Raw genomic sequence first — 72,089 nt, 5'->3', positions numbered from 1 at the left:
CATGGACACCCTCTATGGCTAAGTTAAAAACAACAGTTTATCACCAAGGCTAAAAAACAGCATGTCACAAAACGTGACTGTTTTAGTGACAGTTTAGTTACATTTACTCCTTCAACAAATTTGTATTGACCATCTGCTATTTGCCAATCACTGTTGAACTCACAAAGATCCTTTGTCCTTAGAGAGTTACATTCTAGAAGGCAGTGGGGGCCAGGGGCGGGGAAGCAAGCCTGGCAATGAATAATAGACAATTAAATGAATACATTCTCCAGTATGTTAAAAAAAAATCCTAAATTCTGTTAAGAAAAGCAGAATGGAGCAGACTAAGGATTTCAGGAAGTGGTATGTTTAAGGACATGTGCGGGTGGGTGTAGGACTTAAGTAGGGTTGTGGGGCTAGGCTTTTTTGAGAATGTGAGATTTGAGCAAAGACTGGAGGGTGAGGGCTACTTAAAGAGATGGTCCCACTTGGGAAAGAGCCAGAACAAGGGCCTGAGGTAAAGTATGCCTGGAGTTCATCAGTATCAGCCAAGGGGCAAGTGAGACTCCAACTGGCGGAACAAATAGCAGAAAAGAAGTCAGAGAGGGATTAGGAGGGCGGATCCTGGGAGTCTTAAAAGACACTCTGTAGTATTATTTTCTCCCTATAAATACTAGAAAAGTATAGGCCCCAAAAAATGAATATTTTTGGAGTTCCCCTGTGGTTCAGAGGGTTAAGTTTCCAGCATTGTTACTGCAGCAGCTCAAGTCACTACTATGGCACAGGTCTGATCACTGGCCCAGAAATTTTCACACACTGCATTTGCAGCCAAAAAAAATTTTTTTAAATATTTTTTATGAGTGACAGAATAACAAATAATTCATATTTTCCATGTACTTTTTTCCAGTTTTATGGAAATATAATTGATATACATCACTGTATAAGTTTAGGGTGTACAGCATAATGGTTTGACTTCACATATTGTGAAATGATTACCACAAGTTTGGTGAGCATCCATCATCTCACATTGGTACAATAAAAAAGGAAAGCAAAAAAAAAAAAAAAAAAAAAAAAAAGAAAGGTTTTTTTTCCTAGGGATGAGAACTCTGAGGATCTATTCACTTAACTTTCCTGTACAGTTGACCCCTGAGCAACATAGGTTTGAACTGTATGATTCCACTGATGAGCAATATTTTTCAATAACTATTCAAAAATAGACATGTAGAATATCACCTGCAAGATACATTGAAGTGCATAGCCTGTCCTTACCTAGGCATAAGATGAGTGATATTTAATATAAAATTAATAATGTGTTAGTTTTCCCACTGTTTTATAACTCCACTTTCAAAGAATTACAGTATGCCTCTCTCTTATCACAGGTAAGGGTTTTTTAATGTAACAATGTTTCTAATACTCTATTATAAATATGACTACAACACTGTGTGCCATAAAAAATATATAATGATATTCATTACTATACAGGCTAGGCTACAGAGAAACAACAAATTATGGTAGGCTATCATAAAGTAATCATATCGCTACTATTTCAGTATCAATGCATGTATTGTTATACCTGTAAATAAATATGAATTTATTTTTCATTTTTGATGTAAAGTGTTAGTAATAAGGATAACATCTACAGTGTTTTGTGTCATATAAGTCAAATTTTTTTGTCTTTTTTTTTTTTTTGTCTTTTCTAGGGCCACACCCACAGCATTTGGAGGTTCCCAGGCTAGGGGTCTAATCAGAGCTATAGCTGCTGGCCTACACCAGAGCCACAGCAATGCCAGATCCGAGCTGTGACTGCAAACTACACCACAGCTCATGGCAACGCCGGATCCTTAACCCACTGAGCAAGGCCAGGGATCGAACCAGCATCCTCACAGTTCCTAGTCAGATTAGTTAACCACTGAGCCATGACGGGAACTCCCCATATAAGTCAATATTGATGTAGGTACTGATAGACAAATGATTGACCTTGTAAACAGATATGAACTTAATAGTATTGATAAATACAGTACCATACTATGAATGTATTTTCCTTTTCTTATTATATTATTTCTTAATAATATCCTTTCTCTAGGTTACTTTATTGTAATACAGTATTTAATATACATAAGGTACAAAATAGGTGTCTATGTTATTGGTTAGGCTTCTGTTTATGTTATTGGTTAGGCTTCTGGTGAATAAATGGCTATTAGTTTTTAGGGAGTCAAAAGTTACACTTGGGGAGTTCCCGTCGTGGCGCAGTGGTTAACGAATCCGACTAGGAACCATGAGGTTGCGGGTTCGGTCCCTGCCCTTGCTCAGTGGGTTAACAATCCGGCGTTGCCGTGAGTTGTGGTGTAGGTTGCAGACGCGGCTCGGATCCCGCGTTGCTGTGGCTCTGGTGTAGGCCGGTGGCTACAGCTCCGATTCAACCCCTAGCCTGGGAACCTCCATATGCCGCGGGAGCGGCCCAAGAAATAGCAACAACAACAACAATAACAACAAAAAAAAGACCAAAAAAAAAAAAAAGTTACACTTGGCTTTTCCACTGGGTGCCCCTGACCCCTGCATTGTCCAGAGGTCAGCTGTATATCATAGAACAGTGTTAGCGACAGTCATCATGTTGTACATGACACCCTAGTGCTTATATATCATCTAACCAGAAGCTGGTACCTTTTGATGACCCTCCTCCAGTGGTCCTTCTTTGTGCAACTGGTTTCACAATTAGGAAAAGAAGTTTATCGTAGGAAACAATTTTCATGAAATCCCAGAAGAAACCCAAGATAGCCTAAGCCCTCACATCTAAGAGGGAGGTTACCCTTAAAGAATTCAGCCTTCGCCTCAAGGAAGATAAAAGAGACTAATATGCAGCCAGTGGGTCAGAACTTGCCACATCAGGGTCGGTTGCTTTTGAAAGACCCAGGTCGGGCCATCTACACCAGTGAGTCCCACCTGACCAGTATCTGCGTTGCCCACATTAGTTCAACACTGACTGAGCACCTACTGTCTCTGCCATTGTGGGTCCAAAATCTAGGGGACTATGGACTAAGTCAACAATTGTAGTAAAGATGTGTGTGTAGAAAGAAGGATGAGGAAGGCTTCCAGGAAGAGGATGCCTGAGGTCAATCTTAAAGAATAAGTGGGAATGAGCCAGCAGGATGAGTGGGCAGGCAACTTGACAGTGAATACAGTTTCTGCAAAGGCATAAAAACAAGAGATAAACACAGTGCTTCTCAGACATTAGTGCGAACATAAATCATTGGAAGAGGTGGTTAAAAATGCAGGGCCTAATTCAGGAAGACAGCGTGGTGCCTGAGATCCTGCATTTCTCACAAGGTGATGTCAATGCTGCTGGTTGAAGGACCACATTTGCTGGGTGGAGAACCACACTTTTGGTAGCCAGAGGATACAGCAGTGTGTTTCCATACTTTGCTGCATATTGGAATCATCCGAAGACTTTTAAAAAGTACTGATGCCTGCAGGTGAACCTATCTACAGAACGGAAACAGACTCACAGACATGGCAGAAGACTTGTGGCTGCCAAGGGGGAGAGAAAGGGGGTGGAATCAACTGGGATTTGGGGGTTAATGGATCTAAACTGTTGTATTTAGAATGGATAGACAATGAAGTCCTGCTGTTTAACAAGGAAACTATGTCCAGTCACTTGTGATGGAGCATGATGAAAGATAATATGAGAAAGAGAGTATGTATGGATGTATGACTGGGTCATTTTGCTGTACAGCAGAAATTGACAGAACAATGTAAATCAACTATAATTTTAAAAATATTTTTAAAGTACTGATGCCTAAAGTGACAAGACAACATATGGAATGGAAAAAAATATATGTGCATTTCATATATATAGTATGTATTAAATATATGATAAGGGATTAATATCTAAATATATAAAGAATACATACAACACAATAGTTTTAAAAAAATAACCCAGTTTGGAGTTCCCAGCATGGCAAAGCAGAAATGAATCCGACTAGGGACCATGAGGTTTCAGGTTCGATCCCTGGCCTCGCTCGTGTGTTAAGGATCTGGCATTGCCATGAGCTCTGGTGTAGGTCTCAGACACAGCACAGATCCTGTGTTGCTATGGCTGTGGCATAGGCCGGCAGCTACAGCTCCGATTAGACCCCTAGCCTGGGAACCTCCACATGCCACTTGAGCAGCCTAAAAAGACAAAAAAAAAAAAAAAAAAGCAGTTAAAATGGGCAGAGAACCTAAATAAACATTTTCCCAAAGAAGATATATATGAAGGGACAACAGTTATATAAAAAGATACTCAACGTTACTAGTCATTAGGAAAATGCAAATTAAAGCCTCAATGAGATATCACCTCACTCATGTTGGAATGACCATCATCAAAAAGACAAATGCTGGAGTTCCCGTCATGGCTCAGTGGTTAACAAATCCAACTAGGAACCATGAGGCTGTGGGTTCGATCCCTGGCCTTGCTCGGTGGGTTAACAATCCGGAGTTGCCGTGAGCTGTGGTGTAGGTTGCAGATGAGGCTTGGATCCAGCGTTGCTGTGGCTCTGGTGTAGGCCGGCAGCTACAGCTCTGATTAGACCCCTAGCCTGGGAACTTCCATATGCCATGGGAGCAGCCCTAGAAAAGGCAAAAAAAAAAAAAAAAAAAAGACAAATGCTGGTGTGGATGTGGAGAAAAGGGAATCCTTTTGTACTGTTGTGTATTGTTGGTAGTACTGCGAATTGGTATAGCAATTATGGGGAACAATATGGAGGTTCCTCAAAAAATTAAAAATAGAACTATCATATGATCTGGCAATTCCACTTCTGTGAATATATCCAAAGGAAATGAAAACATTAACTCAAAAAGATATCTGCTCCCTATAGTTATAGCAGCATTTTTTATAATAACTAAAACGTGGAAGCAAACTAAGTGTCCAATAGATGAATGGATAAGGAACTTGTGGGATATATATACATGTAATATGATTAAAAAGTTGTGGGATATATATATATATGATATATATATACATATATGAAATGGGTTGCTACTCAGCCATTAAAAAAAAAAAGGAAATTCTACCATTGTGACAACATGGATGAAAATTGAGGGTATTATGCTAAGTGAAATAAGTCAGACAGAGAAAGACAAACACTGTATAATCTCACTTATATGTGGAGTCTTTAAAATGGAACACTACTCAACCATAAAAAAAGAATGAAATAATGCCATTTGCAGCAACATGGATGGAGCTAGAGACATACTGAGTGAGGTAAGTCAGAAAGAGAGAGACAAATACCATATGATATCACTTACATCTAGAATCTAATATAAGGCACAAATGAACCTTTCCACAGAAAAGAAAATCATGGACTGGGAGAACAGACTTGTGGTTGCCACGGGGGAGGGGAGGAAGTGGGGTGGTTGGGGAGCTTGGGGTTAATAGATACAAACTATTGCCTTTGGAATGGATTAGCAATGAGATCCTGCTGTGTAGCACTGGGAACTATGTCTAGTCACTTATGATGGAGCATGATAATATATGAAAATAGAATGTGCACATGTATGTGTAACTGGGTCACCATGCTGTACAGCAGGAAAAAAAATGTATTGGGGAAATAACTATTTTAAAAAAATGCACAGGAAAAAAAAAAAAAAGATGAGACGTGGTTACCTGAGGCAAAGGGTGGAGGGAGAAGAAATTTGAAGAAGGTGGTCAAAAGGTACAAATTTCCAGTCGTAAGATAAATAAGTACTAGGATGTAAAGTATAACGTGATAATGATAGTTAAGAGTTTCAAAAGGATAAAAATGTTTCTTCCTTTTTCTACTTTTCTTTACATTTTATCTATATGAGATGACGATAGCTGAATTTATTGCAATAGTAAAGACATGTATAAATCAAACCATCATGCTGTGTACCTTAAATGTATATTTATTGATATAAACGTGATGTATATCCATTATTTCTCAATAAAACCTAAAAAACAACTTTTTTACAGTACTGATACCTGGCTCCACCACCCAGAGATGCTGATATAATAGAATGCAACCCTAGCATCAGGATTTTTAAATCTCCCCCTGGTAGTTTCATAGGCAACAATATTTGTGAGTCACTGGCATTCAAACATCCAAAAGAGGGCCCCAGACCTGTGGGGAATTGGAGGAAAATATAATAAGGGAAGTCAGCAGATGCCAATCGTGTCAAATATCCATACTTGGAAGTCTGGGTCTATATATATATTATATATACACATACATAAACAGATGTAGAAAGAGGTAGAGACAGCTGGTGGGAAATGGATGGATAGATGATAGATAGATAGATAGATAGATAGATAGATAGATAGATAATAGGTATTCAGCTCCTGTTAAGATCTCATTTCTTGAGTATCTAAGAGACATCTCAAAACTATGGTGTAAAAATCTGAATTCATGATTTCCCCTCCACCACCACCAAAAAATCTCTTTTCCTCATTTAGACTTTCCCATCTCAGTTAAATCTCATCCCATCCTTCCCAGTGCTCTAGCAGTCATCCTTGAATCTCACAATGTTTTTTCTTTTCTTTTCTTTTTTTTGGTCTTTTTGCCTTTTCTAGGGCCACTCCCATGGCATATGGAGGTTCTCAGGCTAGGGGTCAAATCGGAGCTGTAGCTGCCAGCCTACGCCAGAGCCACAGCAACGCGGGATCCGAGCCGCGTCTGCAACCTACACCACAGCTCACGGCAATGCCGGATCGTTAACCCACTGAGCAAGGCCAGGGATGGAACGCGCAACCTCATGGTTCCTAGTCGGATTCGTTAACCACTGGGCCACGACGGGAACTCCTCTTTTCTTTTTTTTTTTTAATTAAAGTTTAGGAGTTCTCATCGTGTCTCAGTGGTTAACGAACTCAACTAGGAACCATGAGGTTGCGGGTTGGATCCCTAAAAATTCATAACTATATCCCTTTTAGGCCTCACTCAGTGGGTTAAGTTTCCAGCGTTGCTGTGAGCTGTGGTGTAGGTCACAGATGTGGCTCAGATCTGGTATTGCTGTGGCTCTGGCATAGTCGGGTAGCTACAGCTCCAATTAGACCCCTAGCCTGGGGACCTCCATGTGCCGTGGGTGAGCCCTAAAATGACAAAAAGACAAAAAAAAAAAAAAATAGAAAAGGAATGGATAAACAAGGTCCTACTGTATGGCACATGATAGACCATGATGGAAAAAAATCATGAAAAAGTGTTTCCATATATATGCATAATGGAATCATTTTACTATACAGCAGCAATGAACATAATATTGTAAATCAAATAAACTTTAATTAATTAATTTTTGTTTTTTCACCTTTTCTAGGGCCGCTCCTGCGGCATATGGAGGTTCCCAGACCAGGGGTCTAATCGGAGCTGTAGCCACCAGCCTACGCCAGAGCCACAGCAACGTGGGATCCGAGCCACCACTGCGACCTACACCGCAGCTCACCGCAACGCCTGATCCTTAACCCACTGAGCAAGGCCAGGGGTCCAACACGCAACCTCATGGTTCCTAGTTGGGAAATGTTTCTTCCTTTTTCTTCTTTTCTTTACATTGTATCTATATGAGATGACGATAGCTGAATTTATTGCAATAGTAAAGACATGTATAAATCAAACCATCATGCTGTGTACCTTAAATGTATATTTATTGATATAAACGTGATGTATATCAATTATTTCTCGATAAAACCTAAAAAACAACTTTTTTACAGTACTGATACCTGGCTCCACCACCCAGAGATGCTGATATAATAGAATGCAACACTATTCGGCAGTGGTGGATATGTTTTCTAGTGTGAATCTTCAAAGGCCCAGCTTTCTATGGGGGTGTCTCAAATGCAGTCTTTAAACTCACGGAATCCCAAGGCATTATCTCTTATTCTTGGGTAGGTCCTCAGACCTAAACTTCTATGTGACTGAGACAAGGATTCCATTGCCCTCTCCTGATCCCTCCCCAGGCAGCTGAGTCAGTTTCCAGTGTGGTTTGGCTCTTGTTTTCAGTTTGTACTTGATTTGTAGCCCATTAGAAATTTCTTTACATAGTTTCTGGCTCAGTTACACATCTTAAAATGGTATCTTTTTATATTTTCTCTAACATGTGTGAGTGTTTTATTTTATAACAGGCAGTTTTTTGGATAATCCAGTTTGCCATATTGCCAGAAATAGATTTAGCATGATGCCGTAAAGATTAGTAGGAGATGTTAAAACTTAAGATCTCAAACCTGAGGAAAAACCATTACAATTTTGGGGGGATTTATAAAATCATGCAACGCTACATATATAATTTTACAAAGTGTAATGAAATGTGGCAATAAATATTTAGAAGCTTCTTTTGAGATGTCTCATTTTAAGGTAAAGGTAAAAAAGCATAGTCACATCCACTGGGGAAACACTTTTTCTTTCTGTCATAGTTAAAGTAGCTGAAATAATACCAAAAAAAAGCATATGGTGAAACCTAAAATGTGCATCTTTTGTCAGCAAATATTTTGGGATGATATGTGAAAAGCATTATAGAGGAGTAAAGAAACAAATGTTGGAAGAAAATACATAGTGTTGAAGGTTTGCTATGTATTTGGATGAAGCACGGATGTTTCTAACACATTTCAGCTTATGGTATTTTCTGGATTCTGTTTCCAATAACAAAACACACAAAGAACTATTTGTGTGAACATGAGATACTAAACTAAAGGACCAAGTAATATTTTTCCCTCGGTTATAAATAACCTTTTTTAGAAAAATTATGATGTATGGAAAATCACAGGAAACCATTTGAATTGGAATTTTAGAAATTCCCAAGCGACGGTAAAGATAAAATACCCCGCATAAAATGCATTCCCTCTATCATTTACAGGAAAGCTCTTGGCAGCAAAAATGATAAAGCCGTAAGAGAGTAAAGTACTACAGGATGTCATGGGTGAGGTTAGAGTGATAAAAACAAGACATTTAAAAATATAAGGGACACTTCACACTCCTTTGTGGAGAGCAACTTCCTTCTGTTAGGTTCCTCAGGATGGAGAATCTGAGAAGGAAATTCACATAAAGAAATTGTACTGGAGGAGTTCCTGTCGTGGGTCAGCGAAAATGAATCTGACTAGCATCCACAAGGACACAGGTTCAATCCCTGGCCTCGCTCAGTGGGTTAAGGATCCGGCCTTGCGGTGAGCTGTGGTATAGGTTGCAGACATGGCTCAGATCCCACATTGCTGTTGCTGCGGTATAGGCCAGCAGCTGTATCTCTGATTCAGCCCCTAGCCTGGGAACCTCCACAATATTGCAGTTGCGGCCCTAAAATAAAAGACAAAAAAAGAAAGAAAGAAATTGTACTGGAGAGTGCCTTCCAAATCAACTATGGCAAAGTGAAAGAGGCAGGATTAGGCAGAGGGAGAAACTGAACAGAGGTGTAGTTATCACAAGGTTCTCAACCAATCCCCTGAGTAGCTCTGGAGTTGGGATGGCCCCTCAGTGTTGTCCAATCTTACAGACAGCAGGACCAGCCTTTAATCCAGCACTGACTAGTTATTGAATGAGAGCTGCCCCTGGGAGCTGATGTGACCTTGGGGGAGCATCTTTCTTCCACTTTCTACCAACTGTTAGTTACCAACATTGGGTGAAGGGCTGGGAGAAGTGCACCACGGGGTCAGCTAAAGCAACCACACAGAGGTTGCAGGAGAGACTGTGACAAAGTCCTGGAAAGAACAGGCCAATTAAAGGTGAATTATTTTTCTCTTACAAAGAAATCAAGTGATCCAAAAGTGCTGACTTTTGCTATGGTGACAATTAGTTGGACACAAAAATGTGACACACCACAAAAAATTCAGTGTAGTGATAAATGAGAAAACAGCTACTTTTTGAAAGACATTTATACTATGGAGAGAACTCTTTGAAAACAGAAGTTTGAAAGTATTCCACTATTACATGCTGTTGTTTCCAAAAATTATGCAGCCTATAAAAACCTTAATACATGCACACTTTCAAAACCTGGAAAATTGTTTAATTTGTGAAAAATTTTCAACAATTTCAGTGAATCTTAAACCCAGATGTTAAAAGAATTCAAAAATACACATGCACCTCAATGATCATAGCAGCATTATTTACAATTTCCAAGATATAGAAGCAACCTAAGTATCCATCAATAGAAGAATAGATAAATAAGTGGTATAAATACATACAATAGAATATTAGCCAAAAAAAAAGAATAAAATAATGCCATTTTCAGCAAGATGTATGGACTTGAAGGGTATTATGCTGAGTGAAATAAGTCAGTAAAAGACAAATACCATATGATATCACCTACCTATATGTGGAACCTAAAAAGTTAAACAGGATTCCCTTTGTGGCTCAGCAGTAAGGAACCTGACTAGTGTACATGAGGATGCATATTTGCTCCCTGGCCTCACTCAGTGGGTTAAGGATCCGGTGTTGCCATAAGCTATGGTGTAGTTTGCAGACGTGATTCAGATCCCACATTGCTGTGACTGTGGCTGTGACTTGGGCTGGTAGCTACAGCTCTGATCAGACCCCTAGCCTGGGAACTTCCATATGCAACACGTGTGGCCCTAAAGCGCCAAAAAAAGAAATTAATAAAAAATAAAACAGCCAGTGAATATAACAGAAAAGAAGCAGACTCACAGAGAACAAATTAGTGGTTACTAGTAAGGAGAGGGAAGGAGGGAAGGTGGGAGGGGCAGTATTGGTATAAGGGAGTAAGAGGTCCAAATTATTAGATATAAAATAAGCTACAAGGATATATTGTACAACCCAGGGAATATAGTCAATATTTTATAATAACTATAAATATATAACCTTTAAAAATTGTGAATCACTATACTGTACGCCTGTAACTTATACGACATTGTACAGCAATTATATTTCTATTTTTTAAAGGAGAAAAAAACCCTAGATGTTAAAACTTTTAAAGTTATAAGCCTTCGCTGGATAAAAATTTCCTAGTTATTTTTTAATAATAACATTTATGTAATTTTGACTTAACTTTAAATAATTAAATTACAATTTGGAAAGATATACTTTTTCTATTCACGTTAACACATTGCTGGAAGAACTTTTTTAACCATGACAGCTATTAAAATCAAGTATCTAAGTAAATTGAAACAGGATTTTGAATGCTTCTACATCACAAAATGCTAAACCAGGTTTTTTACGTTAGAGTTAGCCATCTGATTACACAATGATGTGAGGCTTAAATTGTGTACTTACCCAAAACCAGGATAATTTAGCAGCCCGCAGCTTTTAGGCTCCCACAATTCCCCAATTGAAATGCCCATTGTCTTCTTCCCAGGTTCCAGCTCCTGGACTCTGGCTGGTTACCCTCACTTACCACTTAGCACAGTGGCTTCCAAATCTTTATCTTCAGGTATCATCATCAGTTTTTTTTTAAGTATATAGCTCCTTTTATTTGTTTATAAATTACACACATGTGCTATACTACAAACAAATTATGTCTTACACAAAAATAGAAGTTAAAAAAGATAAGACAACTCTTGCCAAAAATGCATAAATTAGAAAGAAACATCAGGCAACTCTAAATAAAAAGAGATTTTATAATGTAAGTGGCACTTACTCTTCAAAAATGTCACAGGCATGAAAGACAAAAATTTAGGAACTAATCCAAGTTGGAGTGACGACTAAATGCCATGTGTAATCTTGGGTAGGAGATTGAATTTATAAAGGAAATTTCAGGTAAAGTAGGCAAATTTTGAGTAGCATCTGTGCCTTACTTAGATGGTCATGTTAGATGAATGTCAACTTCATAATTTTGATTATTGCATTGTAAATACACTTTAATTATCGAGAGTTGCAGGGCATCATATATTACTTATTTTCAAGTAATTCAGGAAAAAGTAAAACCCACAATCAAGGTATATTATGTATTTGTGTGTGTGTGTGTGTGTGTGTGTGTGTGTGTGTGTGTGTGTGGAGACAGTAAAAGAATGCAAATATTGACAATGTTAACAACTGGAAAATCTGGCTGCATGCAGGACATATAGAACTCTAGGGATCTTTTTACTACATTTGCAATTTTCATCGGTTGTTTTTCCTTTTTTTTTTTTTTGGTCTTTTTAGGGGCCTCAACCACAGCATACGGAAGTTCCCAGGCTAGCAGTCGAATCAGAGCTGCAGCTGCCAGCCACAGCCACAGCAACACGGGATCCAAGCCACGTCTGCAATCTACACCACAGCTCACAGCACTGCCGGATCCTTAACCCACTGAGCAAGGCCAGGGAGGGAACCCGAATCTTCATTGATACTAGTCGGGTTCATTACCACTGAGCCATGACAAGAACTCCTTGCAATTTTCTATAAATTTGAAATTGTTTCAAAACAAGAATGGTTAAAAATTTGACATAAAACAGAACAGGGAATTCCCTTGTGGCCTAGCAGGTTAAGGAACTGGCTTTGTCAACACTGTGGTTTGGGTCACCTCTATGGCATGGGTTCAAGCCTTGGCCCAGGAACTTCTCCCTGTAGCAGGGAAGGCCTAAATAAATAAATTAATAGATAGATAAAATGAACAGAACAAAACAAAAAATCATTTAAGAAATGACACAGAAATAGAAACTAGTTTTAAAGTATTCTAGTTATTATTAGTAGAAAACAATGCATTGATTTTATTAAAATACTAATAACTCTTTCAATAAGAGACTATTAGAAGTTATATGTATTGTTCCTATCCTCTTTTTTATGAGTCTGTTCTGGAGAAAAATCTTCAGTGATTTTTTCAGTCATAAAAAAAAAAATTAAGTATAGTTTTCAGATTGTAAACAACCTCTTTCTCTCTCTTGCTCCTTTTTTTTTTTTTTTTTTTTTTGGCAGTTTATGCATCATATGGAAGTTCCCAGGCCAGGGATTGAACCCATGCCAGAGCAGCAACCCAAGCCATGGCAGTGACAATGCCAGAGCCTTAGCTCACTGCACCATAAGAAAACTCCCTAACCCCTCTCTTTTTTTTTAATTTTTATTTTTTACAGAATAAAATACATATATTTAAACACAATTACATTCACATAGATTATTATATCATGGATCTTAAGAAACAAATTAAGTGACTCCCTCTAGAGAAGTGGAATTGAAAATATGCTAAGACAAATGGGAAATTTATTCTATACTTTATCCCATTTTGAATGGCTTTCATCTTTACTATTTAGTATTATCTATTACATTTCCATTTTTCTTTAAATATTAGCATTATATTAAAATTGTGTATATTGTGCAATTAAAATTTATAAAGAAGAAAGCCTTGTATACCATTAAATATTTTATATAGCATCATAAAAAGAATAATTTAACTGGCAAGAATAACAAAAATAATACACCTTCTGAAAATAAGTAAAATATAAAATGCATAAATTGGTTAAAAACCAGTGTAACTATATAAATATGTCCTCACAGTTTGTTACATCTTATTGATTCTTCAATATAGGCATTACGCCATTCTAGGTGATGTGATAAACAAGACATTATAGACCTTACATTGTACCATGGAGAGAAATGGTCATTAATAATACAATTGTAGAACTGTATTATTTAATTGTACAGTTGCATTATTTAATTATAGCTATCATAAATTCATTGATGGAGAGGAAATCAGAATCAGATCTAAGAAGATTTCAGCATTCCAAGAATGATGTCAAATGACCCCCTTCATAGTGGATTATGCACTTATTTACTATGAGATACATTTCTTCTCCAGAGATTCCTTGTTTGTGCATCAATTGTAGATTTTTGGTTTGCAGTTATTCTGAAGCTTTGATATAAGAGTCTATATGTATATGAGATTGTTTTAAGTTGTTGTTCTCTCAGTTGCAAGTTCATCTCCAGTGTCCTGCATTTGTACCCAACTCTTCTCATGATTTCTGATTTTGGTGGTATAATTGTGCATGGATGGTTTCGTATCTTTACTGTACATATACCTTTACTGGTGAGCCTTGTCATTTGCAGAATTTTTGTTTCCTGTTGCTATCTTTTCTTTTCTGCTTAGAGAAGTTCCTTTAGTATTTGTTGTAAGGCTGGTTTAGTGTTGCTGAATTCTCTCAACTTTTGCTTATCTGTGAAGCTTTTGATTTCACCTTCAAATCTGAATGAGAGCCTTGCTGGGTAAAGTAATCTTGGTTGGAGGTTTTTTCCTTTCATCACATTGGGTATATCGTGCCACTCCCTTCTGGCCTGCAGAGTTTCTGCTGAAAAATATGCTGATAAACTTATTGGGGTTCCCTTGTATGTTACTTGTTTCTTTTCCCTGGCTGCTTTCAAGATTTTCTCTTTGTCTTTAATTTTGGTCAGTTGGATTAATATGTGTCTCGGTGTATTCCTCCTTGGGTTTATTTTGTATGGTTCTTGTTGTGCTTCCTGGATTTGAGTGAGAGGTTCCTTTCCCATGTTAGGGAAGTTTTTGGCTATTATCTCTTGGAATATTTTTTCTGTCTCCTTCTCTCTCTCTTCTCCTTCTGGCACCCCTATAATACAGATGATGGTGCATTTAACATTGTCCCAGAGTTCTCTGAGACACTCTTCATTTGTTTTCAATCTTTTTTCTCTTTTCTGTTCTGCATCCGTAATTTCCACTAATCTGTCCTCCACCTCACTTATTCGTTCTTCTGCCTCCTGTATTCTGCTGTTAGCTGCTTCTAGTGAGTTTTTTATTTCAGTTATTGTATTTTGCATCTCTTTTTGTTTAAATTTTATATCTTGTATCTCTTTGGTCAGTGTTTCCTGTAAGTTATCCATCTTTGCCTCCAGTTTATCTCCAATGTCTTGCATCATCTTTAGCATCAACAATCTAAAGTCTTTTTCCTGGAAGCTAAGAATCTCCTCATGGCTTAGCTGATTTTCTGGGGTTTTTCCTTTCTCCCTCATCTGAGTTATAGTTCTCTGTCTTTTCATTTTTATACGTTTTTGGTGTGGTGACTTTGTACAGATAACAGAGTTGTAGCGGCTGAAGTCAGTATGGGAGCTTGGTGCAGGCTTCCTGAGGGGAGGGGCTGGTGCCTGCCCACTGGTAGGTGGAGCTGATTCTAATCCCTCTGATGGGTGGGGCTTCGTTTCTGGATGGTATTAGAGGCAGCAGTGTGCCTGAGGGGTCTTTAGGTAGCCTGTTTACTGAGGGGTAGGGCTGTGATCCCACCTGGATTGTTGTTTGCCTTGGGGCTTCTCAGCAGCTGACTGACAGGTGGGGCCAGATTTTCCCCAAGTGGCCCCTCTAGAGAAAGGATCAGCTGCTGAATATTCCCGAGAGCTTTGCTTTCAATGTCCTTCCCTTACAACAAGCCCTGTTTTTCCAGGATGTCCTCCAAGAACTGCAGTCAGATTTGACCCAGATTCCTATGGAGACCTCACTCTGCCCTGGGACCCAGTGCACTTAAAAGTCTGTGTGCGCCTTTTAAGAATGGGGTCTCCATTTCCCCCAGTCCTGTGGAGCTCCTGTGCACAAGCCCCACTGGCCTTCAATGCCAGATGCTCCAGGGGATCTTTCTCTCAGTGCCAGATCCCCACAGGTGAGGGTTTGATGTGGGGCTCAGGACTCTCACTCCTATAGGTGCGTCTTTCTCTGTGAACCAGTTAGTTTCCAGTCTGTGGAGCTTCCCACCCAGGAGGTATGGGGTTTTTTATATCATGAAATCACCCCTCCTACATCCTGATGTGACCTCATCTTTTTCTTCTAGAGTACCCCTCTCTTAAAATATTATATTTAGTCATTTAAAATTAACTTTTTGTTGGTTAGTATTTAGTATTGGAGAATTAATGAATCAAAAATTTCATGGTATATTTAATAACTATTCCCAACAATTGAAATGTTTAAATTATTTTAAGATAATGCTTATATTTTCTCATGAAATAAAATAGAAATGATTTCCTATAAGACATTTAAAATCCTGACCATGTTCTAATCATTTTCTACATTCCTGGTTCTCTCTTCCCTGTTATTAGAATAGGGTGACATCCTCAGAGTATTCAAGATTTGAAATATCATGTAGGAGGAAGTGGTAACAGTTTTTTTTATTACTCAATGAATTTTATTACATTTATAGTTGTGCAATGATCATCACATCCTACTTTTACAGCATTTCCATCCGAAACCCCCAGTGCATCCCCCTACCCCCAACATGTCTCATTTGGAAACTAAGTTTTCCAAAGTCTGTGAGTCAGTATCTGTTCTACAAAGAAGTTCACTCTGTCTTCTTTTTTAGATTCCTCATGTAAGTGATAGCATTTGATGTTGGTGTCTCACTGTCTGACTGACTTCACTTAGCATGATAATTTCTAGGTCCATCCATGTTGCTGCAAATGCTGTGATTTCTTTCCTTTTAATGGTTAAGTAATATTCCATAGTGTATATGTACCACATCTTCTGGATCCACTCCTCTGTCAATGGACATTTAGGTTGTTTCCATGTCTTGGCTATTGCAAATAGTGCTGCAATGAACATCGGAGTACATGTGTCTTTTTGAGTCATGGTTTTCTCTGGATAGATGCCCAGGAGTGGGATTGCTGGATCAAATGGTAGTTCTATTTTTAGTTTTCTGAGGAATCTCCATACTGTTTTCCACAGTGGTTCACCAAGCTACATTCCCACCAACAGTGTAATAGGGTTCCTTTTTCTCCACACCCTCTACAGCATGTATTGTTTATAGAAGAAGTGGTAATAGTTTTAACTGTATAAAAAATTGTTCCTCCTCAGACCTTCTCCTCCACCCCCTTCTCCCCCTGATCCCTAAAGAATGATAAAATGATACAGTCAAGTTATCACTTAGCAGCCAGTGTCACAGAATAATCCCCCCCTGCCTCCTTACTTTAGCACTTCTGACCTTTCCTGACTAGCTGACTTATACAATGTAGAGCCTTCCTTCTAGAAATTTGGGGTGGGAGATACTGTGCCTTGACTTAAGAAAACCATGTGAGAGATTAATACACAATAGCCTTAATTACACCAATAGGCCACAAAATGCATTTAAACAACAATTATGCTATATTCACATATCTATTTCACCAGCATGTAATAATACAAGTTATAGTGAGGGCTTGTATAATTCTGAAATAAAGTTCTTGAGTAACACTGAGGTATGTCTCCCCACAGGAACAGCCTTCAAACACTGAGAGCCATTTAAACAAGGTACCTACCAACAACCCAAATACCCCAAAAAGTCTCTCACAAAACTAATGTGTACACAACATTGCTGAGTGCTCTGTTCTACATGCAGAGTTTGCTGAAGAAGAAAGCCATGTGCAAGAAATCACACTTCAGAAGTTTGCCCACGTGTGGGTGATGAACTACAAGCATCATCTGTGAACACTCTCCCATGGATGTACAAGATCAAGATCCTCAGACTCACAGACATAGACAACCAACTTGCTGTTGCCAAAGGCAGGGCGGGGAGGGGCATAAATTAGGAGTTTGTGATTAACATATACACAGTAGTATATGCAAAATAGATAAACAACAAGGTCCTACTATTTAGTACAGGAGGCTATACTCATTATCTTATAATAGGCCATAATGGAAAAGAATATATATGTGTGTGTGTGTGTGTTATGTACACACATATATGCATATATATACATATATGTATAAAACTTTGCTATACACCTGAAACTAACATTGTAAGTTAGCTATACCTTACAATTAAAAAAAAAAAAAAGACTAAAGAAAAAATATAGGTTGGAGTTCCCATCATGGCACAGTGGAAACAAACCCAACTAAGAACCATGAGGTTTCGGGTTCGATCCCTGGCCTGGCTCAGTGGGTTAAGTAAGTATGTGGCATCTCTGTGAGCTGTGATGGAGGTTGCAGACGTGGCTCAGATCCTGAGTTGCTGTGGCTGTGATGTAGGCTGACAGCTAGCTGCAATTGGACCCCTAGCCTGGGAACTTCCATATGCTGCGGGTGCAGGCCTAAAAAAAAGTCAAAACTCCTCTGGGAATTCTCTCACAGATGTGAAGAAACTGAGAATCTTCAATGTGGCAAACAGAAAACCTTCATAATTACAAACAACAGCATGATTTCATAAGTTGCTAAGATTGTTTTAATTTTCACATCATCAGTTGGTGTCACAGTTTCTCTTTTTTGTCTATGTCAACATAAATGTATTACTATTTCCTATTCAGTGTCTTCCAATTTCGGATACAATGTGTATCCATGATCAGAATTAGAGAGGAGGACAAATGGGGTGGACACACTGGCGGTGGCTTCTGTGTAGAAAAGTACAGTCTGCCTTCTGAGCACTCTACATTAGCAGTTCCCACCTGTTCTCCTGCTTTCTGTTGTGTTCATAGACTGAAGTTTTGCCTGACGTGAAATTAGCTTCTCTATCATTTCTTTCTTTTTACATTTTTTATTAAAGTTGATTTACAATGTTGTGCCAATTTGTGCCAGCAAAGTGACCCAGTCATACATATATATACGTTCCCTTTCTTATATTACCTTCCATCGTGGTCTATCCCAAGAGGTTGGATATAGTTCCCTGGGCTGTACAGTAGAACCTCATTGCTTATCCATTCTAAATGTAATAGTTTGCATCTACTAAAACCAACCTCCCAGTCCCTCCCACTCCCTCCCCACCCTTTGGCAACCACAAGTCTGTACTCCATGTCTGTGAATCTGTTCCTGTTCTGTAGACAGGTTCATTTGTGTCATATTTTAGATTCCACATATAAGTGATATCATATGGTATTTGTCTTTCTTCATCACGGTTTTTCCATACACAACATAATAACAAAAAAGTCAAAGATTTTTGTCATGTTTCTTCCCATATAAGAACTTGGTGATATAAAAGGACAAAGAAGTACAGTACAGTACTATAACAAAGAACCTGACCAGAATGTTCTGTGGTCTGACAGATGATAGGAAATTAGAAGACACCAGCTCTGTAATATAGCCAGACACAGAAAATTCAGACTCTTTGTTGCAATAGCAAAGGGGTGGAGAAAGGAACAAAACTCACTGAATATTCCTCACACTTCTCCAGCCAAAGGCCAGTGGGACACACCTGTAGTTGAACAAAGTTGGATTTCTTGACTTGTTGCAATGTGGGAGGACACAACCCAGTGAGAACCATGGGGCATCTCACTGGTACCAGAAGGGACTCACAGGATTTGGCCTCATGTAAGGTAACTTGGGGGATGGTTCTAGAAGGTAGGGTTTTGGAGTTCCATCATGGCTCAGCCAGAGCAAATCTGACTGGTAACCGTGAAGATGCAGGTTCAACCCCTGGCTTTGTTCAGTGGGTTAAGGATCCAGTGTTGCCATGAACTGTGGTGTAGGTCACAGACGCTGGCTCAAATCTGGTGTTGCTGTGGCTATGGCATAGGCTGGCAGCTACAGCTCCAACTGGACTCCTAGCCTGGGAACTTCCATATGCCATGGGTGCGGCCCTAAAAAGACAAAGAAAAGTTCTGGATTGGATGTTATCAGAAAATGGGGTACTTCAATATTTGGGAATCTTTTTTTAAATTGAAGTATAGTTGATTTACCATGTTGTGTTAGTTTCTGATGTGCAGCAAAGTGATTCACTTATTTATGTATCTTTTACATACATATTCTTTTATTTTTTCATTTTCCATTATGGGTTATTACAGGATATTGAATAGAGTTCCCTGTGCTATACAGCAGGACCTTGTTTTTCTATTTTATTTATAGTAATTTATACCTGCTAATCCCAAGCTCCTAATTTATCCCTCCCCTTTCCCCTTCAACAAACTATATGTTTGTTTCCTATGTCTACAAGTCTGTTCCTGTTTTGTAAGTTCATTTGTATAATTTTTTCAGATTCCCCATATAAGTGATATGTGCACATCTCCATAATGCACTATGTGAGATGAACAGAAAGAGAGGCTAAGCTGTCATTGGTAGAGAACCAGCAGTCACTCATCCAGATGCTGGGTCATCTTCGTGGTCTGAATATCATCATGTTTTGTCTGTGTTCAAGCATGATTGCTAAGTGGTCTTGCTGTTTTCTTGACCCATGGAAGTCAGAGTGGCCTTGCTGGTGCTGGTGTTTAGGTTCAACGGGAGAGCCCCACAGCCTCGCTGTGTGTCCAGGCCAGCTGCCAGATGTCTGGATCTGCTTTTCTTTTTCTCGCCCAGACAAAATGTGTAGGTGCTTCAGCAAAACCTCAGGGGATACTCAGCTCTCAAGATTGGGACTACTTTTTTATTTCTTTATTTATTTTTGTCTTTTTGCCTTTTCTAGGGCCACACATGGAGGTTCCCAGGCTAGGGGTCTAATCGGAGCTGTAGCCACCGTCCCACGCCAGAGCCACAGCAACACAGGATCCAAGCCACATCTGCAACCCACACCACAGATCACGGCAACGCCGAATCCTCAACCCACTGAGTGAGGCCAAGGATCGAACACGCAACCCCATAGCTCCCAGTCGGATTCGCCAGCCACTGAGCCACGACAGGAGCTCCGGGACTACTTTTAAATAAACCATATCCTAGTGTTCTTAAGAGATGATGGTGCACTAGGCCAGTTTATGGGGGAATAATAAATGATGAAGTAGGAAATGATTTAAGAGGTCATTGGGTTCATTTCCTTCCCTCAAGGGTTGGTTTCTCTATTATTTTAAAAGCTCCTCATATAAAAATTATACAAATTCTATTAGTAGGTCAATTACTGTAACAAGGAATCCCAATTCTCGCTCATTAAATTGTAAGATGATTTCTTCTTCTCTGTGGAGAAAGACAATCAGTCAATATCCTCTTCATAATGACACTTGAAAACTAAAACCTTTGCCTTCTCTTCACTAGAAAAAGCAGTCTCTGTTCCCAAGGGAGCTATTATACCTACCTCAAATTGGTCTGCATCTCTCCTCTGCTGCCCTCACCTTAGTGTCTTAAATGGAGCACTAGACTGGCTTCCTAACTGATGCCCCATTTGTTCTGACACTACTCCTCACCTCCCACTCAGCTGCCAGAATGATCACTACTTCATTGCATTAATATGCACTGGCTTCCCCATTTTTTTAAAAGCAAACCCAAATTCCTTAATATCCCCTAAAAGACCTTGCCTCACTGGCCTTTGTCCACATCACAACCACTTTCTGCAGGACAGTCTTTTCTCTGCACTCCTGTCACACATCTTTTGGTCTGGCAAACCCATGCTCCTTCAACCTCAGGGACTTTGCACATGTGCTTACTTCTTTAAATACTTTTTTACACCCCTACTAACTACCTTCTATTCACTTATTCAACTAACTTCTCTTCACCTTCCATACCTCATGTTAAACACCTGACAATCATCCCTGGATTAGACCAGGTGCCCTGTTACATGTACTCTAAGCATTCTGTACTTGACTTAGTAGGTCTCACAATTACAATAACTAGGCATGAGCTGCAGGTTACCTCCATAGGGTAGGGACAGTCCCTGTCTCATCCATCACCATCTCCTCAGGGCCTGTTAGCATAGCATCTTCACTGAATAGGCATTCAATTAATATTTGTTAAACAAATGACCAAATACATTAAGTGACTTATGGATTGAGTCCTCTTCAATTTCTATACATTATTCTAAAACCTGGACAAGCACTCAAAAGTGTTGTAAACCTTCTGAATACAGTGGTGGAACTGCATCTAAAATCCCATAGTCCTATTTACATGATAAATAATACTATTTCCATCATTGCAGCTCATGCCACTGATGATTTAAGATAATACAGTAGGAGTTCAGAGTTTCCGTCTTGGTGCAGTGGAAATGAATCCAACTAGGAACCATAAGGTTGCAGGTTCGATCCCTGGACTCGCTCAGTGGGTTAAGGATCTGGCGTTGCCATGAGCTGTAGTGTAGGTCACAGACGCAGCTCAGATCTGGTGTGGCTGTGGCTGTGGCATGGGCCAGCAGCTGTAGCTCTGATTTGAACCCTAGGCTGGGAATCTCCATATGCCGTGGGTGTGGCCCTAAAAAGAAAAAAGACAAAATAATAATAATAATAATAGTAATAATAAGTAGCGTATTCGTTTATGAACATAATTCAAGTTACTGTGTCTGAGTTCTGATAAAGGCACTACCTGCTCACTCACTAGTCTCTCTCTTAGGATTCTCCACTTTCTTTTCTATGTTAATAACGAAAGTATCATTATCATTACTCTTCAGTATTATATTATGTTATTTTACATGTAATTAATTAATAATTTTTAGGACTTATTATCGTTGTTTTATTGATGAGAAAATGAGGCCATATAGCTAGATGAACTTAAGGTTCAAATCCAGATCATCCCATTAAAATAAGCCTCTAGGAACCAGGACTCTTTCTTGGGAGTGATGGGAGATCCTGATATTCACCTATATTCACCTAAGCCTTCTTTCTGAGACCTTCTGGTAACTCAGCAGGTAAGTGATAGACTAATTGCAAATGTGCAGATTTCCTGGTGTTGACAATTGCCCCTGCTAGACTGTCTATGGATGTGCTTGCTACCATGTACTGGTCACTGGGCCTAACCTCCATATCCTGAAAACTGCCTGAGCTTGAGCTGACTCTGTGATTGTGGGAACCTCTGGACTTTGGACCTGGAACAGCCCGGCTCTCCCAGCCGGCACCAGCTTTTGCATCAGCCTAAGACCCACTTTACCAGACCCAGCCTAAGTCCTACTTCTCAACCTTTCCACAGACTCCAGCTTTACAAAGGTTCTGGCAGGCCCCATTGTAAATATACTTCCAAAGAGCAGTGTGTGTGTGTGTGTGTGTGTGTGTGTGTGTGTGTGTGTGAGATGGGTTGGGGAAAAAGTAAATGCTGATTGAAATTCTTCAGAAGATAAAATATAAGCAGCTTTTGGCACAAAAAAAGCTTTCTGCAGGAGCCACCCTTCCGTCTTGAAACTAACTTTTAAACCAGGCACCATTTTTTAAATACACACTAGACTCATCTCCGGCCCAAGCACACATTTCAAATTTTTGTCTTTTGTCTTTTTAGGGCCACAAGCAAGGCATGTGGAGGTTCCCAGGCTAGGGGTCGAATTGGAGCTGTACCTGTGGGCCAGCACCACAGGTACAGCAATGCAGGATCTGAGCTGCGTCTGTGACCTACACCACAGCTCACAGCAATGCTGGATCCCCCAACCCACTGAGCTAGGCCAGGGATTGAACCTGCATGCTCATGGATGCTAGTCAGTTTCGTTAACCACTGAGCCACGACGGGAACTCCCACATTTCAATTTTTTTTTCTTTTTTTTATTACTCGAATGAATTTATCACATCTGTAGTTGTATAATGATCATATCAATCCAATTTCACAGGATTTCCATCCTATAACCCAAGCACATCCCCCCACCCCCCCCAAACTGTCTCCTTTGGAGACCATAAGTTTTTCAATGTCTGTGAGTCAGCATCTGTTCTGCAAAGAAGTCCAGTCTGTCCTTTTTTCAGATTCCACATGTCAGTGAAAGCATTTGATGTTGGTGTCTCATTGTATGACTCACTTCACCTAGCATGATAATTTCTAGGTCCATCCATGTTGCAAAAAATGCCAATATTTCATTCCTTTTAATGGCTGAGTAATATTCCATTGTGTATATGTACCACATCTTCTTGATCCATTCCTCTGTTGATGGACATTTAGGTTGTTTCCATGTCTTGGCTATTGCAAATAGTGCTGCAATGAACATCAGAATACGTGTGTCTTTTTTTTTTTTTTTTTTTTTCTTTTTAGGGCCGCACCCATGATATATGGAAGTTCTCAGGCTAGGGGTCGAATCAGAGCTGCAGCTGCTGGCCTATACCACAGCCACAGCAACGCCAGATCCGAGCCTCGTCTGCAACCTACACCACAGCTCATGGCAACGCTGGATCCTTAACCCACTGAGCGAGGGCAGGGATCAAACCCACATCCTCATGGATACTAGTTGGATTTGTTTCCGCTGCGCCACAACTGGAACTTCCAGAGTACATGTGTCTTTGCAAGTCATGGTTTTCTCTGGATAGATGCCCAGGAGTGGGATTGATGGATCAAATGATGGTTCTATTTTTAGTTTTCTGAGGAATCTCCATACTGTTTTCCACAGTGGTTGCACCAATTACAACCCCACCAACAGTGTAACAGGGTTTCTTTTTCTTCAAACCCTCAAATTTTTAAATCACACAATATCTTCCTTGCCTATTCTGTTGGTTCTTACTGTAGATCAAAGAAGTAGAAGGAGGAATAAGTAATGAACAGATGACCAGATCTCCTCCTTAGCTTTCCCTTTAGTAATCTCGAGAACAAACTATGTGAACAAGATAAACATTTAGAGAACGATCATGAGGAGTGGACAAGACTCCACGCAGTGGAGGAGGGTGACAACTTGGACCCTTATCTCCATGATTAACTGAGCTTACTTCCCTCCTTTTCTTTAAAACTCATAGCCCAACAGAATCTTTGGGGGGCGGGGGGGACACTGAGACCGCCATCCTCCCAGATTGCTGGCGCTCTGATTAAAGGCAGCTTTCTCCTCTACCAACATTTGTGAGTGTTAATTTTGTAAGCAGGAAGCAGTAGAACTTGATTCAGTAACAAAAGCACACCAATGACACAATATATCAATAAGTGACAATATAGTCAAAATACAGAAGTGGTCCTGTGGGCAGTCAGGGAGGGAATAAATAAATAGTGAGGAGAAGGATTTTCTAAGAAGGTTGAAGAAGAAAATGTGACTTCAGAGACGAGGAGCTGGATTATAAAGGGTCTTGAATGCCCTAAGTATGTGTTTCCTAAACTTAAATTACTTGTGTAACCCTACCATGTCTATAAAACACCCCGTATTGCTTTTAACATTAGTCTATAAATTGATTCACCTTTTCTATTGAAAGAAATTGATTTCAAAAAACACTTTATACCACTACTGTTCTATCACTATAAATGCTAGTTGCGTTTTTCAAATATACACTAGACTAAAATATGACATTAAAATTGTAAATTTATGCATTCGAGTCCTACCTAAAATCATCTCACACACCAACAGCGGTGGGCTGGACGCATATGGGGAAACACCAACCCAGACACTACAGCTGGTCAACAAACATCTGAACCTCTTTTCCCCTCCTTCCCTGGACCACCTCTTCCATCCTCCCTCCCATCCGACCTTCTCTCCCATGTTCTCCCTGTTCTCTTAGATCCATTCCAATCAGGCTTTCGCCCCCACCACTCTACCTCTTGCCTTCTAAAACACCACTGCTTGTCCGTTTGTTCCTACCTTACTGGTCACTCTTCAGCTTTCTTAGCAGATTTCTCCTTTCTCTTCAACCGCTTAATGCTGGGGAGTCCTTAGACCTATAAACTCTTTCTCCATTCATACCCACTCGCTTGATGATCTCATTCAGTCACTTGGCCTTAAATACATTAAACACAGTTTATATTCTGATGATTCCCCAATTTTTATCTCCAGCTCAGATCTCTCTCCAGCATCCCAAATGTGTATACTGTCTACCTGACATCTATACTTAGATACATGGTAAATCTCTCACTTTTTTTTTTTTTTTTTTTTTTTAGCTGTGTCCACAGCATGTGGAAGTTCCTGGGCCAGGAATCGAACAGGCACCATAGCAGCAACCTAAACCACAGCAGTGACAATGCCAGATCCTTAACCCACTGAGCCACCAGTGAACTTCAAGCTCTCACATTTGACATGATCGAATCCTAACTCCCAAACCTGGACTACCTACAAGTCTTTGTGGCTCAGTTGATGGCAACTCCCTCCACACTCCTATACTTTCCAACCCAAATCTCTGCTCCATCCTGATCTAAGCTATCATCATCTCTCTCCTCAAACCAGCAATTAGCTTCTACTCTGCTTCCTCCTAAAGCATAATTTCGAAACAAAAGTCTTTTAAAATATGTTCGATGTTGTTGCATCTCTGTTCTAAACTCTTGGAGGCGTCCCATCTCACCCAAGGGGAAAAAGGAACTCTTTACATGGACTGCTCAAACAGATGAAAAGATACCCTGTGACCTCCGGGCTTAGATAACCTACCTCCCTATTACCTCCCTCACCCTCTCTCTTCTGTGTTCTCCCTTGCTTACTCTGCTCTATTCATAGAGGCACATGTATTTCACATACTATCATTAATCCTCAAAGGCTATGACTGTCCCCATTTTAAAAATGAGAATAAACTGGAACCCAGAGTTCTTTGGCCAAGGTCAAACAGCAAGTGCTAGAGTCAGCATTTAAGGTTGATTTCATTCCAAGACATGCCTCTCAAGTACAACATGCAGTCTTACATAAAATTTGTATTCTTCTAAAATACACCAAACTAGGAGTTCCCATTGTGGCTCAGCAGTAACAAACCCAACTAGTATCCATGAGGAGATGGGTTGGATCCCTGGCCTCGCTCGGTGGGTTAAGGATCCAGCATTGCTGTGATCTTCAGTGTAGGTCACAGATGTGGCTCAGATCTGGCGTTGCTGTGGCTGTGGTGTAGGCCGGCAGCCGTAGCTCCAATTCAACACCTAGCCTGGGAACTTCCCTATGCCGCATGTGTGGCCCTAAAAAGATAAAAATAAATAAATAAGACCAAACTATATACTGGAATTTTATTTATGACAAAGGTGAGATTTCATATCAGTAGCTAAGTGGTGTTGGGACAATTGAATATATATCTGGAAAGAAAATTAAGTTGGATCCCTTCCTCACTTTTTTTTTTTTAAGGGCTGCACACATGGCATATGGAGGTTCCCAGGCTAGGGGTCGAATCTGAGATGTAACACCAGCCTGCATCTGCAACCTACACCACAGCTCACAGCAATGCCAAATCCTTAACCCACAGAGTGAGGCCAAGGATTGAACCTGCCTCATTTCCACTGAGCCATGGCAGAAACTCCCCTTCCTCACTTCTCATACCAAATTTTTTTCATTTTCCCTTTAGTGCCACACTTGTGGCATATGGAAGTTCCAAAGTTAGGGGTCGAATTGGAGCTATGCTGCAGGTTGTGGCAACCCCAGATCTTTAACCCACTGAGCAGGGCCAGGGATCAAACCCACATCCTCACAGACACTATGTAGAGTTCTTCATGCACTGAGCCACAACAGGGACTCCTCTTATACCAAATTTAATTCCAGACAGAAGATTTGACTACGAAGATGTAGCCAGGAAACTTCTAGAACACATCACAGTGAAATTATCAATAATATTAGAGGAGAAAAGAATAGAAACCTAGACGAGAACCCATACTTACTGAACAGAAACCCAGAAATACAATAACCCAGAAGTATAAAAAGGAGAGATGGATACATCTGGAAATGTAAATTTTAAATTTTTTTTTCTTTTCTTTTTTTTTTGTCTTTTGTCTTTTTGAGGTCTGCACCCATGGCATATGGAGTTTCCCAGCCTAGGGGTCTAATGGGAGCTGTAGCCACCAGCCTACACCACAGGTATAGCAACGCCAGATCTGAGCCATGTCTGTGACCTATACCACAGCTCATGGCAACACCGGATCCTTAACCCCCTGAGCAAGGCCATGGATCAAACCCAAAACTTCATGGTTCCTAGTTGGATTCATTTCAGCTGTGCCATGACAGGAACTCCAATTTTAAAAATTTCTGTGACAAAAATACTATAAACAAATATAAGCAATTAGTAGGAAAAATTATTTGTAATGCATATGTCAAAGATCTAATTTCCTTAATTTATTAAGAGCTGATACAAATCGAGAAGAAAGGGCGTTCCTGTGGTGGCTGAGGAACCCAGCTAGTAACCATGAGGACACAGCTTCGATCCCTAGGCTTGCTCAGTGGGTTAAGGACCTTGTGCTGCTGTGGCTGTGGCGTAGGCCTGCAGCTACAGCTCCAATTCAGCCCCTAGCCTGGGAACTTTCGTACACTGCAAGTATGGCTCTAAGAAGCAAAAAAAAAAAAAAAAAAAAAAAAATCTACTCTCTTAGCAACTCTCAAATACACAATACAATATTATTAACTATAGTCATCATTTTTTACATTATATCCTCAGGACTTATTTCTCTCATAACTGGAAATTTGTACATTTTGACCACCTTTACCCATTCTGCCTACCACCTCACACCACACAACCCCTGGTAACCACCAACCTGTTCTCTGTATCTATGGATCTGGGGGGTTATTTTCTCCTAGATTCCATGTATAAGTGAGATCATGTGGTATGTATTGTTCTCTGTCTGACGTATTTCACTTAGCATAATACCCTCAAGGCTCATTCATGTTGTCACAAGTGGCCGGATTTAATTCCTTTTTATGCCTGACTATTCTTTATCCATTCACCTAACTATGGACACTTGGGTTGTTTCCACATCTTGGCTATTATAAATAATGCTTCAATAAACATGGGAATGCATTTTTATTCCAAGTCAGTGTTTTAATTTCCTTTGAAAGCATTCCCAGAAGTAGAACTGCTGTATTGAGTGGTTGCCTTATTTTTTGAGAAACCGCCATACTGTTCTCCACATTGGTAGTCCTATTTACATTCCACCAACAGTACATGAGGGTTCCCTTTTCTCATATCCTCACCAACACTTGCAATCTCTTGTCTTTCTGATGATAGCCTTCTGACAGGTATGAGGTGATATCTCATTGTGGTTTTGATTTGTACCTGATGATCAGTGAGGCTGGGCATCTTTGCACGTACCTCTTGGCCATCTGTCTGTCTTCTTTGGGAAAATGTCTATTCAGATCCTCTGCCCACTTTTATATCAAATTCTTGTCTTGTTCTGTTGTTGAATGGTATGAGCTTTATATATTTTGAATATTAACCCCTTATCAGATATATGATTTGCAAATATTCTTTCCCATTCAGTGAGTTGCCTTCTCATTTTGTTGATGATTTCCTTCACTGTGTAGAGACTTTTCAGTCTGATGTAGTCCCTCTGGTTTACTTTTGCTTTTGACTGTACAGTATCTTAAAAAAAAAGTAGGAGTTCCCACGGTGGTTCAGCAGTAACAAACCCAACTAGTATCTACGAGGACGTAGGTTTGATCCCTGGCCTCACTCAGTGGGTCAGGGATCCAGCTCTGCCCTGAGCTGTGGTGTAGATGCCAGCATCTAGGCAGGCAGTGTGATGGAGCTGGGACGTTTGGGAAGACAAGGGTATGAGGGCCAGGCTGGGGGACCGGCAAGAGTGTCAGCGTGAGCTGAGGCTGAGTGGTGGTCAGAGGGGTCCTGCTGACCTGCTGAGTCTGCAGGACAGCCTGGACCCCAGTCTTGACTACATGGGAGCAGAGGAGGGCCCCAAGGACCCAAATTCTGCCCCACAGACATCCTCATTGTCAGACAGTGGGCACAGCATTTTAGGAGGAGGCTGTTTGTGGTCAGCTTGGGTGTGGTTGATGTTGCTCAGCACAGGGTCATCCAGGACACTGCCAATCCACCTCCCCTCCTGCTGCAGTGATGGCCAAATTAGTTTTTGTCCCAGCCTGTCCCAGCCCTACCAGGCCTGTGGAGAAAACATAGGCATTGTCCACGGCATCTTCTTAGTCCACCCAGCTCTTGGTGAAGGTCGGAAGGTCGTGATGATCTGGGACTCGACGTTGTTAATGGTTGTGCTGATATGCTTGCAGATCAGACCACCAAATATGAACGGCAAAGTCCCTGAGCACCCAGCGACTGAGGACATCTGAGCATGCAGGACATCACAGCTGGAATCATTCACAACTGCATTTTTCTAGATACTGTTCTGGATCATCCATCAAAGCCTTCACCCCAAGCATCAAAGGTGACCAGGGCAGCGCTGAAACAGAATAGGACCTTATTGTCATTCCCCCACCATGCCCTCTACCTGCCTTTTGTCTATAAACAGACAAACAAACAAAAAGCTTTAATCAAAGAATAAATTGAATCAGAGAAGTGAGAAAATGCAGAGGCAAAGGAAAATAGTCAAACAGGACCAAATAATAGTTTAGTCATTAAGCAAAGTCAAAGACCTTTAGTTCCTACTCAAGGGCTATAGATAATATTCTGAGCCCTTATCCTGTGAGCTCTCCTATAGATACAGAAACCCCACTAGGTGGAAGAAGTCAACTGCATCATGACCAGACTGTAGCCAAGAAAGAAGCTGCCATCATTCTGAGAACTGACCTCAAGGAAAGGAACAAACCAAGCCTGGACCTGAAGATTAACTGTACTGAAAGCAATCAAGATGAGGATTCCCTAGTGGTCTAGTGGTTAGAACTTGGCACTATCGCTGCTGTGGCTAGGTTCAATCCCCAGTCTGGGAACTAGGATTCCCCCATCAAGCTGTTGCCAGATCAGTTCTGGGCACACTGGCAAATGTAGTAACCTCACTTACCAACCTAAGTGAGTCCTCTAACAGTGGTGATGCTTGAGAAATACAGCAGGAGAACCAATATGCAAGTTAGATTACTCCAGCATGTGATACCTTAGCTAAAACTCTTAATACTACAGACAGTTCCTTGTCTCCAAGCCTGGCAGATGGGGTAGACACCAGTTGAGGAGAGACTATCCATGCCATCAGCAGAGTCCATACCCATCATGAGGTCCAAGCCTTCCTCTTGAACACTTACATCACATGAACAGCCCAATTCCAAAGTACCTCAAAGCACACTACATCTGCAAGTCTACATTCTACCTGCTTTTCCTGTCCATGTTCTGGGCCAGGTCAATCTCAACCCTTCAGGCACTGGAACAGGACTGCAACACCAGCCTAGTGTGAGCCTGCTAAAACAAGCTCTTCACACTTGGACCGGTGCAGTGTGTCCAGATAATATCTCTCCACTATCCCGGCGGCCATAGTCAACCACCTGCAGAACAATATCCCGGAAGATAAACTTTCTATCAACTGGATAAAGCAAGTGGGGAGCACATCTGGAAGCTTCAGGAATCATATAACAGTATGGCAAAGTTGAGTCTAGACAGCTATGAGTATTCACAATTTAAAGCTACAGTTCTCTTTAGCCCTCATCATCTGGGTTTGGTCAGCACAAGCCAGATTTTAAAATTCCACAAAAAGGAACAGATGGAATTGCACAACTATGTTCAGAAAAACTACTCAGAAGACATCTACTGATGGGCCCAGATTCTCAACCTGCTGGCACTCAGGCTGATGAGCACTAACATAACAGAATTTATGTTTACTGATTTCATTGGCAATGTTTCCAAAGACAGGGTAATCCACTACATCCTCAAGAAGAAGACGGAGGAGTATAATGGCCAGGTCACCAGTGCCAATCCGTAGATCACACCACACACCTGCTAAGAAGCACAAGGATCCTCCCAGGGTCATTCAGATACAAAGACAATGAAGTAGTGGTATTTTGGTATGTGCACATATTTCTAGTAGGGTAGCCATTTCCTGTCTGGTTTCTTCTTACTTGTTAATCCCAGGCATTAGCAACTAAAACACTAATAGGATCCTTTCCTGCCATAAGAAATATTCTAATGCATTTTGACAAAGCCATAGATTTGGGAACAGTCTCTTAACTCAATTTGCATTTAGAAATTGTCAAAGGGCAAAAAACAAAACAGAAGTTTTATAATGTCAGAGACTAGTATTACAGAAAACCATAGTGCTACAGAAAAATCTTGAAAAACAAAGAAGCTTTATATTCCATGGTAAATTCTAACTCTTAAAAAAAAAAAAACTTTAGGAACATTCCATTTAATGCTCAGCTTAACTGCTCAGCTAAGAAGTTTTATGAACAGCATTTTTAAGAACAAAGTAAGTAGACAGAATGACAGAATTCTAGTCAACATTCTCCTGACCTCTTCTGAAGAAGAATAAAGCCACAAAGGATTACTATGCCCTTTTGCTTTGCACTTATAATAATTTGCATTAATATGGTTTGTGATGGTTTTCTCATTGTATTCAAGAAAGCAGCTAACTGCCTATTAATAAGAGTTGTCCTTTAAAAAAAGATTAAAGCTTAGCAAAATCAAATTATTCAGACAAGATTTGATTTTAAAATTTGAAGAGGTAATGAGATAAACTGCTTTTATTTACTTATCATGTGTTAAGTAGACTGTATTCCATAAACTGCTTTTATTTACTTATCATGTGTTAAGTAGACTGTATTCCACATGTGGATACATTTTTTTGAAGTATTGCCCCTCCCCAAAATTATTCCTACTTACCAAATTTTCATTTACCTATGTCTTTATAATTGAGCATTTGATGGAAATCAAAATCCATACCGCTTATGAAATGAATGTAAAATTATACTACATACTGGAATATATGTAATATTACACTAAAACTCTTACATGCCTACTGGTTATTTTTAAAGATAAGAATCACCTATACCCACATAGTGCTCTTAATTTACCTGGCAATAATTGCTATTCTGTTGCCCTTCTTTTATTTTATTTGCTTCTTAAGGCCACACCCGCGGCATGTGGAAGTTCCCAGGCTAGGGGTTGAATCAGAGCTACAGCTGCTGGCCTAGGCCATATCCACAGCAATTTGGGATCTGAGCCTCATCTGCGACCTATAACACAGCTCACAGCAACGCCAGACCCTTAATCCAATGAGCGAGGCCAGGGATCAAACCTGGGTCCTCATCATTCTTAGTTGGGTTTGGCAACCACTGAGCCATGAAGGGAACTACCTGTTGTCCTTCTTTTAGATACAAAAAGAAAAGAATATTTTAAGTTGACTACCACTAATAGGGAAGAAATGGAAAAGTAGCAATTTCCACAGATTATTATTTTTAATTTAAATTTTTATTGAGATAATTTTAGACTCTGGTGTAGTTGCAAGAAATTAGAGATCTCTTGCATACTTTGGCCAGTTTATCCCAAGGTAACATTTTGCAAAATTGTGGTATAATATCACATCCACGATATTGACAGTTGATATAATCCTAACAAGATTTCCTCAGTTTTCTTGTACAACTCATCAGTTGAATGTCTGTGTGTATGAAGTTCTATACTATTACCTGTGTAGGTTTACATTTCATCACCACATTCAAGATAAACCATAAGAGCAAAAACTATAAACTTCTTAGAAGAAAACAAAGGTATAAATCTTTGTGACCTTGTACTCAGCAATGGTTTCTTAGATATGACACCAAAAGCACAATCAACTGCCATAAATGAATAAGACTATTAAAATTAAAAACTTGTGCTTCAGTGCACATGATCAAAAAAGTGAAAAGACAACCTATAGAATGGGAGCAATTGTTTACAAATAAGATATTTGCTAAGAGATTTGTATCTAAAATATATAAAGGAGTTCTCCTATGGCAGTGGATTAAGGATCACCTGATATTGTCAGTGCAACAGCCCTGGTCACTGCTGTGGTATGGGTTCAACCCTGGCCTGGGAACTTCCACATGACCCTGGGCATGGAAAATGTACATTATTTTAATATAAAAATGTATATTTTATATGTATATAAGTGTATATATAAGTAACTTAAAGAACTCTTACAACTCCATAATAGAAACAAATAACCCAATTATTATAAATGGACAAATTATCTCAATAGACATTTTTCCAAGGAAGATGTACAAATGGTTAAAAAACACATGAAAAATCACTGTTGGTGGGAAGGTAAATTGGTGCAACCACTATGGAAAACAATATGGAGGTACCTCAGAAAACTGAATATAGAAGTACAATATTATCCAGCAATCCCACTCCTGGGCATATATCCAGATAAAACTTTCATTGAAAAAATACATGCACCCCTATGTTCATTGTAGGATTATTCACAATAATCGAGACATGGAAAGAACCTAAATATCCATTGATAGATGAATAGATTAAGAAGATGTGGTACATATACACAATGGAATACTACTCAGGTGTGAAAAAGAACAAAATAATGCCATTTGCAGCAACATGGATGGAAGTAGAGATTCTCATACTGAGTGAAGTAAGTCAGAAAGAGAAATACAAATACCGTATGATGTCACTTATATCTGGAATCTAATATATGGCACAAATGAACCAACCTACAGAAAAGAAACAAACGTACAGACGTGTGGTTGCCAAGGGGGAAGGGGAGGGAGTGCGATGGACTGGGAGTCCGGGGTTAGTAGATGCAAACTATTGCATTTGGAGTGGATAAGTTCCTGCTGTATAGCACAGGGAACTATATCTAATCACTTGTGATGGAACATCATGTAGGATAATGCAAGAAAAAGAATGTATATATATGTTTGACCAGGTCACTTTGCTGTATAGCAGAAATTGACAGAACACTATAAATCAAGTATAATAAAAATTTTTTTAAAAAACTACAGTGAGACACCACTTCACACCCATGAGGATGGCTAGAATCAAAAAGAAAGTAAGTGCTGATGAAAACGTAGAGAAGTTTGAACCCTCATGTTCTGCTAGTAGGACTGCAAAACCATGCAGCTGCTTTGAAAAGCACCCTGGCAGTTCTCAGGTGGTTAAATGTAGAATCACCATATGACCTAGCAATTCTCTTAGAGATATATTCAAGATAAATGAAAGCATATTCTCACACAAAAAATTTTGCATAAATGTTTATAGCAGATTATTCATTGTAGTCAAAAATCAGAAGAACTGAAATGCCTACTAACATATGAATGGATAAATAAAATGTGACATATCTATACCATGGCATATTACTTAGCAATAAAAAGCTATACATTATGCACATGTGCTTCATCATTGATGAACATTGAAATTGTGCTAAACAGAAAAAGTAAATCACAAAAGAGCACATATTGCATGAGTCTGTTATATGAAATATATAAAATTAACAATCTATAGAGACAGAAAACAGTAGTATCTGCCTAGGGTTGTTGGGGGGGAGTTGGAGAGAAGTAGGGAATGACTTTAAGTAGTTATGGGGTTTCTTTTTAGAGTGAGAAAAATACTTTAAAATAGACAGTGAAAATGCTGCAAATATCTGTGAATATACTAAAAACCATTGATTTGTATTCACTTTTTTAAACAGGTGAAGTGCATGGTATGTGAACTTGTTACTTATCTTTTTAAAAGTTACTTAGAGTCCCCTGGTGGCTCAATGGTTAAGAATCTGGTGTTTTCACTGCTGTAGCTTGGGTGGATGCTGTGGTATGGGTTTAATCCCTGACACTAGAAATTCTACATGCTGCGGATGTAGCCAAAAAAAAAACTTTTTAAGAGAAAAAAACCCAAAAGTTTAGGGGAAAAAAAAGGTAAATCATGAGGACACTTCATGTTGTGTTTTTATAACCATACCCAATCCATGGTATGGTATGGATTCCATGACTCCCTATCCTCATTTCTATTTAATGGCCATCAGTAATCTGCCCTCTATTTCTAAAATTTTATTATTTTAAAAATGTTGTATAGGGAGTTCCCCCGTTATGGCTCAGTGGGTTATGAATCCAACTAGAATCCATGAACTTGCGGGCTTGATCGTTGGCCTCATTCAGTAGGTTAAGGACACAGCATTGCCAAGAGCTGTGATGTAGGCTGCAGATGTGACTCAAATCCTGCATTGCTGTGGCTGTGGTGTAGGTCTGCAGCTGCAGCTCCAATTCAACCCTTAGCCTGGGAACTTCCATATACCACAAGCACGGCCCTAAAAAGACAAAAAAGAAAGAAAGAAAGAAAGAAAGAAAGAAAGAAAGAAAGAAAGAAAGAAAGAAAGAAAGAAAGAAAGAAAGAAAGAAAAAGAAAGAGAAGAAAAGAAAAGAAAGAGAGAGAGAGGGAGAGAGAGGAAGGAAGGAAGGAAGGAAGGAAGGAAGGAAGGAAGGAAGTTACGTAAATGAAAGCATACATGATACAACCTTTTGGGATTAACTTTTATACTCAACATAATTCCTTGGAGATTCATCCAAGTTGTTGCATGTATCAGCAGTTCTTTTCTTTCTATTTATTACCCTTGGTATGGACATACGATCATTTGTTTAACCATTCACCTATTGAACATCTTCTGGGATGATTCCAGTTTGAGGCTGTTAGAAATAGAACTTCTATGACCATTCATTACAATTTTTTGTGTGTAAAAGTAAGTTTTTATTTCTCAGGGGCAGGAGGAAGTAACTGATAGAGCAATGGCTGGATTATATGGTAATCACACATACAGTTTTTAAGAAACCGCCAGCTTTCCTGAGTAGCTATATCATTTGACATTCCCACCAGCAATGTACAAGGGATCCATTAGTGATGTTCTTTATTTGTTTGGGATACCAGTCCTTTGTCACTTAGGTGCTGTATTAGTTTCCCAAGGCTGCTGTAACAAATGACTATGAACAATGTATCTTAAAACAACAGAAATGTATTCTCTCACAGTTCCAGAGGTTAGTGGTCCAAAATGCAAGTAAGGGCAAGATCACTCCTAGAAGAAAAGCCGTATTTTGCCTCTTCCAGCTTTTAGGAGCTATTGGCATTCCCAGTCTCTCCGCCACTGCTCTCTCTGTTCAGCCTTCACATTGCCTTCTTCATGTGATTGCCTGGTGGCTGCATCGTTCCAGTCTCTGCCTCCAACTCCATGTTACCTTCTCTTCTCTGAGTATTAATTGGTCAAATTTCCCTCTGCCTTTTTCTTACAAGGGCACTTGTGATGGCATTTAGGGCCCACCTGGATAACCCCAAGTAATCCCCTTATGTCAAAATCTTTACAGCTACAAAGACCCTTTTTTCCAAATAAAATTACATTTACAAGTTCCAGGGATCAATACTTAAGTATTTTTAAGTAATGGCTATTACTTAGTATTACAGGTGGTTAGCAAACATTTTTTCCTAGTCACTAGATTTCTATCACTTTTTTTTTTTTTCTTCTTTTTCAGCTGCACTTGAGGCATATGAAAGTTCCCTGACCAGGGATCAGATCCGACCCACAGCTGCAACCTATGCCAAAAATGCGGTAATGCTGGATCCTTAACCCACTGTGTCATAGCCAAAACTCCATATCCTCTTTAATAGGCTCTTTCGCAGGTCAAAAAATTTTTTGAAGAGTTAAAATTTATCAAGATTTCCTGATATGGATCAGGCTTTCGGCATCCAGTGGATTTTTTTTTTTAAGATGGGTTATTTGAGAAGCAAATAGGCGAGACCCATCTATCTTGGCTGAAGAGTCACGTCTGCAATCCATGTAATCCATAAAGACAGTCATTACAAGGACACATGTAGGCTGGAATATAAATTAAAGAAAATTTATTGATGGTGCCTTTATGTATGAGGGCTTTGTTGGCAAGTGGGCATTATAACACAGACAAAGCTATATTTTAAAGGGCAAAAAAAAATTGACTTTTGCCACTTTAGGAAAAAAACCTACCCTAGCATTTTAGTAGCAAAGGAGTCAGAATCAAACTGAATCTTGAGGAAAAAACTGAGTAATTCTAGATGGATTTTGAGGAAAAAACAGTAATTCTAGATGGATTTTGAACAAAAGAAAAAAATAGTCATTAAAAAATACCATTACAAAAATCGATGAAATTTGAATATAGATTATAGATTAGGTAATAGCATTGTATCAGTGTAAAGTTTTCTAATTTTGATCATTGTGCTGAGGTTATGTAAAAGAATGTGTTTTTTTCCTAGGAAATACATGATAAGGTTTTTGGTGACACGAGAACTCTGTCCAACTTAGTTTCAAATGGAATAGATCTATTTCTGGGTGGAGACAGGAAGGCAGATCTCTCTCCAAAAAGGGGTTTAGAACCTAAGTGGTCAAGAGGGTGGGTAGCCAGAGATGACCAGGTGCCCTAGACTTGGTCACTAACCACACTGGTTCTCAGATTTTGCTGAATCACCTAGCTTTTGGAAATCCCTAGTGCCTAAGCTTCACTCTATCTCTCTAGTCACCAAATCAAGACATCTGGAGGTGAGTACTAGATAGAAATTTTCAACATCCCCAGGTGATTCCAGTGTAATGCATGAGAATCAGTGCCTTAGAGTTTTGCTCCTCAAAACATGCTCTGTAGATCAGCAGCAACACCTGGGAACTTGTCAGAAATGCAAAAATCTCAGGGCCAGACTCACATCTAGTGAATCATAATCTGCATTTTAACAAGATCCCCAGGTGATTTATGTGCACATAAAAATCTGATAAATACCAGAACCACCTGTGGAACTTAACAAGGGTGCGAAAAGTCCAGGGTCATGGAAGTAGAGTAAGGCCTGTGCCTCTGTGTTTTTACCAAGTTTCCTAGTGAAAGGGTTTCAATATCTGGCTATCCTAGTCCATCTCTTAGGTAAGGCAATACCTCCGCTCAACATGAAGTTCTATGCTCCCAATCTGACAGTTAGTTAACCATTGTTAAAAGGGATAATTCGCTATTTAATGTCCTGCTAGTGAGGCAACAGGCTAATGTACAAGTGCCTTGAGTTTTGTTTTTACAATAATCCCATACTAAATCATGCCTATTGATTAATCAGGCTGTTAATAAACACCACCTTTCTATTTGAGCAAAATAGTATTTTAAACACAAAAATACTGGAAAATAATGTTAGCATTTTTTTCCTGTTGTTTCACATTTCCCATGTAAGCAGCCATGCTCAAGTAACAGCACTTCCATAAATTATCTAAGAAAATAGTGGGATTTTGCAAATGTGTAGGTATCTCTTGCATATTCTAGAAACCATATTCTGGTTGTCATACCTCCTTTTCCTATTGCCTGTTTCCAATGCCTGCTGTCCCCACCCTACTCTACACATGGTACTGTCTTAAGGCAAAACTGACCTTTTCTTAGAGCACATTTCCATTCTAGTCTTTCATCAGTTTGTAGAGCAAAGAAAGAGCCTGTTTATTTGAAGAAAGGTGTTCACAAAAGAAATTATAAAATAACATTAAATGGAATTAGAATTTCCAAAGATAATCCATGATGTAGATACTTTATATTTTCTATAACAGAAATGAATATTAAATAAGCATGCTTCTCATCAAAATGCATAGAATTGGTTTTGCACAGCAAAGAAAACCATGAAAAACAAAAAGACAACCTACAGAATGGAAAAAAATGTTTCAAATGATGCAACTGAAGGGGCTTAATCTCTAAAATATACAAACAAAAGCCAACAACCCAATGGAAAAATGGGCAAAAGACCTGAATAGACATTTCTCCAAAGAAGAGAACAAGCACACACAAAAAAATGCTCAACATCACTGATTATTAGAGAAATGCAGATCAAAACCACTAGGAAGTACCACCTCACACCTGTCAGAATGGCCATCATTAATAAGTCCACAAATAACAAATGCTGGAGAGGGTGTGGAGGAAAGGGAACCCTCCTGCACTGTTGGAGGGAATGTAAATTGATACAACCACTACGGAAAACAGTATGGAGATACTTCAGAAGACTAAATATGGAACTACCATATGACCCAGCAATCCCACTCTTGGGCATATATCTGGACAAAACTGTCCTTGAAAAAGATACATGCACCCCTATGTTCACTGAAGCACTATTCACAATAGCCAAGACATGGAAACAACCTAAACGTCCATTGAGAGATGAATGGATCAAGAAGATGTGGTATATATACACAATGGAATACAACTCAGCCATAAAAAAGAACAAAATAATGCCATTTGCAGCAACATGGCTGGAACTAGAGACTCTTATACTAAGTGAAATTAGGAAGAGAAAGGCAAATACCACATTTCATGCTTATATCTGGAATCTAATATATGGTACAAATGAACCTTTCCACTGAAAATAAACTCATGGACTTGGAGAACAGACTTGTGGTTGCCAACGGGTGGTGGGGGGGAGTGGGATGGACTGGGAGTTTGGGGTTAATAGACGCAAACTATTGCATTTGGAATGGATAAGCAATGAGATCTTGCTGTACAGCACAAGGAACTATATCCAATCACTTGTGATGGAACATGATGGAGGATAATGTGAGAAAAAGAATGTATATATATATGTGTATGTGTGTGACTGGGTCACTTTGTTGTACAGTAGAAATTTTTTCCACTATAATGGAAAAAACGAAATATTTTAAAATGTATAGTATTGGGCATGTATGAATCAGAAAGTTAAAAAAATGAAAACCTGTATCAGAGTTTCCATTTTTGTGCACTTACTATTAATTTCACTTTAAAAAGTGAATGTGTGTAAATGTATAACTGAATCACTTTGTTGTACAGCAGAAATTATCACAACATTGTAAACCAACTATACTTCAATAAAACTTTTTTAAAAATTGGAGCTATAGTGTATTGGAAAATGAGACCAACTAGTATAATTAAAGGCACTTAAATACAAAGATTTTGCTTTTCCTCCACAGTATCTATCGTAATTTGTCATTGTGACATCATTCAATGTTGTTCTAAGCAAAAGAAAATTTAAAATTTCAAACATGCACATTTTACCATTCATCTTTACATTGCACAATGCCAGTTTAAATGCAAATATATGAGCATTTAACTTGCTTGTGCAGAATCACCAAAATCACATAATTCATATTTCATAGCTCTTACATGTATATATAGTTCGTTCTTACCTAACAGAAGAAATGCTGCACAAAAACTGTTTATATTTCATTTCTTTATATGTGCATATTCTACCAACACTTTCTTACCTTCAGTTTAGGAATGAGTAGAGATGGACTGAAAAGAAATTATGAGCTGTCCTATCGTTCATTTTCCTATGTCATCATTTTTAAAGTGGTTAGAAAATAGAAAACAGTAGCATTCCTCAGGTATTCATATTTCATAGAACACCATTGCCATGCTATGTCCAAAGCAAGTTCTGGTTCAAAAGAAACCGGAAAAGCCTCTCAGGGCTTTCAGCACCCCTATATCTCCAATTAGAGAGGTACCGACTGATATGGAACCTGCCCACAGAATTCCAGGAGACCCACAGAGCATTTTCAAAAGAAAATTCAGAGAAAGTCACTTGATGTGAATGTTTTACTAAGAAACAAACTGCGAATCAGGAGACCTCTAACTAGAAGTGATTAGAAACTCTTCGCTCAGCAGTTACAGCTCAGTTCATAAAGCCTGAATGAGGGAGTCCATTTTCGCTGTTGTTGCGACTGGTTACCAGAAACTTCTACTTTTTTTGATTAGTAGAATCATTATACTTGTTTGGAGCTCATTGGCTACAACCCAAACACTAATATTAGCATGTTAGCGATAAGGTCACAGAAACATGAAGAATTTTTACAGCTTAAATTTTGTTTTAAAGTCAGAGCCAGCACTTTAGGGAAATCACTCTGACAACACAAGCTAACCGAGCCTGCCATCAGAACAGGCACTGGTACAGTTAATAGAAAAGGATTAGGTAGTTGTCTAGAGCATGGAAAATAGTGGGGTGTGGACCTGAAAATACTTAGAAAGTAGAATTGACAGGACTGGGTAACTGGACGTGGAAAAGCTAAGGGAGAATAATCAATAAGGAAAATTCCCCGGGCTTCTGGGCAGGTAACTGGACGGGTGGTGCCACTTCCTGAGGGTTAAAGAAACAAAGGTAGTTGGGCAAAGAGAAAGCAGCTGGAGCTGAATATTTCAAATATCTGCAACTTCGCTAATAAAATTCCTTTAATCCAAAAACGGGTCCCTATTTTGGTTTGAATATCCCTTTAGCTGCCTCCGGGCTGCAGGCTGACAACTAGGAACATTTTTCTCACAAGAGGGAGCCCTTGCACACCACCTCGAAGACCGGCTGCAGTACGACTAAAGAAACAGGAAGCTTTGAACGCCCTAAAACACCCGTCCTTAAAGGTGTCGGAGAGGCTCCACCCCAAAAAGCCAACAACTCGGAGGCGGAGGCGAACTGAGCCGACGGGTTGACTCTGCCTGACAACTGGCTCCGCCCTCCCGGAAGGGGGGGCGGGTGCCCGGATGTGGGTTCTCAGCAGGAGTGTTTCGCGCGAGGCCGCCGGGCGGGGCGGGGTTCTGCCGGCTCCAGAGTGTCACGTGACCCAAGCTAGCCAGCCAATGGGTGAGCGCGGCGGAGAATTTCGAATGTGATCGTAGCAGTCAGCGGGCGGCTAGAGACGGTGCGGGAGCCTTGCGGGGCCTGGAACTCACGGCGCGCACGGCAGACAGCCTCGCGGAGCCTTGGAATGTGAGGAGGAAGGCTACAGCTGTGGCAGAAGCCGTGGCCAAGGTATTGTGGTGGACGCCCCCGCGGGAGGCGCGTCTCCGGGCCTCTTCCGGCAGCCCCCACCTCCCGCCCCGCTTTCTCGGAAAAGAAGGGGTCGCAGGTTTTTCCGGCGTGGCGCTGGGGGTAGTGACCCCTGTCCCCCTTCCCTCGGGACGTCCCTGTGGTTCTGAGTTCAATGGCGAAAAACTCAGGCTGTGAAGTAGGCCTGAACGGTTGCCTTTCTCTGTTCGGCCACCCGACCTGGGCTTTTCGATGCTCAGTTTCCTCTAATGTTAAATGGAGACCCAAACCTCCCGCCTTGCCGAATTGTGTGATTTAAGTGATGTGTAAATAAAGCGTTTTCAGTGACTAAAAGCCCCAAGTTCAACATCAGGGCACACACTGGCAGCTCTCCTGTGCAGCGCCATAACGTTGACGTCCCTTTCTTTTGATGTTTCTCTTACCCTGGAGAAGTGTCCTGTGCGGCTGCCCCAGCAGCAGAAATGGTGAAAGAATTTTAGTGGATATCACATATTCTAGGTTCTTTTGACTCGAGACCCCTTACCCGAATACTGGACAGACGGAGACTACCCTGATTGTTGTCATTCATTCTTCCCACCACACCCCCTTTGAACACCATGGGCCTAGACAGGAATGAGGCCTCTGATGCGACAACTTTCTTTTGTTATATTAAGTTCATCAAATGGAATGACGAATATTTTTTAGATGTGCTTTGCTTTTTAAATACCTTATCTAGACTAACTCGGTTAGTTACCTAATCTGTATACTCTCAAACATCTCCAGGTTCAAACAAAAACTCCATTGTGTCAGGCTATTTTATACAACCCACTTAACACTAGTGCTTTAAAAAAAAAAAATTGTGCTTGCTCTACTGGAAACATCCAGTATATATTATATCTACATTGGAAGAAAGAAAATATTTAAATGAAATGGACAATATCTATATTAAAGACCCCAGAGTAAAATAAGGAAGGCCTGGAGGAAATACTCAAGAAAATATAAGGTTCAGGAAAATATTTGACTAACTTAGAGGAGATAAAACTATCCTTTGTAGTGAAAGTTGTATATGGATGGTTGTCAGAAACAGGAATTATATTTTGCAATTTTAAGATCTGCAAAGTACAATCTAGGGCAAAAGATGTTCATGAAAAGTAGTTTGACATACTTAGTAGCAGAATACTGAAGCATGTCTGAGTTGCAGCACTGAAAGATTTAAGCATACTTAACGTACTCAATAGCACAGTCCACTGGCAGTGCATTTTTCTACTCTATATAGAACAATAATTATATCATGTCTTATCTTCTGTATTCATAATTGACTCGGAGTTAGCAGGCCTGAGTTTTAGAAATGACTGAGACAACTGGCATGTTCCTGTGCCCCAGTTTCTGCTTTTTCTGGCCCTGATTGTTATAGCCCAGTACCTATGGAGATCACCTGACTTTCTTGGGCATGTGTGCATAGCTTATGTAACTGGAAAGCAAGGCTTATATATAAGATTGCCTCTGAACTAATGCTTTACACCTAAGTAACCTGAAAAGTTGGTCATAAATACTGTTTTAGGGAGTTCCCGTCATGGCTCAGTGCTTAATGAATCTGACTAGGAACCATGAGGTTGTGGGTTCGATTCCTGGCCTTGCTCAGTGGGTTAAGGATCTGGCGTTGCCATGAGCTGTGGTGTAGGTCACAGATGCTGCTCAGATCTGGCGTTGCTGTGGCTGTGGTGTAGGCTGGTGGCTACAGCTCTGATTAGACCCCTAGCCTGGGAACTTCCATATGCCATGGGTGCAGCCCTAGAAAAGACAGAAAGACAAAGAATAATAATAAAATAAATAAATACTGTTTTAGGGAATGTCAAAATATATTAAGCATTTCCCATAGTGCCTAGTATGTTGTAATCCCACAATGAGTATTTGTCAAATAATAAATAAGTGCGTGTAATAGAGTCTTTGGGTTGCAAATCCACATTTATGAAACCTTTGCTACAAAGTACCCAAGAGGATAAAATTATGCCAAAAGTAATAATGCAATTTATTTATTTAGTCTTTTTGTCTTTTTGCCTTTTCTAGGGCCGCTCCCACAGCATATGGAGGTTCCCAGGTTAGGAGTCTAATCGGAGCTGTAGCTGCCGGCCTACACCAGAGCCACAGCAACTCGGGATCCAAGCCACGTCTGCGACCTACACCACAGCTCATAGGAATGCCAGATCCTTAACCCAATGAGCGAGGCCAGGGATCACAACCTCATGGTTCCTAGTCGGATTTGTTAACCACTGAGCCACGATGGGAACTCCAGTAATAATGCAATTTAAAAGCTGCAAAATATGGATTATTACTAGGTTAACTATCTTCTTTGAGCTAATTCTAGTTACTGAGTCGCCAATCTATTTTTTATGAACAACCTGTATTTTCAATCTTGTTTTATATTTGATGATATCATCTCTTAGAAAAATTAAATATTTTTTATTGTTTTAAAGTCCTTACAGGCAGAAGATGGCCAAGGAAAGATGCCTTAAAAAGTCCTTTCAAGATAGTCTTGAAGACATAAAGAAACGAATGAAAGAGAAAAGGAATAAAAACTTAGCAGAGATTGGCAAACGAAAGTCTTTGATAGCTGCACCATGCCAAATAATCAGTAAGAGATTTTCATGCTGTCCTTTCCATCACCTTTTAAGGTTAGATTTAATAACTGATTAAAGAAAATTTATCCTCTTTTAGCCAACACTTCTACACTGCTAAGAAACTACCAAGACAACAACAGAATGTTGGTTTTAGCTTTGGAAAATGAAAAATCTAAAGTGAGAGAAGCCCAGGATATCATCTTACAACTGAGGAGAGAGTGTTACTACCTTACCTGTCAGCTGTACACACTGAGAGGAAAACTTACTTCACAGCAGACAGAAGAACCTGCTCAGGTATTTTCACACAAAGGCTGTTCAGGAAAAAAAAATATTAAAGCTGTGACTTAGTTTAGATCAGTTATTTCTTTAAATTAATTACTCGTAACTCTACTATTAGTGGCTTGATCAAAATATCTTTCCTCAGTGCTCCAGTCCCATTGTTGTATATGGCCAGTTTGGAAAGCTTCAAGTATATGGGTGATTGAGGCTTGTGTCACTTGCTTCTGAAAGCAGGTAGCAAGACAAGGTAAAAAAGAAAGTTTAGCCTCTTACACTGCTGGTCTCTTGAATGGTCAGCAGTGTGAGTCAGGGGTGGGGCAACTAAGCCAAAGCGCTGAAAGTGGTAGTGGGAGCAGACTAGTCCAAAAGTTTTGGTCGGTGCTGTAAATCTTACCTCTTTGTAGTTTTGCTACTTCCAGTGAGGTTTTGTCAGGACTACCTACCTTAATTGGGGAGATGGGAAGTTTTTGAGTGCTTTATGGAGAATTATTTCTACCTACCAGTTGACTAAATAAGGACAACTATACAGTAACTCCCAAACAAGAAATATCCTGAATATTTTGCTATCCACCTTTCAATCTGATTCTGTTTGTGTCCAGGGATCTATAGAAAGGCCAGCAAAACATGATGGATGTGGGGAAAGTTTGACTTAGGATCTTCTCTGGGTCTCATTGCACATTAATCCCTAAAAGAGTGATGGCAAGCCAGTTTCTCCTCTGCTCTTCCCAGAAGCTATTGCCAGGGAAACTACATGGGGCAGAGAAAGGAAAGAGCACTGGTGAGCATCGGGTTTAACCAGACAGTTTACTTCCTTCCCAGGTGTTTGCCATGCCAGTGAAGTCAGTTGTGTTTGCATCTAGACCAGGAGAAGAAGCCAGAGCATAGTGGTTAGGGTAAGGGTCTAAAATCAAGACAGGAAAGGAATTAAGTCACGTCTCCACTGACAGGAGGAGTCAGTGAAAGAGTTCTTGCTTCTCTGCAATTATGGTGATTCCATATTTTTTTCTATGTATGATATATAGACTCTGTGAGTGTATATCTGTACATACATATGTATATACACACATGCGATATGTACATTTATGATGTACAAAGATTAGATATGAGTTATTTTTTACCTTGACATGAGGTTTAGATTATTTAAGAATTTTTTTTCCTTCAGAACGTAACCTTTCCTGATTTTTTTTCTTTTCCTTGTTTAGTCCACTGGTGAGGAAAAAAATTTCTCCAAAGACATTTGTGGGTTTTTTTATTGGGTTTTTTTATTTTTTTTTTGTCTTTTCTAGGACCACTCCCTCAACATATGGAGGTTCCCAGGCTGGGGGTCTAATACGAGCTGTAGCCACTGGCCTACACCAGAGCCACAGCAACAAGGGATCCGAGCCACGTCTGCAGCCTACACCACAGGTCACAGCAATGCCAGATCCTTAACCCACTGAGCAAGGCCAGGGACTGAACCTGCAACCTCATGGTTCCTAGTCAGATTCGTTAACCACCACACCATGACAGGAACTCCTTAATTTTTATTTATTTATTTTTTTTGTCTCCAAAGACATTTGAATCTTCCACTTCTCTTTCCAAATTTTTGCTGAAATCACACAGAATGATGTGAAGTACTCAGTGAGATAATCACAGAAACAGTGGTGAAAAATGTTTGTTATTGTGGGTCTTTTGACATTTATCAATGATCTTTGAGTATTCATTAAAACACATTATTAGTTGCCAGGTTCCTAGCATTTGAAACATCAAAATTTGTTTTCTGCCACCTACTTGTGTGTGTCACTCATTCTCAATCATCATTGTACACTTGCGCATCCATATTTATCAAGTCAGTTTATCAGTGATAGAGAAGCTTAAAATGCTTAATAAGAAGAATGTTTTTCCTGACAACCAATGATTAGCTTGTAAGGATTAATCAAAGTAATTTCTTTTTTTTTAATTTAATTTAATTTTATTTTTTGGTCTTTTTTGCCATTTCTTGGGCCGCTCCCGTAGCATATGGAGGTTCCCAGGCTAGGGGTTGAATCGGAGCTATAGCTGCCAGCCTATGCCAGAGCCACAGCAACACAGGATCTGAGCCGCATCTGCGACCTACACCACAGCTCACGGCAACGCCGGATCGTCACCCACTGAGCAAGGGCAGGGATCGAACCCGAAACCTCGTGGTTCCTAGTCAGATTCATTAACCACTGCGCCACGATGGGAACTCCCAAAGTAATTTCTAAAATCCTGTTGTGGAGTTCCCATTGTAGGGGGTTAAGAATCTAACTAGTATCAGTGAGGATGCAGATTTGATTCCTGTCCTTGCTTAGTGGGTTAAGGTTCTGGTGTTGCTGCAAGCTGTTAAGTGAGCCACAGGTGTGACTCAGATCTGGTGTTGCTGTGGTGTAGGCCAGCAGCTACATCTCTGATTTGACTCCTAGCCTGGGAACTTCCATATGCCATACTTGTGCCCTCTCCCCCCCCCAAAAAAAAGCCTTTTGTTCCCTGAATTTTATAATGGCTCTTTTTGAAATTTTTGTTTATTTATTTTTTGCTTTTTAGGGCCATGCCTGTGACATATGGAAGTTCCCAGCCTAGGGGTCGAATCAGAGCTGCAGCTGCTAATGTACGCCACAGCCACAGCAACACCAGATCTGAGCTACATTTGTGACCTACATCATAGCTCATAGAGGCAATGATGGATCCTTAACCCACTGAGCGAGGCCAGGGATCAAACCCACACCCTCTGGATAATAGGTTCATAACCCATCGAGCCACAATAGGAACTCCCTTACAATGGATCTTTTAAGTATTTTTTATATCACTGTAGTTAAATAGTCTCCTTTATTTACCTTTAATAATAATACTAGTTTTAGAACATTAGCTATATTGTTAATAAATTTTAAACTTTTAACAAGATTAAATTTCTAGTTGTTTCTGATGAACAGTTTTAACTTACTCATTATAAAGTCTGTATATTATATGTGCATCAAATTTCAAAAAACAGCTGAACTGAACTAGAATGATTTTTAAGGGATCTCCACATCTGCCATATCTGTCCACGCTGTGTTCTCCATCTCCCCTCTTATTCCACTGACAGAAGTGTCTGTTCCTATCAAAGCTCAGTCTCTCTCCTTATGTGTCAGACTGCCTTCTTCTCATCTCCTCCAGCACTCTTTTCCTGAATGGTCGCACCCTCCTCTAGCATGTATCTCCCTCCACTGAATCGTCCCAGCTGCATACAATGTGCTTTAGTATCTTTCACCTTAAGAGGAAAAGAAAACAAGTGGAACCTCTCCCAGTCTCACATCGCTTCATCTCATTTCTTTGCTTCCGTTCACCGAAGAACTCTTCCAAAGAGAATAGTGCATTTACTCTCCTTACTTCCTCAGTTTCCATTCACATTTGGACTTACTCGTATATCAGGCTTTCATCCCCACCATTCTATTGCCAGTGTGTGTCAAGGTCCCCAAAACCTCTGTGTCCCCAAATCCAGTGGTTACTTCTCATTCTTGTTATTGTTTCTTGTATATGTTGTTTCTCTTTCTTGTTGTTTCTTATATTTTACTACAAAAATAATATACATAATTCAGGAATTACTCTTTGCTGGAAATACTTTGATCCTTAAGTTTCCTTGTTTACCTTCCTTCTCTCCTTGTTTACCTTTCTGACTGTTCCTTGTTCATCTCTTTACTTTTTTTTTTTTGTCTTGTTGTTGTTGTTGTTGCTATTTCTTGGGCCACTCCCGCGGCATATGGAGGTTCCCAGGCTAGGGGTCAAATTGGAGCTGTAGCCACCGGCCTACGCCAGAGCCACAGCAACGCGGGATCCGAGCCGCGTCTGCGACCTACACCACAGCTCAAGGCAATGCCGGATCGTTAACCCACTGAGCAAGGGCAGGGACCGAACCCGCAACCTCATGGTTCCTAGTCGGATTCGTTAACCACTGCGCCACGACGGGAACTCCTCTTTACTTTTAAATATCAGTTGTCCTAGGACCACCTTATCCCGCCCCATAGCTTTAAGTATTGTCTTGGCTCCAAGTCTGAAGCTCAGAACCCACACACAGAGTTACTGCTTGATGTAATCACTTAAATATTTATAAAGGATCTCAAACATGTTTTATATAGAGCATAACTCTTTATTTTCCCCCTCCCAAGAATATTGTGATCTTCCTTCCTCTATAAGTCTCACTCAACTGAATTAAATAGCCTACCCATTTGCTCAAGTGAAAACCATAAGAAGCTCCCCTCTCCCTCATTGTCCCTACGTCCACTCATATTCGACATGAGAACACTTTGTTATCCCAAAACCTTCCACTGGGCTCCATCTCCACAGCAATAGGATTCTAGACCAAGCTACCTCTCTGTCTTGCTTGATTTACTCTAATGACTTCCTAACTGCTTATGCCCTTGACCCCTTTCAAACCATGTTTCACACAGTGGCTAGACTGATCTTTTTCGAACTTCGATCATTTCACTTCCCTGCTTAATATTTAAGTGACTGCCCATCATTCTCAGACTAAATCCAAGCTCATAGCTCTCAAGGCCTGTGCATGCCCACCTCCTACTGTTCTTTTCAGTGACTATGTTCCAGCACCAGTGGCCTTTCTTTTCTGAACACAGCAAGAGTTTTCCTACATCATGACTTTTGTGTTTGCTGTTTCCACTACTTTATCTTCCCCCTGCTCTTTCAGTGGCTGGCTCTTACATTCTTCAGATTTCAGATGAAAGTCTCCCTATCTAAAAGAGCTCTCCAACATCAATTACTCTGTCAATTCACCTGAGTACTTCTTCATTGCATTTATTACTATATTTCTTTCCTTTCTTTTTTACCTTTTCTCTCCTTACACTAGAATGTAAGCTTTAAGAAGGTAGTACTTAATCTATTTTCTAGCTATAGACTCAATTCCTAGAACAGTCCTTGGCACCATAGTAGACTGTCGGTGAATATTACTTGTATAAACGAATGCTTTGTTGTGAATGTTTCAGTTGTACCAGTGTTTTCTTTGTTTTAATGCATTAACAGGACCAGGAAGTATGTCCCTCTGGACTGGACCCCAATAGTGACAACAACACCGGGGATTTGATTGTGACAGATTTACCGTTAGTATCGAACTCATTATTATGATTGTTAATACCAAGAAATATTTAGTTCTGTGATCCATTCATGACAGGAAATTGGCATCATATTGGCTCTTGTATTTGGAGTCTGATGTTCTTTCTAAGAATGCACCTAAAAAAATTTGGTATGTTGAAATTCTGTTCTGTATGGCCAAATCAAAGATTTCTTATATTTAGTTATTTTCTTTCTTTTTTCATATTTGGTTGTTAGGACCGCACTTGTGGCATGTGGAGGTTTCCAGGCTAGGGGTCAAATCAGAGCTACAGCAGCTTGCCTACACAACCATAGCAATGCCAGATCCAAGTTGTGCCTGCAACCTACACCAAATCCTTAACCTGCTGAGCAAGGCCAGGGATCAAACCTGCGTCCTCATGGATACTGGTCAGATTTGTTTCCCCTAAGCTACAACAGAAACTTCTACTTATTTTCTTGATGACTAGTAATAAGAAGCTTCTCTTGAATTTTTTAACTATTCCCTTCAGTTATATTTTTCTTATATCATGTTTTCATTCTAAGAAGGATTGGTTATTCAAATGATGGTATTTTGCCAGTACTAAATAGTCTGGTTTAGAAAAGAAATCTAATAAAATAGCATATCTAACACAGGTGTCACACTGTCTTGCTAATCCACTTCATTCTTAAATACCATCAGGCCCCATATACCCTTTTCTTCTCTTGGATTAAGGGTAATTCGTTTGTTTATGAATTATTGAGGTATGATTACATACAGTAAAATGCATAGATCTTAACTATACAGTTCGATGAGTTGGATTAATGTATATACCTGTGACCCAAACCTGAGTCAAGGTACAGAGCATTGCCATCACTCTGGCCTGAGGTTTCTCAGTCTTAGCACTGCTGACTTTTAGGACCAGATCATTTTTTGTTGTGGGCACTGTGCTAAGCATTAATGAGATATTTAGCAGTGCCCTTGGTCTCTACCCACTAAATGTCAATAGCATCCACACACACAACACAGTTATGAGAACCAAAAGTGTCTCAGGACATTGCCAAATTTCCCCCAGGGTCAGGAGAGGTTAACTGTCCCCAGGAAGAACTACCTTAAACCATTCGCTCAGGTCTCTTCAAGCCTGTGCCTCTTTCCTTGCCAAAGTAATCACTAATAGAATTTCTAGCCCTGTATTAATTTTAATCATGAGTAGTTTTTAAACAGTTGAATGTTATAATCTGATGAAATATTTATGTACTGACCAAAAAGTAAGATAAGGTAATTAAGTTTTTATAAGATTTCTAAACTTGCTATTAATTGGTTACCATAAGTCAGTTACCTAATCCTGTACTTAAGTTATGATGTCCAGAGGGGGAAGTTCTCTACAGAATAAAATTATACGGAATAAATACAGAATAAAATTATAATTAGAATGAAACTGCCGTATTAAGGCATAAAGAATAGAAATGTCTTGTTCGTGAACCAAGGGGGGGCAAGATTTTTAAAGAAAATGAACAGTGTTAACTTTAGAGGAGTCACTAGTTAAGCACCATAAAAGTAGGCACCAAAAAAAAAAAAAAATCACAGCTTGGCTAATGATAAAGCAGGCTGCTAAAGAGTAATCAAACTGGTACACCTGAACTAACATTGTAAATTAACTATATTTCAATTTAAAAAAAAAAATTTTTAAAGTTGAAGAAAGTAATCACACTGAATTTCTTTAATATATTTTATAAGCCAATCTGATTTGTTGTTTCTCCAGTTAAATAAAAGTATGAGTTATCACATTTTTTTCAGGAGGAACTGTTCAATTTTATATATTAATTCCTCTAGTGGGAATTGAATGTCAGTGGTAACAAACAAACCTCCATGTAATCACCAAAAATGTTTTTCTTTTTTTGGTTTTCGTTGATACAGAATAGATGTACTGATTTATTTTATTTATTTATTTGTCTTTTTAGGGCCACACCCACAGCATATGGAGGTTCCCAGGTTAGGGGTCTAATCAGAGCTACAGCTGCCAGCCTATGCCAAAGCCACAACAATGTGGGATCCAAGCCACATCTGCGACCTACACCACAACTCACTGCAGCACCAGATCCTTAACCCACCGAGTGAGGCCAGGGATCAAGCCCACAACCTCATGGTTCCTAGTTGGATTCGTTTCCACTGCACCACAACAGGAACTCCAGATGTACTGATTTAGAATGGAATTATGAAATGATACTAAAGATAAAAACTTAGTTTTTAGAAAATCTTAAAATTTGTTTTTATTACATAATTTAAAATTTTTTTTTAATTGGTACTTTCTAAGGCAAGTTCCTCTTCAGGACGCTGACTTTCCAAGACAAGGAGAATCGTTCCAAACAGAAGGTAATTCGAGTGAAAATCTAAAAACACTGTTAAGGGCAAGATGAGATCTTTGAAACCAAGTAACAATTAAATTTCTCTATTTTTTTTAACCTTTTTAAATTTGCTTGTCTTCTACTTAGAGCAAATATCTGTTTATTTTACTCAGAATAGTAGGAGTTTTGAAATACATCCATTAATTTTGCCAAATTTGTAATCAGAAACCTTGGCTATAACTATGGCTGCAATTTACTGAGCCTACAGTATATTAAGCTCTGTGTTAGGCATTTTACATGCATTGTTTTATTTCACCCTCATTACAACCTTGGAATGTAGAAACAGACAGTCCCATTTTATATAGACTCAAAGAAGGAAGTAAATATTAAGCTGCTCCAGATTTTTATTTACTTATTGTAAATGTGGGGAAGCTACAGAATTTTTCATTCATTCCATTTTTAACTTTGAATTCTAAGATTCTTGAAATTAAAATTTCCATAAAGTAAAACCTTTTCTCATTTAATTTTTTAAATTCTCAGAGCAAACACTTACTATTTCTCAAGACAGACTAGGATTTGATTTGGATTCAGGTGAAGACAAGTCAGCAGATCATATATTACCTAGAACTGTATCTCTTCGTCGCAGTCTAAAGAAACACGTTAACGCTCCAAGTCAGTTCAATGCCTTGGATGATTTTGGAATCAGTTATTTGTCCAAACAGTCTTTGGAATTGGAAAGAATTGGATTTGTAGACCCACTTGCGAACGTGCACATACTTGAAAATGTAGGACAAAATGTTTGTCAATGGACTAAGGATGCAGTTAACTCATCACCAAAGCTAATTCACCCAGGACAATCTACTAAAACAGAAGAAGACATTTTAGATAAATCTGAACAAACTAAAAGTAAGCACGGAGATGCTCAAAGAAGAAAAAGAGAAGAGAAAAGAAAAGCTAACTGGAGAAAATCAAAATCTGTGTCAAAGTATAAAGGGAGCAAAAGTGAAAATAAAAAAACTCTTTCCAAAAAACAGTTGGAAAAATCTGTCACCTCCAATGATGCTTACAATTTTAATTCGGAAGAGGGTGTTCATCTCACTCCTTTCCGACAAAAAATGAGCAGTGATTCCAAAAGAGAAGAAAACAGCAATGAATCTGAAGTCAGCACCTGTGAATCAAGTTCAGGAGATGATTCTGATGACCTCTATTTGCCCACGTGCAAGTACAGTCAAGATCTCATTGGGGAAGCAGACAGGAGTCCAGTCACCAGGCCTCGATCTAAAAGAGCACTGAAACCTAAGGATGAGGAGGAGACAAAAGGTCCTAAGCCAACAAAATCTCCCACTAGTAAGTGATTTACTTGTTTACCTGCATTTAATGTTTATGATAAATGATCACCCGGGTGCTTATATACTATACTTACCATCTGTTTCTCTGGGGGAGGTTACAGACTTACCATCTGTCCCTTTGGGGAAGGTTACTATCTGATTAAACAGTGAGGGACTGGGGGTGGGGTGGGGTGGGGTGGGGTGGAAATCACAGTTGTATTGCTTTGACCTACTTTAAGCTAATTTAAATCCTCTTTAAGAACAAATACTACTTGTTATGAAGAAAGCATTTTTACTTTAAGTAAATGAAGCCTTTCAAGATGAGGAAAAACTTTTGTGGAGTTTAGTTGACTTAAAATACCTATTATACATTCCCCTGAAACTTCCCCTTGAAAATGAAATCAGACTTGAATCAAGTGACCTATAATTTTAATGGCTTTGCTTTGTAATCAACTTGACAGGAACCACAATTTAAATAGTTTTCATTTTAGTAAAGGTGGCCTAATAAGACCAAGAGAACCTTTTCCTCAATTGATGGGCTTAGTATTCTTTTGTGAGACATTTACAAACTGTGACTTAGAAAACACTGCTTTTATTAGATCAAAAAGTAGGCATGGTTTGGGAGTTTCCGTTGTGGCTCAGCAATTAACTGATCTAACTAGCATCCATGAGGATGCAGGTTCAATCCCTGGCCTTGCTCAGTGGATTAAGGATCTGGCATTGCTGTGAGCTGTGTTGTAGGTCACAGATGTAGCTTGGATCTGGCATTGCTGCAAACTGTAGCATAGGTCACTGATGTGGCTCAGCTCTGTTGTTGCTCTTGTGGCGTAGGCGTATGCCTGCAGTTGCTGCTTGGATTATACCCCTAGCCTGGGATCTTCCATATGCCAGATAAGGTGCGACCCTGGAAAAAAAAAAGTCTCACTTATTTAACAGAATGAGTTTAAGTAGTTTTATAAGACTGTAAGAAGCCATTTGATGATAAACTTTGGAACTGAAAGAAATAGAGGCCTTGATGATTTTAAAGAGCAAGGTGTGACTAAATGAAATTGCGTAGTTTAATTCATTGTACCCAAGCTACCTTAGAAGAATTTTAGTTTTTTCTTTAATTTTTAAGAATTTTAAATTTTAGTGAGCTACTCTTTGAGTCAGTTCTTCACAGCTAGGCTAATTAATATTTCAAAGTTATCTGAGATAAAAAAAAGGTAAGTTTTTAGGGAGTTCCCATCATGGCTCAGTGGTTAACGAATCCAACTAGGAACCATGAGGTTTCAGGTTCGATCCCTGGCCTTGCACAGTGGGTTAAGGACCTGGCGTTGCTGTGGCTGTGGTGTAGACCGGCGGCTACAGCTCTGATTAGACCCCTAGCCTGGGAACCTCCATATGCCGAGGGAGCGGCCCTAGAAAAGGCAAAAAACAAACAAACAAAAAAAAAGTTTTTAAAAATCTATATTATAGGAGTTCCCGTAATGGCTCAGTGGTTAACGAATCCAACTAGGAACCATGAGGTTTCGGGTTCGATCCCTGGCCTTGCACAGTGGGTTAAGGATCTGGCGTTGCCATGAGCTGTGGTGTAGGTTGCAGATGCAACTGGGATCCCACGTTGCTGTGGCTGTGGTGTAGGCCAGCGGCTACAGCTCGGATTAGACCCCTAGCCTGGGAACCTCCATATGCTGAGGGAGGGGCCCTAGAAATGACAAAAAGACAAAAAAAAAAAAAAAAAAAAAATCTGTATTATAAAATGCTGGATTTTGTATACATCTAGGATGTGAAATTGCATACAATTTTAGTTCCTGTGTTTATAGAAACCATATTCAATAAAAGTTGTTTTTGTAGGCACACTACCTGAAACTCACCAGTCATCTCACTTTAGCCTGAAGGACATCACCAATGTCCCCTTGAATCCTGCAGCGAAAACCAGAAAACTTTCTCTTTCTCCAAAAAATAAAGTAGAAAGCCCACCATTGTCTCTGCGTAAGCGTAGGTGCACAGCCAGTGTGAACTATAAGGAACCCACGCTCACTTCGTAAGTATTTGGCTTGTGGGGACTCACTTTTAATGATACATGTGGGGGAAGTAAGGTCATGGAACAAGTCTTATTTACAATACACTATTTTAATAAAAAACTGAGATAGGAATGTTAACAATGGCTTAATGTGCAATAATTTCATACTGAGGAGTAAGTGAGTATTGGGATGCATATTATGCCTAAGAGTTCCTTTTATCCTTACAGGAAACTGAGAAGAGGGGACCCTTTTACAGATTTGTGTTTCTTGAATTCGCCTATTTTCAAGCAGAAAAGGGATTCCAGACGCAGTTCTAAAAAAAAAAACATGAAGCAAATACAATGAAGCGTCTGTCAGATGCTATTTAAATTCATCCTACACCCCCCTCTCTGGCGCCAAGAGAGAATCTGTAAGATACATCCAAGTGGATTGAACTACTGCCACAGAATATTCTCTTGAGAAGACTCTAGACTCTAGATCATGAACATTTCTTCAAAACGATACTTCAAATGTGATTTTTTTTCTTAAACCTTTAATACATTTTTTTTCTTTTAAATATAAATAATGGGACTTAAGCACTGTAATAGTTTAGATTTCTTGTACTGCCTAAAAATTTTAATTTTAGTCAAAATATATCTTACACCAACATTTGGAAGTTAATAATGTTTAATCAAGATGTTTTGATTAAAAGGCATCTTGATTTTTTGAAGACCGGCTGAGGATCATTTGAAACTCCTTATATAATATTTGAATAAAATCCTTGACATTCACTGTAGGGCATACCCTAAGCTGTTTGTGGATCCCTTATACAAATGGTATCATTGTTGTATTTGATTTTTCATATAAAATGTGTATGAGATCATGATTAGAGGATTGATGGTTGCTTAGGCTCAGGGACCAGGTAAGTGACTAGCTCTGAATCCTTAGGCCTAGTTGTACCTTGTGCAAAGTGATGCCTCAGCAAAATCACAAATGAATTTGTCATGGCCTTTCAGGGTAGTTCCTTGTTTGGTCAGAAGTGCCAAATGTATGAATTCGAAGGGCTTTTTTGTATTTTTGATCACATTCCTAAGTCCAGGGCAGTGTGGTACTGCCACAGGAGTGAGGGACGTTCAGACTCAAGGAAGACATGATTTGTTCAAGCTAGGTCCTTGGATGAAGTGAAGCCAGTTTGCAAACAAACAAACCTGGTACCAGGATGTAGAGTAGGCTGTGGTCAGAGCCAGAATGGGTCTGGCTTAGATTAAACTCTGCTCCAGCCTAACAAGGAAAAACCAGCTGATTTGGGGTCCTTAACTTTGCTTTTAGGTCCTGATATGATTTATTTTCCCAAGGTTGTTAATTAAAGAATCAAATTTTAAGTATTAAAAAAAGGGGGGAGCTCAGTGATAATTCAGTACTGAGAGTTTGAAGCCTATACTTGTATATATCTCTTTAAACTTTAAAGTTTTTCATTTGTAAAGAGCAATAAAGTTTGTATAAGATAGTGCTTGTGTTCTTCTTCTGTTCTTCTATATCAGAAGTAGACTGTCTTCTCTGGTCCTCTCTCTCCATTCTCACCCCTCTTGGACATTCCTCTACTGAGCCTTGGTTTTCTCTGTAGTCGTTGTCCCCATCACACTTCCCATCCTCATACATCTCTTCTCTTTCCACTTTTCATTGCAAAATCTCCAGATCCATGATCAACAACTTCTATTTTACTGGGTGGCTCTTCCAACACTGACCTCAAGTTTTCTTGACTGCATCTCCACATCTTCTGGCATTTCACACCAGCCACACCCCAAATCCTTTTTATCTGACCCAATTTTTCTATACCTGATGGAATTGTTGATTCATACGTCCTACTCTCTCCCATCACTATCTCTTGTTTTTCAAGTCATTTTTTTTCTAGTCTAGTCCCTTTACACCTGTTCCTTAAATTCATAGACACTCTAGAATGGTTGTCTTCATTAAGATTAAATACAATCTCAAATTTAATTTCTCAGTCACAGTTGCTACATTTCAAGTGCTCAATAGCCACGTGTGGCTAGTGGTTACTGTACTGTAACCAAGATTGTACCAACTCTCCTGACACAAGGAGTGTATCATTTTCCTAACAGCATTTTCTAAATTTCAATATTCTTTTTATATAGGTTTTTTTTAAGGACTGCACTCACGGCATATGGAAGTTCCCAGGCTAGTGGTCAAATCAGAGCTATAGCCACAGGCCTACACTACAGCTTATGGCAATACCAGATCCTTAAACCCACTGAGCAAGGCCAGGGATTAAACCCTTGTCTTCATGAATACTAGTCAGGTTTGTTACCTCTGAGCCACAACAGGAACTCCCTATTTATTTTTCTTTCTTTTTACAGCTGCACCTGCAGCATATGGAAGTTCCCAGGCTTGGGACAAATCAGAGCTGCAGTTGCTGGCCTATGCCACAGCCACAATGACAGCAATCCAGAACTCCTAATTTAACTCTCTCCCTGACCTTCCCCTTTGGTAACCATAGGTTTGTTTTCTGTGACTGTGACTCTGTTTCTGACTTGTAATTAAGTTCATTTGTATTGTATTTTAGATTCCACATATACGATACGATATGATATTTGTTTTTGTCTAGCTTGCTTCACTCGGTATGGTAATTTTTAAGCATCCTTGTGCTACAAATGACAAAATTTCACTTTTTTTTTCTTTTTTTTCTTTTTACAAACATACCTGCAGCATATGGAAGTTCCTGGGCTACAGGTCAAAGTGGAGCTGCATCTGAGGCCTACACACCACAGCCACAGTGACACTGGATCCAAGCCACATCTGTGACCTATGCCACAGCTTGCAGCAACATTGTATGCATCCTTAACCCACTGAACCACAATAAGAATTCCAAATTTTCACTATTTTTTATGGCCAAGTAATATTTCATTGTACATATGTAGCACTTCTTTAGCTATTCTTCTGTTGATGTACTCTCAGATTGTGTCCATGACTTGGCTGTTGTAAATAGTGCTGCTATGAACATAGGGTGCTTGTATCTTTTTGAATTAGAGTCTTTTCTGGATATATGCTCAGGAATAGGATTGCTCCATCATATGATAACTCTTATTTTTACTTTTTAAGGAACTTCCATACTGTTCTCCATAGTAGCTACACCAAATTACAATCCAAGCAAGAGTGTAGGAGGATTCCATTTTCTCCACATCCTCTCCAACAGTTATTATTTGTGGGCTTATTAATGATGGCCATTCTGACTGGTGTGAGTTGATACCTCATTTTTGTTTTGATTTGCATTTCTCTAATCATCATCAATGATGAGCATCTTTCCATGTGCCTAGTGGCCATCTGTATGTCTTTGGAGAAATGTCTATTTAGGTTTTCTGCCCATTTTTCATTTGTTGGTTTATTTTTGTTATTAAGTTGTATGTGCTCTTTATATATTTTGGAAATTAAGGTATTCCCAGTTGCATCCTTTGTAAATATTTTCTTGCATTTTGTAAGTTATCTTTTCCTTTCATTCATCATTTCCTTTGCTGTGCAGAAGCCTTTAAGTAGGTCCCACTTGTTTATTTTTGTTTTTGTTTCCATTTCTCTAAGAGACGGATCCAGAAAAATATTGTTGCAAAGTATTCTGCCTATGTTTTCCTCTAAGAGTTTTATAGTATCCAAACATATATTTAGGTCTTTAATCCATTTTGAGTTTATTTTTGTGTATGATGTTAGAGTGTTCTAATTTCATTCTTTTATATGTAGCTGTCCAGTTTTTTCCCAGTACCACTTATTTGAAGAGACTGTCTTTTCTTCATTGTATGTTCCTGCCTCCCTTGTCATAGATTAATTGACTATATGTGGGTTTATTTCTGGGCTTCATATGTGTGTTTTTGTGCCAGTACTGTACTGTTTTGATTACTATAGCTTTGTAGTATGGTCTGAAGTCAGGAAACATGATTTTTCTAGCTCTGTTCTTAAGATTATTTTGGCTATTAGGGGTCTTTTGTATTTCCATACAAATTTAAAAATTTTTTTGTTCTAGTTCTATGAAAAATACCATTGGTAATTTGATAGGGATTACATTGAATCTGTAGATTGCCTTGGGTAGTATGTCATTTTAATATTGATTCTCCCAATCCAAGAACATGGTATATATCTTTTCATTTATTTGTGACATCTTTGATTTCTTACATCATCATCTTAAAGCTTTCAGGGTACAGGAATTCTGTTTCTGAGGAACATCCGTACTGTCTTCCATAGTGATTGCAACATAGTAGTTCCACCAAACAAGGTTGGAGTGTTCCCTTTTCTCTACACACTCTCCAGCACTTACTTGTTATTTATAGAATTTTTGACAATGGCCATTCTAACCCATGTGAGGTGGTATTTCATTATAATACCATTTCTCTAATAATTAGAGATATTGAGCATCTTTTCATGGGACTATTGGCCATCATATGTCTACTTTGGAGAAATAATCTATTTAGGTCTTCTGCCCATTTTTCTTTTTTTTTTTGTCTTTTTGCCTTTTTTAGGGCCGCTCCTGCGGCATGTGGAGGTTCCCAGGCTAGGGGTCCTATCGGAGCTGTAGCCACCGGCCTACACCAGAGCCACAGCAATGCGGGATCTGAGCCACATCTGTGACCTACACCACAGCTCACGGCAACGCCGGATCCTTAACCCACTGAGCGAGGCCAGGGATCGAACCCGCAACCTCATGGTTCCTAGTCGGATTCATTAACCACTGCGCCACGATGGGAACTCCATTCTGCCCATTTTTCAATTGGATTTTTTGTGTCTTTTGTTGAGTGATCTGAGCCGCTGCAGTCAGATTCTTAAACCACAGTGCCACAGTAGGAACTCCTCTTCTCATTTTTGTTTGTACAAAATATCTCTCTATTCCCTCACTTTCAATTTATGTGTGTTCTTTGCCCTAGAGACATATCTTATGGGCAGCTACTGTACACTCATTTTTTTATCCATTCTGATACTCTGTGTCTTTTGACAGGACCATTTAGTCCATTAACATTTAAGGTAATTATTGATAGATATCTGTTTATTGCCATTTTAGACTTTGTTTTCACATTGATTTTTATACTTTGTCTCTTTTTAAAAATTTTTTAAATGATTTTTATTTTTTCCATTATAGGTGGTTTACAATGTTCTGTCAATTTTCTACCATGCAGCAAAGTGACCCAGTCACACATATATATATATATATATATACATTATTTTTCTCACATTATCGTGCTCCATCATAAGTGTCTAGATATAGTTCCCAGCGGTATTCAGCAGGATCTCATTGCTTATCCATTCCAAAGGCAATAGTTTGCATGTATTAACCCCAGATTCCCAGTCCATCCCACTCCCTTCCCCTCCCCCTTGGCAACCACAATTCTGTTCTCCAAGTCCATGAGTTTCTTTTTTGTGGAAAGGTTAGTTTGTGCTGTATATTAGATTCCAGGTATAAGTGATGTCATATGGTATTTGTCTTTTTGTTTTTATTTTTGTTATTGGATGTTTCTCTTATATATTATGCTTATAGTTTTGGTTTTAGTGACTCTATTGTATGTTTTTGATTTGTAGTTACACTTTTTGTTGAGTATGTTAACCCCTTTCTATATCCAGCTGCTTTAGACTAGTATTCATATAGGCTCAAACACATGGGAAAAAAATCTGTTTTCTTACTCTGTTCTCCCATTTATCATTTTGATGTCCTTTACATCTTCATATTCATTTTTTGCTGTTTATTGTGGTTATCAAATTTTTATTTTTTTATCTGTGTACTGGCTTACTTCAGTGATTTATTTCCCAATTGTGATTTTCTCTTTCCTATAGATTCTTTCTTCTTTTCTATTTGAAGAAGATATTTTAATAATTCTTTTAGGATAGTTTTAGGATTGCTCTATTTTTTTAGTTTTTGCTCATCTGAGAAATTGCTTTTTCCTTTTTTTTTTTTTTTTTTTTTAATTTATGGCTACACCCACTTCATATGGAAGTTACTGTGGCTTGAATCCAAGCCACAGCTGCAACCTATGTTGGAGCTGTGGCCGTGCCAGACCATTTAACCCACTGCTCCAGGCCAGGGATTGAATCCATACCCCCAGAGTGACCTGAGCCTCTGCAGTCAGATTCTTAACATATTGCCCCACAGTGGGAATTCCCTCTGTCTGAGAAATTCTTTTTCTCTCATTCTATTCTAAATGATAATCTTGCTGGGTAGAGTATTCTAGGTTGCTGGTTTTTTCCCTTTCAGGACTTTGAACATATCTTACCACTCCCTTCTGACATGCAATGTCTCTATAGAAAAATCAGCTGAGAACCTTGTGGGTTTTCCCTTGTAAATAATTGTTTTTCTCTTGCTGCCTTTAGAATCTGCTCTTTAAAGTTTGCCATTTTAACTACATTTCTTTGTATAGATCCATTTGGGTTCATCTTATTAGGACCTCCAATGCTTCCTGTCTCTGTATATCTGTTTTCTTCATTAGGTTTGAAAGTTTTCAGCCATTTTGAGTTTATTTTTGTGTATGGTGTGAGGATGTGTTCCAGTTTCACTGATTTACATGCAGCTGTCCAGTTTTCCCAGCACCACTTGCTGAAAATACTTGCCTTTTTCTGATTTTATATTCTTCCCTCCTTTGTTGAAGATTAATTGACTGTTGGTATCTGGGTTCATTTCTGGGTTCTCTGTTCTGTTCCATTTGTCTGAATGTCTGTTTTGGTACCAGTACGGCACTGTCTTGATTACCGTAGCTTTGTAATATTGCCTGAAGTCTGGGAGAGTTATGCCTCCTGCTTGGTTTTTTTGTTCCTCAGGATTGCTTTGGCAATTCTGGGTCTTTTATGGCTCTGTATAAATTTTTGGATTGTTTTAGTTCTGTGAAAAATGTCATGGGTAATTTGATAGGAATTGTATTGAATCTGTAGACTGCTGTGTATAGAATGGCCATTTTTACAGTATTAAAATATATTATATTTTTGTATTCCTTTTCTAATATTTCATTGTTAGTATACAGAAACGCAACCAATTTCTGAATGTTAATCTTGTATCCTGCTACTTTGCTGAATTCGTTGATCAGTTCGAGGAGTTTTTGTCTGGAGTCCTTAGGGTTTTCTTTTGTCTGTTTTTTGTCTTTTTGCCTTTTTTAGGACCACATCTGCAGCATATGGCGGTTCCCAGACTAGGGGTCTAATCCGCTGCCAGCCTACTCCAGAGCCACAGCAACATGGGATCCAAGCCGAGTCTGTGACTTCATGGCAATGCTGGATCCTTAACCTACTGAGCAAGGCCAGGGATTGAACCTGCAACCTCATGGTTCCTACTCAGATTCATTAACCACTGTGCCATGACAGGAACTCCCAGTGTTTTTTATATATAGTATCATGTCATCTGCATACAGTGACAATTTTATCTCTTCTCTTCCAATTTTGATACCATTTATTTCTTTTGTTTTTCTGATTGCTGTGGCTAGGACTTCGAATAACCGTTGTCTTGTTCCAGATTTTAGCAGGAAGGCTTTCAGCTTTTCTCTGTTGAGTTGGAGATTGGCTATCGGCTTGTCATAATTGGCTTTTATTTTGTTGAGATGTGTTCCCTCTATACCCACTTTGGTAAGAGTTTTTATCATGAATGGATGTTGAATTTTGTTCAATGCTTTTTATGCATCTTTTGAAATGATCATATGGTTTTTGGCTTTTCTTTTGTTAATGTGGTGTATGACATGGATTGATTTGCGTATGTTGAACCATTCTTGTGAACTTCGGATGAATCCCACTTGGTTGTGGTGTATGATCTTTTCTATGTATTGTTGGATTTTGTTGGCTAAAATTTTGTTGAGAAATGTTTATCTATATATATTGAAGATATTGGCCTATAATTTTCTTTTTTGATAGTATCTCTGGGTTTTGTATTAGGGTGATGGTTTCATACAATGTCTTTGGGAATGTTCCTTTTTCTTCAATCTTTTGGAAGAATCTAAGAAGGATCAAAATAAGTTCTTTATATGTTTGGTGGAATTCACCTGTGAAGCCATCTGGTCCTGGACTTTCGTCTGAGGGAGTGTTTTTATTACGTATTCAATTTCATTGCTAGTGATCAGTCTGTTCAATTGATCTATTTCTTCTTGACTCAGTTTTGGCAGGCTATATGTCTCTAGAAACTTGTCCATTTTCTTCTAGGTTGTCAAATTTATTGGCATATAATTGTTTATGTTATTCTTTTGTAGGTTTTGGTATTTTTGCAGTATCCATTGAGATTTCTCCTTTTTCATTTCTTATTTTGTTTATTTGGGTTCTCTCTCTGTTAGTGAGTCCAACAAGAGATTTGTCAATTTTGTTTACCCTTGCAAATAACCAGCTCCTTGATGTATTGATTTTTTCCTACTGTTGTTTAAAATCTCTATTTTATTTTTTTATTCTCTGATGTCTGTGATTTCCTTCCTTCTGCTGACTTTAGGTTGTTTGTTCTTCTGATTCTTTTACATGTTAAATTATGTTGTTGATTTGAGATTTTTCTTTTTTTTTGTCTTTCTTTTTTTTTTTTTTTTTTTTGTCTTTTTGCCTTTTCTAGGGCCGCTCCCACAGCATATGGAGGTTCCCAGGCTAGGGGTCAAATTGGAGCTGTAGCCACCAGCCTACAACCAGAGCCACAGCAATGCAGGATCCGAGCCACATCTGCGACCTACACCACAGCTCAAGGCAACGCCGGATCGTTAACCCACTGAGCAAGGGCAGGGACTGAACCCACAACCTCGTGGTTCCTAGTCAGATTTCGTTAACCACTGCACCACGATGGGAACTCCTATGTTTGTTTTTAGTTTTTGTTTTGTTTTTATGGCCACACCTGTATAAGTTCCTGGGTTAGGGGTCAAATCAGAGCTTCAGCTGCCAGTCTATGCCACAATGACAGCAACACAGGATCCAAGCCACGTCTGTGTCCTACACCACAGCTCACGGCAACACCAGATCCTTAAACCACTGAGTAAGACCAGGGATTGAAACCACATCTTCATAGATGCCAGTCAGGTTCATTAACTGCTGAGCCATGACGGGAACTCCAAGGTTTTTCTTTTTTTTTGAGGAAGGCCTCTATAATTCTGAACTTCCCTCTAAGAATTGCTTTTGTGGCATCACATAGATTTTGTATGATTGTGTTTTCATTGTTATTTGTCTCAAGGAATTTTTTTAATTTTTTGATTTCCTCATTGATACAGTGGTTTTTTAGCAGCATGTTGTTTCATCTCTATGTAGTCAGTTTTTTCTCATTTCTTTTCCTGTAATTTGTTTCTAGTTACATGCCATTGTGGTGGATAAGATGCTTGAAATAATTTCTACATTCTTAAATTTGTTGAGGTTAGTTTTGTGCTCCAGTGTGTGGTCAATCCTTGTGCACGTGAAAAGAATTTATATTCTGGGTTTTTTGCATGCAATTTCCTGAAAATATAAATTAAGTCTAACTGTTCTTTTGTGTCATTTGGAATTTCTGTTGCTTTGTTGACTTTCTGTCTAGAAGATCTGTCCATTCATGTGATCGTGGTGTTGAAGTCTCCTACTATTACTATATTTCCATCCGTTTCTCTGTTTCTGTCCATTAGTATTTATGTATTTGGTGCTCCTACATGAGAGATACATATTTTGATGAGTGTAAAATCCTCTTGTTGGATTGATCCTTTTATTATTAAATAGTGTCCTTTATCTTTCTTTATGGCCTTTGTTTTAAAGTCTATTTTGTCTGTTAAAAGTATGGCAACTCCCAATTTCCTGTCATTTCCATTCACATGAAATACCTTTCTCCATCCTCACACATTCAATTTATATGTAACCTTTGCCCTAAGGTGGGTCTCTTGCAGGCAACATATTGTGGGCTTTTTTTTTTTTTTTTTCTTTTTTGTTTGTTTGCTTTTTAGGGCCGTACCCATGGCATTTGGAAGTTCCCAGAGCTACAGCTGCTGGCCTATACCACACCCACAGCAATGCCAGATCCCCAACCCACAGAGTAAGGCCAGGAATCAAACCCACATCTTCATGGATGCTAGTTGGATTCATTTCTGCTGAGCCACAATGGGAACTTTCGGCTCTTGTTTTTTTATCCAGTCTGCCACTATATATATATTTTTGTTTGTTTGTTTGTTTGTTTGTTATTTTTTTTCCCACTGTACAGCAAGGGGATCAAGTTATCCTTACATGTATACATTTTTTTCCCCCACCCTTTGTTCTGTTGCAATATGAGTATCTAGACATAGTTCTCAATGCTGCTCAGCAGGATCTCCTTGTAAATCTATTCTAAGTTGTGTCTGATAAACCCAAGCTCCCGATCCCTCCCACTCCCTCCCTCTCCCATCAGGCAGCCACAAGTCTATTTTCCAAGTCTATGATTTTCTTTTCTGTGGAGATGTTCATTTGTGCTGCCACTATATATTTTTTGATTGGAGCATTCAGTCCATTGACATTTAAAGTAATTGTTAAAAATATGTAATTATTGCATTTTAAACCTCGTTATCCAGTTGATTCTATGTTTCTCCTTTTTCCCCTTCCTTTTCTTTTTATGGTTAGATGATTTTCTTTTACTTTATGCTTTTGTCCTCTTCTTTTTTGGTTTTTGTGAATGTATTGCTTGGTTTTGATTTATGGTTGCCCTGTTTTTCAGGTATGTTAACCCCTTCCTATATCTGCTTGCTTTAGACTGATAGTCATATAGGCAAAATCACATTCTAAAAAAAAAAGTCTCGATTTTCTTACTCTCTTTCCCCATGCCTTATGACATGAAGTCCTTTTTTACGTCTTCATGTTTATCCTTTTGCTGTTCCTTGTGTTTAATATCATTCATCACTTTCACAAATAGTTTTTGTTTTTTTCTTTTTGATCTGTGTACTACTTTTTTAAGTGATTACTTTCCAATTGTGATTTCCTCTACTTCTTTCCTTTTTAAAGACCTCTCAATATCTCTTTTAGGATAGGTTTAGTATTGCTGTATTCTTTTAGTTTTTATACATCTGATGCATTCTCTATTTCTCCTATTTTAAGTGATAATCTTGCTGGGTAGAGTATTCTGCAAATTTTTAGTAAGCTGCAAATTTTCCGTTTTAGAACTTTGAATATATCTTGCCACTGTCTTCTGGCCTGTAGTGTTTCTGTAGAGAAATCAGCTGATAGACTTATGGGGGCTCCCTTATGATTCTTTTTCTCCTGCTCCCTTTACTATCCTCCTCTTATCTTTAATTTCATTATTATAATATGCCTTGGCGTAGGTCAGTTTGAGTTCAATTTCTTTGGGGCCCTCTCTGTATTGGACATCTGTTCATTGTTTGGATTTGGAAAATTTTCAGCCAAAATTTCTTCAAATTTATTTTCAATCCCCTTTTCTCTTTCTTCTCCTTGTGGAACTCCCATTATGTGTAGGTTGGCACACTTTGTATTACCCCACAGATCTCTTATATTGCTTTCTTTTTTTTTTTTTTTTTTCATTTGGTTTTCTGTCTGCTGTCCTGAATAGGTGATTTCCATTATTCTGTCTTCCAAGTCACTTATTTGTCTCTCTGCATTATTCATTCTGCTGTTCAATGCCTTTAACTCAGCTTTCATCTCTGCAAATGAATTTTCTAGTTTTTCTTGGCTCCTCCTTATAGTTTTTATTTCCTTTTTCAAGTAATCTGCATTACTGTTGGTATCTGTTCTTAATTCCTTCAGTATTTTCATTACCTTTTTTTTTTTTAACTCAGTGTCTCTTAGACTACAGGGAGCTGTTTTATTGTTTGCTCCTTCGGGGGAATTCTACTGTTCTTTTAACTGGGAATGTTTCCGTGCTTCTTCATTTTGCTTATATTTTTCTTATTTTGCAATTTTAGGGAAAACAGTTATCCGCCATAGTCTTAGAGGGCTCTTTATATGCAGGAACGTCCCTAAGTAGCTTGTGAAGGGTTACTATTTTTTTTTCCATGAGGGCTGCTTTTGGTTTGGATGCTTGCTGTTTCCTCAGTGTGTGTAGGCTGTTATCCCCGTGATAGAGGTTGTGAAGGTGTAGAGATTATGTGTATTTCCATGGAGATGGGGGCAGTGAGTGTTGCCTACAGGTGGCACCTGGTCACTGGGCCATTGGCAGTGGTGGAGACCCAGGGGGAGGTGGGAGTAACAGGCTGCTCCTGGCTTCAGGGCCCTTGGCAGTGGCAGTGACCCTCAAGGGTGTGGGGGCAGCATCAGGGCCCTTGGCAGCAGCAACGGTGTGGCATGTGCTTTCCCAGGGAGAGGAGGGCAATAGGCAGTTCTGAGTTGCAGAGCTCTCCACAGCAGTGACCCCTGAGTTGACTGGGGCCACAAGCACTGCCTAGTCACAGGACCTTTGGCGATGGTAGGCTGTGGCCACCTGTGGAGTCTGAGATGGCTATAACAGTTTGCATGCATCCTCATAGCCCATGCAAGAAGTGCCTTTCCACCTGAGAGACCACAATTTATAGAAAAAGAAGTTCCTTTGATGGTCCTGCCCTCCTTTTGCTCTCCCCAACAGCACTTTGCTTCTTTGGCATACCCAGGCTTGCTCCCACCCTCCCTTGGTTTGGTGCACTGTTCTCTAGCCCCCTCAGGCTGTTTTCACACAGCCAACCCTAGTTTTAGCTTTGCAACTAAGCTCTGAAGCCCTAATCTCAGTGCCCAGTCCTCATCCAAGTGTGTCAGGCTGTTGTGTGCCTGGTGGTTATACTGCTTGTTTGTGGAGCTCTCTCTGCCTTTCCCTCCTCATACCAGCTCTTGCACTTTCCTACAAGGCTTTGAGGCTTCCCTTCTGTCCCAGCTGATCTCCTCATTAGTTAGGTGGCCTACAGAGTGCAGATTCCTTTCCTCCTTCAACTCCTTCAAAGCTCCCTCTCAGAAGTGCTGGTCCCATCCAGATTCCCTTTTTTTTTTTTTTTTTTTTTTTTTTTTAATCTCTTCTCTCTCTTTTTCCCCTTTTGTTCTCCCCAGCTATGTGGAAGGTTTATTGCCTTTTTGAGAAGTCTTAGGTCTTCTGCCAGCATTCAGTAGATGTCCTATGTGAATCATTGCTGTCCTCAGCAGTGATTTCCACCACTCTGTCCTTTGGCTCATTTATCTCTTCTTCTGCCACATATATTCTGCTATCGTCTCCTTCTAGTGTATTTTTTGGTCTGGAGTTATTGTATTCTTCACCTCTGTTTGGTTGTTCTTTACATTTTCTAACTTTGTTAAAAAAAAACAAAAAAAACAAAAAACTTCTTATATCTTCTTGCTCTGTTCATCCATTCTTTTCCCGAGTTCTTGTATCATTCTTACAATCATTACTCTGAACCCTTTCTTGGGTAAATTGTCTATCTCCATGTCACTTAGCCATTCTTCTGGAACTTTGTCTTATTCCTTCATCTGGAGCATATTCCTCTGTTGTCTTTTTTTGGTTTTTGTTGTTTTTTTTTTTTTTTGTCTAAATTTCTATTTTTATATATGGAGAGGGTTAGTTATGTTTCTTGACTTTGGAAAATTGGCCCTCTATAAGGGATATCTCATGTGTCCCAATAGTACATTCCCCTCTCATCACCCAGGGGCTGGGGACCAGCTGGTCCTAATTTAGGTTCTGATCTGCTTTTACAGAATTGTTTCCACAGTCTGATGGATTATATTTTTCCTCTTTTTGGTGTCAGTCCCCTGATAGGTGAGGCTTGTCTAGAGTCTTGTGCAGGCTTTCTTTTGCCCCCTTAAGGTGGAGATGGGTCTTGGCCCTCCTGTGTGCAGGGCGTTGTCCAGAGATGGCTATTGGCTCAGAAAGTTGTTAGGCAGACTGTCTGCTGATGGGTGGGGTGGTGATGGGTGCCCTGCTGATTATTTGGTCTCAGGTGTCCTAGCACTAGAGTCTAGGCTATAGGCTGTTGGTGCAAAAATACAACCTCCAGTAGGCTCACAGTTGTGAATATGGGCCTTTAGTCACCCATGTCCTTGTCCCCACAGTGAGCCACAGCTGCCCCCTGTCTCCCCATCCAAGACCAGCAGGTATGTCTGACCCAGTCTCCTTTGAAATCACTGCTTTTGCCCTGGTTTTCAACTGAGCGTGAGACTTTGTGTTTGCCCTTCAGGAGTGGAGTCTCAGTTTCCCTCAGTCCTGTGGTGCACCTGGAATCAAGCCCCGCTGGTGTTCCTATCCCAGTTCCCCAGGAACTCCTCTTCCCAATGCCAGACTCCCAGTCTAGCAAACTTGGCATGGAACTCAGAACTCTTACTCCTATGGGAGAAGTTCTACATTATAATTGTTCTCCAGTTCCTGGGTTGACTGCCAGGGTGTACTGAATTTGTTTTTATTGTGAGTGAGGCTTCCTGTTATCTCATTGGGATTCATGTCTTTGGGTGTAGCATATCTTTTCTGGTAAGTTCCAGTCTTTTTATTTTTATCCAAGGTTGTTAAGAAATTGTGATTTTGGTGTTCTTGTGAGAGGAGGTGAGGTCAAGGTCCTTCTGTTCCTCTATCTTGTCCCTATGGGGGCAAGATTTTTAAGTTATCTTATTCTTTGTTCTTGTGCAACCAGATGTTTCCAATCCATTTCTAAGATTTTATTACAAAATTTAATTGTGTTTAACAAACATTTCCTATTTCCCATAAAATGAAACCGTCTTCTTCCTGTCCCCAATTGTGTCCCTATGCCATCCCATACCACCACTCTTTGCTTCCTACAAGCCTGCCTCATAGATTTCTCAGCCTGTATTGTTTTCTCCTGCCTTCCTACAAATTTGCCTTAGGCAATGCTCATTCATCTCTTACCATACAGCTTAAATGTCACTTCCTCTGAAAAGCTTTCTCAAAATTTCTGCTTATGAGACTGTGCCTTCCTTTTTTCATAGTCTCATAGCACTGTGCTAATGGATGCTCCAAAATTTCTCTACATACAGGCACAGTGGTGTGATTTTGTGAGGTTTGGGGAGGGAACAAGGGCGGTGTCTGGGAAGCAAATCTTGAAGTTAAAATGTACCTATTAAATTTAATTTCTCTTTTTCTTTATTGCGTTGTTTTTAAAATTTGTATTTTTTCATTTTTTAAATTACTCGACTTTATTACATTTATAGGTGTACAAGTATTTTTTTTAATTCAATGAATTTTACTATGTTTATAGTTGTGCAATCATCATTACCACCTAATTTTAGAACATTTCCATCCCAAATCCCCAGTCTACCCCTCCTTCCCCCCTACTTGTCCACTTTGGCAACCACAAGTTTATAAACTCTGTGAGTCTGTTTCTGTTCTGCAAATAAGTTCATTTATATCCTTTTTTTAGAATCCACCTATAAGCGGACATATGATGTTTTTCTCTCACTGTATGACTAACTTCTCTTAGTATAATTTCTAGGTCCATCCATATTGCTGCAAATGCTATTATTTCATTCCTTTTTGTGACTGAGTAATATTCCTTTGTATACATTCCTTTTTGTGGCTGAGTAATATTCCTTTGTATACCACATCTATACATGGAAGGTTGCTTTCATGTCTTGGCTATTGTATGTAGTGCTGCAGTGAATACGGGGGTATAAGTATTTTTTCGAGTCATGTTTTTATCTGGATAGATGCCCAGGAGTGGGATTGCTGGATCATGTAGTAGTTCTATTTTTAATGTTTTGAGGAATCTCCATAATGTTTTCCATAGCGGTTGCACTAATTTACATTCCTACCAACAGTACAAGAGGGTTCCCTTTTCTCCACACCCTCTCCAGCATTTACTGTTAGTAGACTTTTTGATGATAGCCATTCTGGCTGGTGTAAGGTTGTACCTCATAGTAGTTTTGATTTGTATTTCTCTAATACTTAGTGATGCTGAACATTTTTTCATGTGTTTTTTTGGCCATCTGTAGTTATTCTTTGGAGAATTGTCTATTTAGATCTTCTGCCCATTTTTTGATGGGGTTTGTTTTTCTTGGTAATGAACTAGAGGTGGTATTTATATATTTTGGAGATTAATCCCTTGTCTGCAGATATTTTCTCCCAGTCGGTGGGGTGTCTTTTCATTGTGTTTAGGGTTTCCTTTGCTGTGCAAAAACTTAAGTTATATTAGATCCAATTTCTTTTTGTTTTTAATTGCGATTACTCTAGGAGGTGGATCTGAGAAGATACTGCTGTGGTTTATGTCAGAGAGTGTTTGGCCTAGGTTTTCCTCTGAAAGTTTTATAGTGTCTGGTCTTATATCTAGGTCTTTAATCCATTTTGAGTTTATTTTTGTGTATGGTGTCAGGGATTGTTCTAATTTCATTTTTTTACATGTGATTATCCAGTTTTTCCAGCACCACTTATTGAAGGGACTGTTTTTTCACCATTGTATATTCTTGCCTCCTTTGTCATAGATTATTTGACCACAAGTGTGTGGTTTAATTCTGGGCTTTCTATCCTGTTCCACTGCTCTATATTTTTTTTTGTGCCAGTACCATACTGTTTTGACAACTAGCTTTGTAGTGTAGTTTGAAGTCAGGGAGCCTGATTCTTCCAGCTCCATTTTTCTTTCTCAGGATTGCTTTGGCTATTCTGGTCTTTTGTGTTTCCAAACAAATTTTAAAATATTTCGTTCTAGTTCTGTGAAAAATGCCATTGGTAATTGATTGGGGTTGCATTAATCTTTATATTCCCTTGGGTAG

General features: G+C 39.3%; 1 protein-coding gene and 1 pseudogene across 1 annotated transcript; both read left to right on the top strand.

Moving 5' to 3' along the window:
* Positions 1-29,526: 29,526 nt before the first annotated feature.
* Positions 29,527-41,572, top strand: LOC100627021 (nuclear receptor subfamily 2 group C member 2 pseudogene; annotated as a pseudogene).
* Positions 41,573-41,737: 165 nt separating this feature from the next.
* SGO1 (shugoshin 1) lies at positions 41,738-57,006 on the top strand. The gene is made up of 8 exons (XM_003132070.5): positions 41,738-41,891; positions 44,363-44,520; positions 44,604-44,800; positions 49,796-49,872; positions 52,156-52,214; positions 52,727-53,533; positions 55,351-55,540; positions 55,748-57,006. The coding sequence occupies exons 2-8, from the start codon at positions 44,379-44,381 to the stop codon at positions 55,863-55,865; spliced, it is 1,590 nt and encodes a 529-aa protein (XP_003132118.1). The 5' UTR covers positions 41,738-41,891; positions 44,363-44,378; the 3' UTR covers positions 55,866-57,006.
* Positions 57,007-72,089: the final 15,083 nt, after the last annotated feature.

The sequence above is a fragment of the Sus scrofa genome, chromosome 13 (assembly GCF_054392235.1).
Source record: "Sus scrofa isolate SSC_HxYL_T2T_F1_AM1 chromosome 13, Sscrofa_HxYL_maternal_Yorkshire_Landrace_v2.0, whole genome shotgun sequence".
Lineage (NCBI taxonomy): Eukaryota > Metazoa > Chordata > Mammalia > Artiodactyla > Suidae > Sus > Sus scrofa.
The sequence above is the reverse complement of the archived record's forward strand: the minus strand, read 5'-3'. Positions and strand labels throughout refer to the sequence as shown.

Excerpts from the sequence above, each read along its gene's own strand:
- SGO1 (XM_003132070.5), top strand. The coding sequence starts at position 44,379 with ATGGCCAAGGAAAGATGCCTTAAAAAGTCCTTTCAAGATAGTCTTGAA. Across the intron at positions 44,521-44,603 it reads TGCACCATGCCAAATAATCA|CCAACACTTCTACACTGCTA; the intron begins GTAAGAGATTTT and ends ATCCTCTTTTAG. Across the intron at positions 44,801-49,795 it reads AGACAGAAGAACCTGCTCAG|GACCAGGAAGTATGTCCCTC; the intron begins GTATTTTCACAC and ends ATGCATTAACAG.